Source organism: Onychomys torridus, chromosome 1 (genome assembly GCF_903995425.1).
Source record: "Onychomys torridus chromosome 1, mOncTor1.1, whole genome shotgun sequence".
Classification (NCBI taxonomy): domain Eukaryota; kingdom Metazoa; phylum Chordata; class Mammalia; order Rodentia; family Cricetidae; genus Onychomys; species Onychomys torridus.
The window spans coordinates 44,767,283-44,839,371 of record NC_050443.1 but is presented as its reverse complement, the minus strand read 5'-3'; the positions used below and the strand labels follow the sequence as shown (position 1 = coordinate 44,839,371).

Sequence of the window (72,089 nt, the reverse complement as noted above, 5' to 3'; positions counted from 1 at the left end):
AAGGTTGTAGGGTGAGTGTAGGGGGTACAGGGTATGTGCACATGTGTGTGAGTGTGCATGCTTATGCACCTACAGAAGCCAGTGTCTTGCTGTCACTTTCTGCCTTATTCCCCAGAAACAGGGTCTTTCACTCAACCTGGAAGGAGGCTGGTAGCCAGTACACCCAGGGAATCTTCGCATGTCTGCCATACAGCCCTTAGTGCTGTAGTTACAGGAGCACATGCATCCAGACCTGGTGTTTTTATGTGGATGCTGGGATCCCAACTCAGGTTCTCATGCTTGCTCAGTAAGTGTTTTTACCCACTGAGCCATCTCCCCAGCCCTTACAAAATAGTTTTAAAAAACTGTTTAGCAATATCTGTGAAAGCCACATCCCTCAGAACTATATATGGAATGCTCCTATTGATGTTAATTACAATTAATACATAATATGGAAACAACCGAAATATATATCAGATTGCAAATTTTGGTGAATTCTCTATCATGAAATACTATATAGGAGTGAACATTAACAAGCTGTAGTGTCGTGTAGTAACAAGGGTGAACTTCACAATCATTACGACAAAAGAAACCATCCACAGTGTAAGCCATTCTGTAAAATTGCAGTTAGCTAAAGTTCAAAATAAAACAGAGTCTATGAGTGATATTAGAAGTTAAAGAATTGGTCACCTCGAGACCTGAAGTGGGCAAAGGATTGGGAAAGGTCGTCAGGGGATGTAGATGCAGTAGACGATGAATTTGTTTAGTGGAGTTTCTCAAAGTGTATGATTTGTGCATACTTCAGAATAGTAATTATTAACAGTAAGAATTGTGTTCCAGGACCAAGTGTGTTTCATCCTGGAAAAGTGAAGATAATGTCACATTATAAAATTTATCACGGTAAAAATAAAAGCAATCCAACTGATATTTTTAAAACAAAATTGCATGCTTATTGATCAGTAAGAATGAACATGGGCCAGGCGGTGGTAGCGCACGCCTTTAATCCCAGCACTCAGGAGGCAGAGGTAGGTGGATCTTTGTGAGTTCGAGGCCAGCCTGGTCTACAGAGCAAGATCCAGGAAAGGCACAAAGCTACACAGAGAAACCCTGTCTCGAAAAACAACAACAACAAAAAAGATTGAACATGAACGTTGAGCTGGCTAAGGGCATCAGCTTCCTGGCAGAGACTGCTAGTTGCTCAGGTGACATCTCTTATCCCTCCTTCCTTATTGCAGATGAGGGAACCAAGTGACTCGATAAAAACATTCATTTTCAGGTAGGTAAGACACTACCATAACCTAGCTCCAACCAAAAGATGAAAATTAAAGAATCACCTTGAGAATTTGGGCTTGTCAGCCGACGGGTAAGTGTGCCTATGACTCTCCTCCCCTGAATGTCTGCAATGTAACCAAAGCAGCCCTCTGTCATGATGAAACCAAGAGTCACCCAGGACAGAACCAGAAAGCTGCAGAGCCTCAAAGCCTTCTGTGTATCAGTGCGACAGACTCTCAGCCTTTATTTCTTAATTACCTTTGAACAGGTTTCCTGGTTTTGCAGTTGTGAAAGTCAAGGTGATAAATCCACCAAACTCTATAGCAAGCACCGCACTTAGTGAAAAGAACAGAAAGGACAAAAATCAGCAACTAACATTATAATCAAGCAAGAAAGAAGAACTGATGAATAAATATTTGAAAGGAAGGTGGGGGGCTTGTTATTATTCATAGGCAATAGGTTTCCTGCCCTGGCAATCTTAAGAAAACCAGTTAGAAACTATAAAATGGATTCAGTAAGATGACCCCATACAATACCAAATATATAAAAATCAAAAGGTTTTATGTACTATGTCTATGATTAATCAAAAATAAGATTAAAGGAGGCAGTATCAGCAAGAGAACCTGAAGTTAACTAAGAGACACAAAGGCATGGCTGGGTGTGTGGCCTAATGTACTGTGTCCAGACCAAAGCATTGACTTTGTGAAGCTCAGTGGCTCTGCTGTTCATCTACATCCCAATGCAACCACAGTCAAAAGTCAATGGATTTATGTGAATGCATACAAGAATAGGCACCGTGATTCTGAGAAGTGCATTTACCAACTTGGTCTCAAGACTTATTACATGCCTTTTTCTTGTTGTTGTTATTGTTGCTTTTGGTGATCATATTGGAAATTTAACCCAAGACCTCATGCATGATAAGCATATACTGTTATCACTGAGCTACACCCTCAGGCTGTATCACAGATATTAAACACATGCTGTAATACTGGTTCAGGGACAGGATGGGTCAACAAAAAATGTTAAATAAAATACCCAAGACCAGATACATGTTGTGTGGAAACTTTAGCCCCTGGAAAGAATATTATGAATCAGTAGAGAAATAACTGGTTATTAAGTAAACAGTCCAGGGGAAATTGGCTAATCTATGTGGGAGATAATTTAAAATAAAACTCAGAGAGAAAAATCCATAAAGTAATTTTAAATAATTAGGAGAAAATACAGGAGAGTGCCTTTAAACTCATTAGAGAGATAATTAAACCCTGCATGAAGAGAGCACCTTTAAATGCAGGATACTTTGTACAAAAAAAAAAAAAAAATACAGCGTTACTAAATCGTACTGTCCCAAAGCCTTAAACCGTGCTCATGAGAGAAGAGTCTCTTTGCAGCAGACAGAGATTGTTGCTGAAAACCACAACTGTCCAAAACGCAGAAAGCAACTGATCAAGGGTGCCCAGCCCCAATGCTTCTGCACCCAAGGTTCAGGGAACATCTCAGAAGAGGGAGCAGAAAGATTATAAGAGCAGGGGACCTGGAAGTCTAATGTGAAATTGCATCTATAAGAAGTGGAAGGGAGCCAGCCATTCCTGGTGTTGTACACTGTTAATCCCAGCACTAGAGAGGCAGAGGCAGGCAGCTTTCCCCGAGTTCCAGGCCAACTGGTCCATGTGGTTCCAGTCTAGCCAGGGCTACACAATGAGACATGGTCTCAAAAACAAACGAACAAACAAATATAAGTAACAGAAAAGCCATGCCCATGATATCTCAACACTATAGCTGCCTAAACATGACCTGAAAAGTGACAACATCAATAGACATGCTAATGTAAAAAGGGAAATCTCATTTGGCCCCACCCCTAGACAAAGATTTACAAGCTAATGACTACTGAAAGAGGTGCAATTAGTCTTCCCCGGTAATGAGCCTCCTAATTGGTTATCCGATACAAAGTGGTCAACCCTGAAATTAGACACACACAAGCCACACTAGACGGACTCAGCAGGTTGTATTTATATATTTATGCATATATATGTAACAATAATAATAAGAGAAAAGGGCTATGGGAGGGGTTGGGTGGAGGAAAGGGAATGGGACAATGATATAATTTCAGTAAAGCATGCAACTCTAAAAAAGTTAAAAAGACCTCCAGTGTGAGATTGAGCACAATAAAATAGATGACAAGTCACCAAGAGAAATGTCTCAGAATTCTTTCCAAGCCAGTAATTAGTATACCAATCACACAACTAACTCCTGTGAGTCAGTAGGAAAGGTGGGAAAAGAAAAGGCCAAAGGACCAGCCAGGAATTGACAAAAGAAAAGCACAGACCTGCTCAGCAGGCTTACAAACACTGGGTGATGGAGGTGTGGATGGAGAGGGCTTGCCTTGTGTGCAAAAAACCCTGGGTCTGACTGTCAGCATGGCAAGCCAAAAGGTGACTGAGCCTTTCCAGTGCTCACGGAAATTAAAGTTAAAATAGAATGCCACTCTCCCCCATTACACTGGGACATTCATATTTCTGACCACACCAAGCCTTGCTGAGATTTTGGGCGAAATGAGTAGTCCTAAAATAGCTAGTGGGCACGTAAAGACCATTTTGGTGGCATTGGTGAAAATGTGAATGTTGTAAATTCTGTCAGCGACAATTCCATCTCTAGAGAGCTGCTCCAGGAAAGGGCAAGGATGATACGCTCTACACACTGCATGCCACAGTGGGAGCCTGGGACCAACTCACTGCTCAGCCACACTCACGCCATGGACTGAGCTTAGAAAGCTGCCAAGGGACTATGTCTATTTAGGGTCAGTGCCATGCTGTGGTTTTCTTTGTCAAGTTCCCTCCTGTATCGACTTCCTTTGTCTTTCTTCTGCATATGTAGGTGTGGTAGCTATACAGGTGTGTACTAATCATGGAGAAGAGGCAAGAGAATGGAACACCTTGATGTCATGGAGTCCCTCAGCCAACGTCTCCAAACGCATAACTCATATTACCTGGGAAATTAACCTCGATGTCTGCAAACCACTTCAAGTACAGTTTCTTTTGCTCACAGCTCAAACCATTCCTAACTGACTTAGCATGTTTTTTTTTAAAAGCATGACTGTTGTGGTTTGAATACGAAATGTTCCTCATAGGCTTATGTGTTTGGTCTCTAGCTTGAGGGTGCCTTTTGCGAAAGCTATGGGACCTACAGGAGGCAGAGACTTGCTGGAGGAAAAGTATCACTAGGGTTAGCATTTGAGGCTTTGTAGCTCGGCCCTGCTTCCGGTTCTCTGCCAGCTTCCAGACTGCTGATGTGATGTGACAGGCTGTCCTCACATTCCCACAGCCCTGTGTTCCCACCACGATGGACTGCATCCCCCCGGGAGCTGGGAGCCTGAATAAACCCTCCCTCCTTTAAGTTGCTTTGGCCAAAGTGCTTTTTCACAGCAACAGAAGAGAGACAAAGACAGAGACCATCATGGAAGAGAGGCAGAGGAAACCCCAGGGCAGCAGCACAACTCCAAAGGTACAGTTAATAGACGCCAATCAAATCAAATCAAAGAACACTGATGAGGGCTTCGTGCTGGTTGGAGAGTGGAATGAGTTATAAATACTCAACTTTCCTTGCAGGTATTTTTCTCCTTAAGCCCCCATCCTACCCAAACACACACACATTTTAACCTGGATGTTTGGGTTATCTACTCCAAAGATGTATGGAACACACACACACACACACACACACACACACACACACACACAGGAACCATCCAGGGAGAAGGTCTCAGCTACTAAGAAATTCGACCCAGGCACTGACCCACTGAGCCTTGGCCTTTGATTTCTCGACCCAGAACTGTGAGAGATGGATTTCTGCTGCTTCTCACCCCCCTGGTTGGTGGTCTTTGTTCCAGCTATCTCAATAGAACAAGGGAAATGGCCCCGCTGACTGTATAATGGCTTCTGCTCATGGGATACAGTGAGGCATGGTCTTTGGGGTCTCCACAACTACACTGTGTCCTCACAAGTCAATTATTTATAATTGGGTCTCCTGAGCAAGTGTTCACTGTGGGTAAGGACTGTCATTTTTTTTCCTGTTATCAGTGATCTTTAGTACAGTGATAAGAAAGTATTTTTACTTCAGTTGTCCTTATCTGTGTACAGAGGCCAACTCATCTATGCACAGGTGAAGAGAGCTAAGATGTCAAAGAGGATGAAACTCCTAGAATCTTTTGAGAAACCAGGCTTCTTGAGCTAGGCGTGGTGATGCACGCCTGCAATGCCAGCATTCAGTGGGCTGAAGCAGGAGAATCAGGAGTTTAAATGTACCCTAGGCTACTCAGTGAATTAGCAGCTAGCCTCAACTACAGGATACCCTGCCTTAAAACAACACAAAGATATGTCCACCAAACAACACAAAGAAAGACATCTTGAGATGGGTGATGTAATTAAGAGTTTAGGCTTTATATGTAACTCACACACACACACAAAAAGAAGTCACAATTATTTATTGAAAAGAAGTCAAAGCAGTTTACAGTGAAGGAAAGCAAACCACTCTACATACTTCCTGCCAATTCCCAGTTGGTCATGATAATGTAGTCTCTCTCTCTCTCTCTCTCTCTCTCTCTCTCTCTCTCTCTCTCTCTCTCTCACACACACACACACACACACACACACACATTTCCATTTAAGTAAAATTATGTTTGGAAGATGGGAAAATGGAATACTGGAAGAAAGAGTGGGGGGATGGGGAGAGTAAATGGGGTCCAGGGGGAGATGGAGAGAAAAGGTTACCCTTCATAATGGGGTCTCAAGAGAAAATAGTAAGAACAGAAATGGAGACAAGAGAGGAAGCTGCTAAAAGACCGGCAGGTGGCACACGGGCAGTGTGACTGTGCTGGTAAAAGTCACATCACAGCCAGAGCAGAGGGACCATACCAACCTTGCACACTGCTGAGGCCAGACCCAATTTCAGACTCATGAGTTATTTATCTCTGGAATTTTCTGTTCACTGTTTTCACCCTATGGTAGAGTGTGGATAAAGTAACTACTGTATTTCAAAACAGAGTGCTTAAAGGGAAGCTTTTTAAAAAAGTAACCGACTAATTAGTAAGACTATATGCTTCGTTTCATATAGTTCAAGCAAAGCAGTGTTTGTTTCTGTCAAAACATGGTCCAAGAACACGAGGAGAATTCTGATTGCTTATGAGAAAATGCCAAGAAACCAAGACAAGGGTTTTGTGACCTTGGTTTCTTCAAAAATGCAGAATTGTTCTTGGATTATCTTTTGTGCTCCATGCCGGTGTAGTGGATAGGAGTGAGTTTACTTCAGATTATTTGGTACAACTGGCTATTATTATTTGTTTATGTGCCTCTATAGAAAAAACATGTTTTTGCCTTGTGCGTCTCACCCTTGTGATTGGACCCCTGTGACTCTCTTAACCTCGATGTATAAATTATCTGATGCTCTGAATAAAGTTGGCTATTACACGAGACTTTAGGCCACCTCGTTTATCGGCTCCATTCTCCCAGGTCCCACAGCCTCAAGAGTGACAAACTGTATCAGCTCTGAGCATGGATATAGACGCCTCCTAGTCTGCAAAGACAGCATGAATCTAGCCAAAACCCTCACAACTTCCTTGAAGAAATCCACAAGCAGACTCTAAAAGTGTCTGAGAATGGACTGCAATAGCCAATACAGTTCTGAAATACAAGGCTGGGTCCCTTACATTTCCTTATTTCAAGTAGTATTTTTGCCAAGTGTGAGGCCTACTCTTTTGTTTGTTTGTTTGTTTGTTTGTTTGTTTGTTTTTCAAGACAGGGTTTCTCTGTGTAGCTTTGTGCCTTTCCTGAACTCACTCTGTAGCCCAGGCTAGCCTCATACTCACAGAGATCCACCTGCCTCTGCCTCCCGAGTGCTGGGATTAAAGGTGTGTGCCACCACTGCCCGGCTAGGCCTACTCTTTAACTAGCATTTGGGAGGCAGAGGAAGGCAGGTCTTTGTGAATTTGAGGTCAGCCTGCTCTACATAATGAGTTTCAAACCAGCCAAGGTTACATAATGAGACTCTGTCACAACATAAAAGAAAAAAAGGGGGAAAAGTAAAAAGAATGTTTTAGAAGAGACGTCACAAAAGTGACAAAAATAATGCAGGCCATATGAACAGAAAGACAGACAGACAACAAACTTGAATGGAGTCCCAAAATGTAGGCAATGGATCCTCTCTCTCTCTCTCTCTCTCTCTCTCTCTCTCTCTCTCTCTCTCTCTCTCTCTCTGTGTGTGTGTGTGTGTGTGTGTGTGTGTATGTGTATGTATATATGTGTCTGTCTGTCTCTGTCTCTCTATGTGTCTATCTTGATCTGTATGTGTGTGTGTGTGTGTGTGTGTGTGTGTGTGTGTGTGTGTGTGTGTTGCACATGCTCGTTGGTGGATATATGGAGGCTGGCTAGCCTTACCTTCCTCTTGAGATAGGCTCTCCTACTCTCAACCTGGAGCTTGCTCTGTCAGCTAGCTGGCTGGTCAGCAAGTCCCCAGGTTCCACCAGTGTCTGCTTCCCCTAGCAGACTTTTTACAAATTTGAAAAAAAAAAAAAAAGATTGCTTGAATAAATGTGTATCTGTACACCAAAAGGTGGATTTTAAGCCACATCCTGCACTGTACATGACAATTAACTCAAAAGAATCACAGACTTACATGTAACACCTAAACTCATAAAAGCCCTAGACTCCTAAAGGAAGTTGTGACCTTGGGCTCAGCAAAGACTTCTGGCACTGTAACTAATGCATGAGTCATAGAAGAAATAGCTGGTAAATAGGCTCCATAAAAATGAGAAACTCTGCTCCACAGTAGATACCGTTAAGAGGATTAAAACACAAGCCATGGAAATGGAAGAGAAATCATATATCTGATGGACATTTGGTTCCAGAAGGAAAAATACTTATGAAATTATGCACATTAAGTATATACTATTTGTGATCAACCCATACCAGTGAAGCTGTTTTAAAATGAACGTAGTTGTGACCTGATATTGAAATCTGTGTAGTTAGAAAAGCCAGCACTATGGTGATAATAAAATTTGAAACCCAAGTGTAATGCAGGGTTGGGGGTTGCATGGCAAATATCATTTTCCCTCGCCAAATCACTACAGGAGTTGCAAATAGTACCAAAGGGCCATGGGAGGAAATGCCAGGAAACTAAGGTCAACAGAGAGCCAAGTACCAGAACCGAGAAGATGCCAGCAGCTGTGGTGACAGCGTCACTTTCTCAGAGAACATGCAAGCATTTGTCACTAGGGCTGGCTTTCACTGGGTGCTAAGTCTACAAGCAGCACCTTCAGTTTACACTTTAGGAAGTGGGGTGTGGATGGTTACTAAACTACAGAAGCCCTGAACAGCTATTTAAAAAACAAACAAACAAACAAACAAAAACCTATGTGATGGAGAGATAAGCCAGGTCACAAAGACTGTGTCTGAGATCTTTGCTGACCCCAGGACAGGTCCAATATCAGGGTGAAAGTGGCCTACTCTAAAAGGCGGAGAGTAGAGGGGCTGATGATGGCAAAGTGTCTCCCCATCCTACTTCAGCCTGGCAGAGGCTTTTAACTTAGCAAGAGGAACTCTCTCACACTGCAGAATGGTTTAACCATCAATAAAGTCTCTAGTCTGCTGCTACTTTGCAATGCCCAAGATGGTTCTAACAGTACAACAGGTAAAGATTGCAATCAAAAGCCCAAACAAGCAGTTGGGGGACATCTCTGGAGGTAAAGCGTTTGCAGCATAAGCATAAGAACCTGAGTTACACCTCCAGGAGCCACGCAAAAAGCTAGGTGTATAGATTGACCTTGTAATCCCAGCGTTGGAAAGGTTGGCCAATCAGATCCACATAATCAGCAAGCTCCAGGTCCCAATGAGGGGACCAGAAAAACAAAACGGGCAGCTCCTGAGGAATAACACTGAGGTTAACCTCTGACCTCTACAAAAAGCATGCATATATGTGTATCTGCACACCAGTATGCACACACACAAGCATAAAATTAGAACCAAAGATGGTGGCTGACACTCAGGCGGAGTGGGCGAGAGTCTCCAGGGAATACTCTGGGGGAAGCTGAAAAATAAATTATGGAAAAATAATGGGCTCCCAAACCTTTGGACAAAAGTTCTTACCCAGATCAGCAGCAGCAATAAAAGATGGAGAAGCCAAATTTTCTTCCCCAAGCACTGGGTGCTTGGCACAGCCACAGTCAGGCCAGTCGGTTTCCACAGCTGGCATCCCTCCTCAGCTCTCTCTACATCTAACCCACCAGAATTCAATACCCAAGGCCAACGTGGCCCTGCTCTGTTCTTGCCCAATTTTTATTTTATTTTATTACTCCATGCTTCCCTTCCTCACTTTTCTCCTTACTCTTTTCTTTTGTTTTTTTTCTCTCCCCAAAAGCATAGTCTGACTAGGTTTTCAGGACCCCAAGAGATGCTCTGCGTTATCCGATAGTCTCTCTGTGTCTTGGTCTCTGTCTATCTGTCTCTGTGTGTGTCTCTCTTCCTCGCCTCTACCCTGAATTCTCTCGCCCCGCCCCTTGTTTGGTCTCTACAGTTCTGCCTCCCATCACACCTCCTCTATTTAATTCCTAGAGTCCTAACTGTGGTTGTTTCTTTCTATTTTCTTTTCCGTTCCACCTACACCTACAATAACTAATGTTGGCACACATAATGCTGTAAGTTTTCTTTCCTCCCTAGTATGATTGGCACTTTAGGGATTATTTTTGTACAGTTGGCTATTATTCTGCTTTCGGAGTGATGTACCCCCTGGTAGTGACTGTTGTAACAGAGGAACTTTAGGAGGTAGAACTGAGTCCTTGACTACAGAGGAAAATAATGCCCCAGCCCTACTAGACCTATTCCCTGCAGGACATCACAATACGCCACAAATACTTCCAACTGAATGAAGAAAAGCAATCTAAATAATTTTTAAGAATGAAAACAGTGGTCTAACTCTTGACACACATTCTCAATGCAAAACCATAATCAACATGAAAAATTAAGACACCATGTTCCTTCTAAGATCTACTGATTTCAGAGTAAATGCCCCTAAGGAGGATGACTAAGATGACATTCCACACAAAGAATTCAGAAGATGGATGGAAAATACGTTCAAAGAAATGAAAGGGGGCATGAATAAATGCCTGATTCAGTTACAAAAGAAAGCAGAGGGGTGAAATACAGAAGTCGATGCGGGATATGAAAATAAATCCAAATTAAAATGATGCTGAAAATGAACATTTCAATAAGCCCCAAGCATCAACACATCATGGGGAGGAATACCAGGGCCTGAAGATAAGGCAGAGAAACTGGAACATTTGGTTAAGGGCAATAAATTCAAAGGCCCACATGAACAGGATGTGCAGGATCTCTGGACAAAACACCAAATCTATGTGTTATGGGCATGGGAGGAAAACTATGCAAAAGGCATACAAAATATCTTCTAATCTAGGGAAAGAGAAACTCATCCGTGTATTAAGAGACATATAGAGCACCAAATAGGCAGGACCAGGAAAAAAATCCCCACATCATATTATATCGTGTATACAGGGCAAAAAAAAAAAGTGTTTTGAGAGCTACATGAGAGAAACTCTAACTCACATATTAAGGCAAGCCCATCAGAATAACAGTTGGTCCTCTCAACAGAAACTCCAAAAGCCATATAGGTAACAAAAGACATATTTCAAGTCCTAAAAGCCCACATCTGCCATCCCAAGCTACAATACCAAGTAAAACTATCATAATTGATGGACAAATAAAAATATTCCACGGTAAAACAGCAAAGGAGCATATGAGCACTAAGCTAGTTCTCTGTGGGAATTGGTAGGAATTCTTCAGATCAAAGGAAATTTAAAAAAAAAAAGTATCTAAGAGGCTACAAGGAAGAAATAAAGCAAAAGAGGAAAATGGCAAGTGTTACAAGTCAACAAATTGACAGGATAATATATACCTTTGTATGACAACTCTGAATATTAATGGTCTCGATTCCCACAATCAAAAGACACAGAATAGCAAAGTGAATTTTAAAACACACCTTGCCTTCAGAGACAAATAACACCCTGGAATGGGAGGATGAGAAAGGGCTTCCCAAGCAAATGAAAGAAGCAGGCGTTGCTGTTCTAACATCCAACAAAATCAAGTTCAATCTGAAACGGGTGAGATGAGAAGGACACGCCGTAACAACTAAAGGGAAAACCCACCCAGAGGGCATTTCAGCTCTCAACACATCCACGTCACACCCAGGCCACCCAATTTCAGGAAGCCACTGCTGTAAGATATAATGCCACAGATTAGTGCAGCACAAAGAAGTGTGTGACGTCAATCACCCGTTCTCACCAACAGACAGATGAGCCCGACAAAACACTAAACAGAGAAATGTTGGCTTTAAATGACACCACTGGTCAAATGGACTTCACAGACTTCTACAGAACTCTGTCCAGACATCATAGATCACATTCTTCTCGGCAGCACACAGAACCTTCTCTGAAACAGGTCATGTGACGAGATTGAAGCAGTAATTAAAAATTTTTCTTCTTTAGAAAAAGTCTAGTCCCAAATGGATTTTGCTGCCGCATTCTGGGAGGGCTTTACAGAATGCACACAAATCCTTCTCAAAGCATTTCATAAATTGGAAAAGTACAAAAAACGGCTTCCAACCTCATCTCATCTGCTGCCGCCAGGTGCAGCACAGTCCCCCATCCAGTCACTTAAAGAGTTGAGAGCGGCATGCTACTACGTATAGACACATACTCCTTAAAGGTCCCAGCCACCCTAGGCCTCTCTCTCTCCCTGGCTTGTTTGTTCTGTCTCTATATCTCTCTCATGTACCTACTATGGATGTCCTTTCACTCCCCTCCCCAGTAAACCTCCTGCATTAGATCTGTTACGTGCCCTGATCTCTCAGCAGCCCACCTTGGACAGGCCACCAAAGGTACCTTTTCTGCCACTTTATCCTAACAACAACAAAAAAAAGAAAGGAAGGAAGGAAGGAAGGAAGGAAGGAAGGAAGGAAGGAAGGAAGGAAGAAAGAAAGAAAGAAAGAAAGAAAGAAAGAAAGAAAGAAAGAAAGAAAAGAAAAAGAAAAGCATAGGCCAATCTTTCTGATGAACATATACATGAAAGTTCTTAATAAAATACTTACAAACCAAATTCAAGAACAAATCCAAAAGATCATTTATAATGATCAAGCTGGCTTCATTCCAGAGGTATAGGGCTGGTTCAACATAAGGAAATCAATAAATATAATCCATCACATAAATTGACTCAAGGGCAGAAGTCACATGATCATTTAATGCAGGAAAGGCTTTTTGACAATATCCAGCACCTTTTGTAATAAAAACCCTGAAGAGACTAGAAACAGAGGGATGGTCCGTGTCTCCATATAGAAAAGGGTACTCACAATAAACCTACAGCCAATGTCGCAGGCACAAGGGCAAATGTTTGGTTCTTGACAAAGATTGTTCATGGTCTTTTAAAGGTAGATGATGGAGGGTTTTGCTCACAGATCACATTGTTGTTGAAAGCCCAAGCATGGCAAACATGGTGCTGGCAGGTACTACCCTTCCTCATTCCCTCTCCCTAGCTAAACCATTAGATTCCCTTACTTAGGCATTTCCACGTCCCTAAAGATGGCCATCAAGGTCCATTTCCTTACCTAGCCACTTCTTTCAGCCTGACTCATCCCTGAGGCTGACCACCAAGGTCCAGCTATCAAAATTCCATATTTGACTCTATTGACTAACCATCCAGTCAGAAGCTACTAATTCACCCTAGCTCATCCTAACATGGACCTCCCTTTTTTCCTTTTAAAAGTCACTCCTGCAAAGCCTTTGGCTGCAGTTTCTGCCCAATTCAGATTCAGCCACCTTGCCTCTTTGTCTTGCTTAATAAGAGATCTCGTTCTGTTGGAAACTGGTGTTTGGGTGTGGTCTGTGCCTAGTCCAGTGTCCAGAAGCAGGCTAGCTTTATATAGTAAAGAGATTTGTTTAGCCCCAGCTTTGATGCTAGGATTTCAAACAGTATGACACAGGCTTCATCAAGGTCCCCCTTAGCAGCCTGACTCCTAGTGGATGATAATGACAGGAATCTGCTATGGTGTGGAGGCAAGCGATCACATCTCTCCAGGGTCCTGCCATTCTTTCTGAGAGCACACCCAGATCACCCATGGGCCTTCCCCTCCACAGAGGACCAAGCCTCAACACGGGAACCTTCATGGAACAAGCTTAAGACATCTCCCTACCATAGCAGTTTCCGGTCCGCTTTACGTTGATGTGTGTAAAAAGACAAGTTCACTTTGGTTTAAAAAGACAGTGTGTACAGTTTCCCAAAAATCACCGACTTTATCGTTGATGGAATGTGTGATTAGAAGTGGCATGCCAGCCACTGCACACACCAGGTCAGAGGACAACTCTCCTACTCAGTTCTCTCCTGCCACCTTGTGGGATCTGGATGGAAGTCAGGTCACCAGGCCTGCACATAAGCAGAGCCCTATCTGCTGAACCACGTGGCCAGCCTTTTCCCTGGTGGTTTAATGAGGTATGCAAGCATGTAATTTGGAAGCTGCTGCTCCAAACCATATTTTGCTGCAGGCTTTCTGAAGGGTTTGGCTTATCAGTCCCCGTGGCCTGCAGAGAGACACCCCCACCTCTCAGAGCCTCTGGGGTCCTTGCCATGCTGCTTAGCACACAACTCCTGAGCTGTGTACCTGACCTCCATGCTTCTCTCCAGGGACCCCCCTAATGGAGGAGTCCGGCCTTCCCTCTGGCAGTTCTTCTCTCACAGGGAGTAATCCTGGGTCCCGGAGTACAACATTCTCACCCCCTCACCCCGTGGATCCAGCATCCTCAAGCAACTGCTTTATCATGACGTTTTCTGGTGTATGCCTTGAGTGTGTAGAGAGACATTTGTAGGGAAGATGTTTGAGCATGTTCCATATCCATCGTGGGGGTGAACTGGAGGACATACATAGTTTAGAAGCACCCAGAGCTTTTCATAAAGGGGAAATTTCCTTTCAGATTTTACCACCAGGCAAGGTTGTATTGTGTGGACTGTGGGTTAGCTTTAGTTTGAGGATCTATATATCTGTAACCATTGCTCACTGATGTCTGGAAATTGCTAATTCATTCATCCACACACATACATAGGCTGCCCTGAAATGAAGCAATATATGTAACACACTCCAAAGTCAAACACAAAGAAATTGTCAACTCTCATGTTTCCATTGAACTTGTTTGGCACCATAGGTTGATATTAACCAAACTCAAGGAGACTGATATATAAGCTGGAAGTTTGTATTATTAATTATGATGAAAAATATACCTATCAGGTAGACCCAGGATAGTGGCATTGACATATTTAGTGAGTGCGGAACAGTGACAAAGAGCAAGGGAAACACACTAACTCTGCAACCTGACAGCCACGTGACAGCCAGGCAGGTCAGTTTGAATCTTCCCCTGTGAGTAGAGGGACCATCAACCGCCATTGCTCCTGTGAGCAGATTCCATATAGCTTCCGCTGCCTCCAGGAGTCAAGTCTACTTGTCTGTTCATATGCAGTGCCTGGGGAGGCACAGAACTTCCTGTGCTCCCAAAGGTGTCCTTCCTGCACCAACACTGAGGAACCAGTGGAAAGGGACAGCTCCAGGCACGGCCACATTCTTTGCCTTTCCCCTCTGTCCGGCCTGGAATGTTCATGAGCAGTAGAAGACATCACTAGGTCTTCTCACTATGCAGCCCTGTAAGAGAAATGACCTTGAACATCTCTTTCCATACTGGAAATTTTAAATAACTTACCATGTACAGTATGAAACATAATGGAAAATGCGGATTGTGGATAGGAACACAGCTAATGCAGATGGACCATCTACATCAGTAGACAGACCCCTTATTTGAAGGTCTGCTTCCAGGCCTCCGTGGATGTGTAGAGCTGCAGCTAACACTGGGGCTGGTAGTGCTGTGCCTCTGCCTTGACTTATAGGAGGTACGTATACTTGCTCTGATAATACGATACCCAACAAGTAAATGACCTACTTGTCTTTGCCTTGAATAAGTGAGCATCAATAGCATATTTTTACTGAACTGACACCCTGAAGCACTCCTGTGGTACCAACCACAATCACTGTTAATCAAGCATTTAAAATCAAGTTTCAAAAGATAGTATATAATTTAGAGCCCATTTGCAAAAACTACATGAAGCAATCCATCCAGTTTCTTGCCCTTATTGGAAAACTTTCAACTTAATCAGTGTGGATGCTGGGTCTTTGCAACTGGGGTTTGCTCGCTTCTTGTATATGTAATTAGGATCTTTTCAGTTTCCAGTAACAGAAGCCTCAACTCGGGGTTGGCTGTAACAATAAAGAATTTGTGTAAGGCAAATGGCTCAGCAGGTAAAGGCTTTTTTCCAACAAGTCTCCAGGACCTCAGTTTAATCTGTGGGTCCCACATGGTAGACCTCCATAAACATCCTGTGGCACTAACACACACACACACACACACACACACACACACACACACACACACACAGAGAGAGAGAGAGAGAGAGAGAGAGAGAGAAATACACGTAATCAAAAAGCCTGGAAAAGGACATTAACAGCCTCATGTAAATAGAAGCTCAAAGCGGACTATGGTTGCTGAAGCAGGGCAACCATGTTTTTTATTATAATGTTTGTCTTCAGAATTTTGCACATGTATACATGAAATGTGATTAGACCCACCCCTCATTCCCCCCTCCAACCTTCCCAATATCTCCCCATCTTCCCCCCAGGTTCCTCATGTCCTCGTTTTTGTTCCTCTGACCCACTGAGTCCAGCTAGTACTGCTGACACAGGCATTGGTGTGGGGCATCCGCTGGGGCACGGGGGAACCGACCAATGACCACACCCTCCAAGAGTAGTGATTCTCCTTCCCCAGCAGTGCTCTCCGGCCAATGACATCTCTGTAAGGGGTGGGGTCTGCTGAGACCTTTGAGACCTGCCTGAACTTCATAAAAATCTTCAAGCCAACATGGGCTGGGTAGTGTTTCCCTGCTTCAAAATCATCATCATCATCATCATCATCATCATCATCATCATCATCATCCTCGTCATCATCATCATTATTATTATTGTGGGTTTTTTTTGAGACAGGATTTCTCTGGGTAGCCCTGGCTGTCCTGGAACTTGATTTCTACACCAGGCTGGCCTAGAACTCAGATCTGCCTGTCCCTGCCTCCAAGTGCTGGGATTAAAGGCGTGGCACCACCACACAGCTTATTTTATTTCATTGTTGTGTGTATGTGCGTTTTGTTTTTATGGATGCCTGTATAACACAGGCACATTTCAAGACTGCAGAGTCCAGAAGATGGCACTGTAACTCCTCTGGAACTGGAGTTACAGATGGTTGTGAGCCACCACATGGGTGCTAGGAATCAAACCCAGGTCCTCTGAAAAAACAGCCAGTGCTTTAAACCATGAAAACATCACTGCATACCCTCAAAACTCTTTTAAAAGGTAGTTTAAAGCAAATATTTAAAAATTGAATGATCTAGTGATTTCATATGTCTTTGAAAACTGCAGACTTCAGTTTTTGTTATGAAATGAATATGAATACTCAATGCTGCCAGTATAACCTAAGAATAAAAAAGCTGAACAAATGGAAAATGAACAAACACAAACATGAACAACTAAGACAATATGCCTCCTCCAGAAACCAGTCACTGTTGTATGATATTTTGTGTTCTGACAGATTAAGCTTGTCTGGAGACCAGAGGGAGGACCCAGCCACTAGTTAACCATAGAGGCCAGGCAGTGGTGGCTCAGTCCTTTAATCCTAGCCCTTGGGAGGCTCATGCTTTTGATCCCAGCACTTGGGAAGCTCACACCTTTAATCCCAGCACATTTGGGAGGTGGAGCCAGGAATATAAGGCAGGTGGAGACAGGATTTCCGGCCTCTTTCCATCTGAGGATCTAAAGAGGTAAGAAGTCACTAGTGGCTGCTCCTTTGCTTCTCTGATCTTTGAGGTTATTACCCTGATATTTGACTCCTGGTTTTTATTGATAAGACTAATTAGGATCATGCTTCAAGTCACCCTATTGCAATAGGCCCTGAGAAAAGCAATTTATCTGAAGCACAAGACAAGGACTTCAAAAAAGCAATTATGAATATGTTCAAGGGCCTTGAAGAGGATGAGAATAAATCCCTTAATGAAGTTTATGAAAAAACAAACAGTTGAATGAAATATGAAAACAATTCAACATGTGAAAGTAGAATTTAACAAAGGAATAGAATCACAAAAGAAAATCCAAACTGACTGGGTGGTGGTGGTGCATGCCTTTAATCCCAGCTCTTGGGAGGCAGATGGATCTTTGTAAATTCGAAGCCAGCCTGGTTTACAAAGTGAGTTCCAAGACAGCCAGGGCTACCCAGAGAGACACCTTGGCTCAACCCCCCCCCCAAAAAAAACCCCTCAAATAAAACCAGAAATAAAACACTTAGAATTTAGAATGTCGAATAAAAACCTCAAAAGTAAGTGCTATCAATAGATTAAAGGAAATGGAAGAAAGAATCTCAGGAAGCGAAGACAAGACAGAAGAAATAAATAACCCAGTCAAAGAAAATGGTAATTTTTTTTAAAATCCAGGCACAAAACGAACAGGTAAATTAGGACATTATGAAAAGACCAAGGGGTTGGGGATTTAGCTCAGTGGTAGAGCACTTGCCTAGCAAGCCCAAGGCCCTGGGTTCGATCCTCAACTCCAAAAAAAAAAAAAAAGAAAAAGAAAAGATCAAACCTATAAATAATAGGTATATAGGAAGGAAAGGAAACTCAGGTCAAAGGCACAGAAAATATTTTTTAAACAAAATCATAGAAGAAAATTTCCCCAATCTTAAAAAAAAAGAAATGCCTATCAGGCACAAGAAGCATACAGAACACCAAATACATAGGAGTAGAAAACAAATTCTTCATGACACTAACAGAAAAATAAATGTACAGACCAAAGAAAAGACATTAAAAGCTTGGAAACAGACCAAGTCACATATAAAGGCAGGCCTATTAGAAACACCTGACTTTTCAATGGGGATTCTGAAAGACGGAAGGGATTGGATGGTAGGGAGGTAGGATGGATGTGGGAGGGTTTGGGGGAAGGGAAGAACAAAATATATTATATAAAAACTTTAATAATAATTTTAAAAAGAAAGTAGATATTAAGTATTCAAATTATACACACCCAGGTAACTAGTTGAGGGGAGAGATGTGCTAGTTAGCTTGGTTGCAGCACCCATTTCACAGTATATACATATATCAAAACATCATGTTGTACATCTTGAATAATTTAATTTTAGCAGCCGTGCCCCCAATAAAGCTGAAAAGTAGGCAGAAAGATCGTGGAGTCATATAAGTTGCTAATGTCTATTACCAACCCCATTACAAATCGATGTGTCATTGATACCTAAGAAAGGAGGGAAAATAGAACCAAAAGTGTTCAATTAAAACCACAAAAGTATAAAAACTACAGGAAAAGTAACGAAAAACCAGAGCAACAACAGAGACGGTAACCCTTACAGTGGACAGTGTATTATCTAAGCACACTGGTGATGATTCGGATACACAGTTGACAGACAGACTCAGAAAGAAAACAACCACCCCAACTACATGGTGTCTATAAGAAATCTACTTTAAATGTGCAGACCCCTACCGAAGACAAGAAGAGTGATGGAGAAGACAGACATGCTGATGCCAGCCGTGAGAATGCTGAACAGTGATGTTAACTTCAGGCAGGAGACTGCAAAGCACGGGAAATTCTTAGAGGTAAAGAGGTCGTTTCAGAATCCCAACTAACAGGGTAATTCTTCAAAGGTACACAACAATCTCTGTTGTGTGTGTGGTTAACAACAGAACATCAATATATGTGAGCAAATCTGAGTTTTTAAAAGTGAGGCCCAAATGAATATATTATGATAGTCAGAGAATTCATTTCCAGTAGGTAGAGAATCGGCTAAGACAGTTAAACTCAAGAGCTGTCAATACCTGACATCCATTACCCCTCATCCAACAGCAGAGTCTACATTCTTCCACAACCTGCATGAAATTGTCACCAAACAGAGGACGTTCTGGACCAGGACATGCAGCTGGTAACTTTAAAGAGAGGAAAATCATACAGATAATACTCTCAGATCAACACAAGCTAGAGACCAGTGACAGAAATTATTAGTAAGCACCAAAATGCTTAATGATTAAACATGGCATTTCTAAATATCACAGATGGGTGAAGAAATAACAAATTTAAAAATACTCAGAACTAATAAAAAATGCTGCAATTATGTGGGAGTTTATGGCACTGAACAAATATGTTAGAAAAAATCTAAAACCAACTGTCTATGTTTCCATCTTAGGACCTGGACAAAGGAGGGCTAACTAAACACAAAGCAGACCACAGCAAAGGAGTACTCAGCATCAGAGCAGAAGGGGCAAGGAAGTGGATCAGTGGTAGAACACTCGGCTGGCACTCATAAGGCACTGGGTTCAATTCCTACGTGGAAAACAATCAAACAAGTAAATTCTAGAGCAGAGGAGAGTGACATCACAAACAGGAAATGAAAAGAGAAGATGGAGTCAATGATAATAAAAGATGCTTCTTTGAAATGATCAACAAAATTGGTTGACTCATTAAGAGACATGGTAGATGTAGTTAATATCAGAATTGAAAGAAGGGGCATCACTAAAGATCCTCTGAATATTAAAATTATTTGAAAAGAGGTGGCTCCTCTCGTCAGAAGACCATACCCACATCAATTTTGTATGTATATGACATTTTCTTAAGCAGCCTGGGCTACATAGTGAATTCTAGGCCAACCCAAGCTGCAGTATCATATTCTGTCAGGCACCCTCTCCACTATTTCTAGTAGTCTAAGGTGGAGTCATCCTTGTGGATTCCTGGGAAATTTCCCAGCACCCTGTTTCTCCCTATTCCCATGATGTCTCCCTCTATCTCTTTCCTTGCTCTCCCACTCCATCCCTGTTCCCTTATGTTCTCATCTCCCATTCCCTAACCTCCATTGCCCCCCTCACCCCCAGTTTACTCATGGAGATCTCATCTATTTCCCCTTCCCAGGGTGATCCATGCGTCCCTCTTGTTAGCTAGCTTCTCTGGAGCTGTGGATTGTAGTCTGGTTATCCCTTGCTTTACTTCTAGTATCCACTTATGAGTGAGTACATATCATGTTTGTCCAGAGCCCTCATCCAGTAACTGACAGAAGCAGATGCAGAGATCCACAGCCAAGGACCAGACCATGCTCCAGGAGTCCAGTTGAAGAGAGAGAAGAGGGATTCTATGAGCAGGAGGCATCAAGATCATGATGGGAAAACTTACAGAGACAACCAAACCAAACTAGGAGGAGCTCATGAACTGTGGACCAATAGCTGTGGAGTCTCCATGGGACTGTACTAGGCCCTCTGCATGGGCAAGACAGTAGTGTAGCTTGACCTGCTTAAGCGGCCCCCTGGCAGTGGGATCCATCCCTGGTGCATGAGCAGGCTTTTTGGAGCCCAGTGCCTATGGTGGAACACCTTACACAGCCTTAGTGCAGGGAGAGGGGCTGGACCTACCTCAACTGAAGGTACCAGGCTCTCTCTCCTGACTCCCCATGGGAAGCCTTGCCTTGGAAGAGGTGGGAATGAGGGGTGGGTTGGGAGAGAAGGCTGGAGGGCAAGAGGAGGGAGGAGAGGAGGATCTGTGGTTGGTATGTAAAATTAATAGAAAATTTCTTAATAACTAAAAAAGAAGAAAAAAATTATATGACTACTGAAAAAATTTTTTCAATAAAATGTAAGAATGAGTGAACATAGATAAAGCTAAGGTACTTATTAAAGTGAAATTATTTTGCTTATCTTATTTTTAATGTTCAAAGAATCCCAATCAAGCTTTTTAAAATTATGTAAATGTATTGGATAATTAGCATTTTAAGAAACAATGTTACTATAAAAATTTTCTTAATTTTAAACATCTCACAAATATAACAAAATTAATTTTCTATTCAATATTAAATACACTTTTAAATATAAGCTTTTTCTTATTATCCTGCCGACAAGGATCATTCCTCTAAAGGTATGTTTTTCATGGTTGTTGAATGGTTGCTAGTAGCAACCATAGATGTCTGTCTCCCTGTTCACCTCTGATATGAGGCTAACTTCCTCAAGCTCTGACCTTCTTACTAAGGGGTAGGAGAGAACATTTCCAGGTGCTTCTCAGGAACCTTTCTTTTCTGCTTTATCTACATATGGATGATCTAGTCTTAAACCCACCGCTGGCAAGAATGACGGAACCAAAGCCAACTGGGAGGATTTCCTGAGGCTTGCATATGTGTGTGGGGTTAGGGATGCATATCTAACAAAATCAGAAAGTGGATGCTGGGAGGCTACACAACCCGCACATGCACTATTTTCTACATATTGTTACTAAATTCTACTCACTTTTTGAAAGTAGAAATGTATGAGTTGACTTATGAATTTTATAAAATGGTTGTTGTATTTCCATTGTCATCTCCCCTTAAGACTTGCTTCATCTCAACAAATAAGCTATTAGAGTGTTGCTGTTGTCTGTTAATGATATGATTTGACTCAGTTGTGACTAGGGCATATTCTTCATGCTTTCATTAATTCTGTATGTGTTTGATGATAACAGGTATGTCCCTCACATGCTCAGAGGAAAGCATGCTCAGCTTCAGTAGGTAACCGTGCAGTTATTTACAGGTTGTTTACGTTGTTAACGTCTTTTACCCGTTGTTAGAAAGGATCATTTAAGTTACAAACTCTTACTACATTCACCTTTTTACTGAGTCAATTTTCGGTTCTGTGTTTCTGGTTGTATCATTTGATGTACATAATTCTACTACTGTCTTCTTGAGCTTGGAGCATTCTATACCATTACATAATGTGCCTTTTCTTCCTGGCATTTTGTTTGTTCTGAAGACTACTCACCCTGCAGGAATACCACCATTCTAGCTTGCTTTAGACATACCTTTATATGAAAGCTATTCTGATCTTTCACTGTTAACCCATTAACATACCATATATTTTAAGCAAGTTTCTTAGGGTGGTGTTGGTTGGGTCATTTGCTGAAGATGCTTCCTTTTCTCCAGCTTATGTTTGTGGCATCGTTGTCAAATATTACAAGGCTGAAATTATGCATACTCATGTTTGAGCCTTTGACTTTATTCTGTTGGTCTACATGATGCTTTTTGTGTCAATATATTATTTTTTATTACTGAGGCTCTGTAATTTATCTTAAGATCTGGAATAGTAATCCCTCCAGCATTGGTTTTATTGTTGTTGTTGTTGTTTTGGTTTTGGGTTAGTGTTGTTTTTTGCTTAGGACTGTTTCATCTGTATGGGGATCAGTTTCAACTTTTGTGGTTCCATATGAATTTTAAGATGGGTTTGTCTATTTCTATGATGAATGATATAGAAATTTTGATTGGGATCTCATTGAATCTATAAGTAATTTTGATAAAATGGTCATTTTCACATTGTTAATTTGACTAACGCATGAGCCTAGGATGTCTTTCCATTTTTTACTGTCTTTTTCTACATTCATCAGTGATTTGAAATGTTCATTATGGAGGCCCTTCACTTCCTTCATTAGGTTTGTTCCTGGATATTTTATTTTCTTTGAGACAATTGTGAATGGGAGTATGTCTGTGATCTCCCTTCACTGTACTTTTATTGTTGGTGTGTAGAAAAGCTATTGATTTGTGCAAGTTGAATCTGTATCCTGCCACATTTCTGAATTTGTTTAGCATTTCAACGGGTTTTCTGGGAGAATTTTGGGGATCTCTAATGTATCATGTTATCTGCAAATAGGGATAGTATGACTTCTTTTCCTATTTATATCCTTTTAATTTCCTTCTCTTGCCTTATTGCTGCAGGTAGGACTTAAAGCACAATATTGAAAAGGAGTGGAGATGGTGGACATCCCTGTCTCATTCCTAACATGGGTGGGATTGCCTTGAGCTTTTTCCATTTAGGGTAATGTTGGCTGTGGCTTTCTTGTACATAATTTTTTATCATGTTGAGGTATGTTCCCTCTTGCTCTTCATCCTCTAGAACTTTTATCATGGAGGTCTGTTGGATTTTGTCAAAGGCTTTTTCTGCATCTATTGAGATGATCATGTTTTAAAGTTCATTTATGTGATTTATTAAATTGTCTTGTATGTGTAATGTGTAAAACCATCTCTGCACTTCAGAGATAAAGCCTACTTGGTCATGGTGTGTAATAATTTTGGTGTATTCTGTTTGCAAGTATTTTATTGAGCATTTTTGAGTCTATGCTCACCAGGGATGTTGGCTTGTAGTTTTGTTGTTGTTGTGCCTTTATATGGTTTGGGTATTAGTGTGATACTGGCTTTGTAGAGAGAGTTTGAGAGCGTTCCTGCTCCTTCCTGCCTTCTTTCCTTTCTTTCTTTTTTTATAGCTTAAGAAGGAATGGTTGTACATCTTCTTTGAAAGCCTGGTAGAACCCACCTGGCCCTGAATTTCTTTCTTTCTTTCTTTTTTTTTTTTTTTTGAGACAGGGTTTCTCTGTGTAGCTTTGCACCTTTCCTGGAATTCGCTTTGGAGACCAGGCTGGCCTCGAACTCACAGGGATCTGCTTACCCCTACCTCCCAAGTGCTGGGATTAAAGGTGTGCGCCACCACTGCCCAGCAAAGGCTTTTTTTTTATTATTACTGTTTCAATCCCCTTATTTGTTATGGGTCTGTTTAGGTTGTTGAATCTTCCAGTTTAATTTTGATGACTTGGATGAATCTAGAAATTCATTCATTTCTTTTAGATTTCCAGCTTAATGGAGTACAGGATTTTAAAATATTACCTAAAATATTCTGAATTTCTTTGGTGTTTGTTATAATGTTTCCTTGTTCATTCCTGATTCTGTTAGTTTGGATCCTCTCTTTCTCTTGGTTATTTGGGCCAAGGGTCTGTCAGTCTTTTTATCTTCTCAAAGCACTATCTCATAGATTCATTGTTTGTTTGTTTGCTTTGCTTTTGTATTGTTTCATTTCTATTTCACCAATTTCCACTGTTTGGATTTGGTTTGCTCTTGTGTTTCCAACTTCTTGAGTCACATTATTAAGCCATCTATTTGAGCTCTTTCTGAATTTTAATGTATGCACTTAGATAGAGCTACTGCCCTCCTAGGACTGCTTTCAACATGGCCCAGAGGTCTTGTCGTGTCGTGTTTTCATCTTCCTGTAGCTCCAGGACACTTTGTATTTCTTTCTTGCCTTTTCTCTTTGGCTCATTCACCATTTAGTAATGAGTTGTTTAATATTTAAGAGTTTGCATGCTTACTAGAGGCTTGTTTGCTGTCAATCTTATTACATTGTGATCAGATAGCATACAGGAGTGATTTTAATCTCTGAATTTATAAAGAATTGTGTCCCAGGATGTGGTCTATTTTAGAAAAACTTCCCTGTGCTGCTGAGTAGAATGTGTATTCTTTGGTATTCAGGTAGAACATTCTGTAGATATCCGTGAAGTCCTTTTGATATATGTCAATTAATTCTGATATTTCTGTTTATTTTTTTTGTCCAGATGATCTGTCTATTGGAGAAAGTGGAGTATTGAAATCACCTACTATTAATGGATTGATGTTAATTTGTGTCCTTAAATCCAGTAGTACTTAAGAAAAAATTATATCAGGCATTCAAATTTGGTGCATATAGATTTAGGATAGTCATGTCCTCTTGGTTAACTGTTCCCTTGATTAGAATGAAGTTTCCTTCTTTATCTCTTCTGATTAGTTTTTATTTTGAAGTCTATTTTGTCAGATATTAGGTTAATATGCCCTGCTTGCTTCCTGGTCCCATTTAATTAGAGTGCTTTTGTCTATCCTTTTACTCTGAGGCAGAGCCTACCTTTAAAACTAAGAGGTGTTTTGTTTTGTTTGTAAGATTTTGTTTCTTGATCCACCCAGTCAGCCTGTATCTTTCTATTGGAGAATTGTGGCCATTGATATTTAAAGCTATTATTGAAGCATGTGTGTTAACTGTGGTCACTGTGTTGACTTTTTGTGTTCTGTTCTCAGTGCTACTTTGTGTTTTAATAATTATGGTTTCATATTCTTTCCACAGTCTCTCTGCTATGCTATATTTCTTTCCCTCTCTTCAGACTGAAATATTGTTTCCTGTATTTTCTTTAGGTTTGGTGTGTTGGATATCAATTTTTTTTAAGGCAGTTTATAGTATGGAAAGTTTTTTCTCCTTCAATTTGGCAGATAGTTTTGCTGAGTATATTAGTCCAGGTTGGGATGCACTGCTCTGGGCTCTCTGGCTTTCAGAGTTTCCATTGAGGAATCATCTGTTATTCTGTTGAGTTTTTCTTTAGATGTGACTTGTGTTTTTTTTTTTTTTTTCTTGAAGTTCTCAATACACTTTCTGTTATGTATACTTAATGTTTTACCTATGCTATACTGTGGGGGACCTTCTTGTCTTATGTATTTGGTGCTCTGTATGCTTTTTGTATCTATATGGGTGTGTCATTTTTTTTAGCTTTTGGGACGTTTTCTTTTTCTTCTATGATCTTGTTGAAGACCTGGTCTATGACTTAAGGTTGTTTTCTCTTGTCTATGCCTGTATTTCAAAGGTTTGGTTATTCATGGTGTCCCATTTCCTGTGTGCTCTTTCCCTGTTTGTTTGTAAAGTCCTCATATTCCTTGTTTATTTTGTCCTTATCTTCTATCTTCTGCTTGATTCACTCGTCTTATGTGGCTTTCCTTTGCATATTTTAGTTAAGTTATTGGGTTTTCACTTCCATGTTCATTTCAACTTGAGTCTGATGGGGGAATGTCTCTCTGTATGCTGTGAATGTGTTGCTCTGATTGGTTGATAAATAAAATGCTGATTGGCCAGTAGCCAGGCAGGAAGTATAGGCAGGATAAGCAGACAAGGAGAATTCAGGGAAGAGTAAAGCTGAGTCAGGAGACGCCAGCCTGCTGTCCAGAGAGCAGCATGTAATGGCACACAGGTAAAGCCACTGAACACATGGCAACATATAGATTAACAAAAATGAGCTGAGTTTAAGTGTAAGAGGTAGTGAGTGGTAGGCCAGAGCTAATGGCCGAGCAGTTTTAATTAATATAAGCCTCTGTGTGTTTACTTGGGTCTGAGCGGCTGCAGACCGGGCAGGACACAGAAAAACTTTAAGCTACATGATTGTTCTTCAATGATTCCATTTCCTTGTTGGATTCTATTCTCAAGTCCTGGATTATCTTTATCATTCTTATCAGCCCTGTGTTTGTGTTTTCTTGAGCATCACTCAGGTTTTTATTTTCCTTAAGTTCTTTCTCTTTAATTTTGTGTCTTCTTTAAACTCCTTAAAATATTTGATGAAGTTTATGATTGTTCTTTTAAATTGTATCTTTTGTTTGTTGTTTGTTTGTTTTTGAGACAGGGTTTCTTGATGTAGTTTTGGTGCCTGTCCTGGATCTCACTCTGCAGACCAGGCTGGCCTCAAATTCACAGAGATCCACCTGGCTCTGCCTCCCAAGTGCTGGGATTAAAGGTGTGCACCACTGCCACCCAGCTTAAATTGTATCTTTAGTTTATCTAGGGAATTCTCATTGGCATGCATTTCTACAGAACTGGCAGGCTGTGAAGAGAAGATATCAGCTGGATCTTTCATATTGTTGGTATTTTTTGCAATGGGATCTGGACATGTGAATTTTTTTCTTTTTTTTGGTTAGTTGTAAATCTGATATGGACACAGCAGGTTGAGGAAGAAGAGATCGTGTTGGGGGTGGTTTGCCCTAGAGATTAGAAGTGGGTTAAAAAGGTCAGGTGGACCAAGGAGACTGGGGTAATGTACAGGATATGCTTCCTTGTCCAAGACAAGGGTGTGGGGAGGTAGATCTGGCTAGGTGCAAAGGTTGGATGTAATGTGGGAGGGTCTTTGAGTTGGGAGATAGGTAGGAGGGTCCTAGCAGAAGCTTAGAGATCAATTGCAGGGCAGGCAGAGGAGGTCTGTCTAAGCTGGGGCAATTGATGCAGGACCTGGGCTGGATCTTGGGTAGAAGGTATGAATAAGGAGGAAGAGGGAGACTTACAGGATAGACCCTGGAGAAGGAGGTGGGAGATCTGTCTGAGTGGAAAAGTTGGGTGCAATGTCTATGAATATTATTTTAACAATGCCAAGTATTTACTAATTAAGATTCCCCTCAATTTTAAATAACAGATATACATATATATTATATACACATGTGTACATATATTTTTAATCTTTCTGTAATTAATTTGAAGTTTTAAGTAGTGGAAGCAGTAGCATAATACATCTGATAATGTTGATAAGGGTTGCTCAGGTCAAGTAAGTGTCACACAAATATAAATCATGCTTGCTCCAGTTCTACAAGGACCCCACCACAGTCTTTGGGATGGAGGAAAATCACGGGTTTCCCATGTGCTCCTATTTTGGCTTCATCAGTCAGACTACGGATCTTCTTTTTCTTCAAATCCATCACAGCTGCCTCTATATTGTCCACCTGGAAAAAGGAGAAAAATATGGGTACATCTGAGACAATAAAATGCCAAATGCTGCTGTATGTCTTGAACTCATGCCATCTGTTTCCTCTGCCTTTGGACAGGATTATTCCTAAACCATCACATAGGCACTTGCCTGGAGTGCATGCAGCCCACAAAATAAGCCTACATTTTTCAGGAAAATAAAAAAAGATGAAAACTGCAACACCAAAGGCCATTCATGTTAGTGGATGTTTCTTATTGTAACCTACATTGTGTATATTATACTTTAGACATCTAATATTGAACAAACTTTTTCTTAGGGAGTTGGGTTTCTCATCCATACCAGAAAAAAAAAAAGGTTGTTATGTGTGGATCTTAAGTTCCTTAAAGGTTCATTAATAAACATTTGCTCCCCAGGTGGTGCTGTTGGGAGATGGTGAGCCTTTAGTAGGCAGGGTTTAGAGGGAGGTTTCCGTCATTAGAGTTATGCCTTTGGAGGAGACATGGAGCCACAGCTGTTCTTCCTCCTGGTGTGTTTTGCTTCCTGCCATGATGTGCTGCTGCCTTATCACAAGCAATGAAGGCAACAAGTCATGGGTTGGGAGCTCCAAGCCAGCGAGCCAGAATAAGCCTTTCATGTGGTGATATTTTATTTGTATGTTAATAAAGTTTGCCTGGAGATCAGAGGTCATAGCCACAAACAGAAGTCAGGCGGTGGTAACACACACCCTTAATCCAATCACATGGCATGCAGAGTGAAATGAGCCTTTAATCCCAGTACCGACCATAGACACCCGGAGGTCTATATAGACAGGTAGTGACGAGGAAGTCATGTGGCTGGGCTTAGAGCCAATGAAAAGGCAGAACAGGAAAGCAATAAAAACACAGGTCAGACAGGAAGAATCTCTCTCTGTGGAAGCTACTGCATGGTGGTAAGCTCAGGTTAGTCATGGTTATTCACTCTAATCTCTTCAGCTATTACCTCTGCAGTTGGCTCTGTGTTTCTTATTTAATAAGACTGTTTAGAAATTCTTCTATACTTTCATTTTTACAAGTACGTTGTCTCTGCTATTTCTTATAGTGAAAGAAATCTACTAGCCCAAACATCTACCATTTGAATAATTAAAATAAGGTGTTTCTGTAATCCCAAGCTCCCCTGACTCTCCCAGAAATCCTACCTGGTTATGACCTTTGAGATTAAAACTAGAAATGAAAATCACTGCAAAGCTGCTATCAAAATGCTACTTCCACCTTAAGACCACAAACTTGTGACTGTACAATTCTCTGCTGAGTCGCTTCAATGTGTCTCATTTATTTGCAGTGCAGGGGAGGAGGACCAGACAAGTGATGGGGACAGTGGAAGCTCTGTGTGATAATGGCTTAGGTTGCAGGGGCCGGTAAGTTTAGGGGATTTTGAGTGACAACTCATGTATCCTGCAGGGTTACACACACAAATACAGATACATGTATTAGTCAGAGGGCTTAGAATCGATGACACCCCAACAGCAACAATTCAGACACCCAGATCTTGGTTTCTGACACCATTCTCCAGTTATAGGATCAGGACTTCTTGGAAAAATACTCAATTCTAGGGTTACAGTGGGGAATGTGAGTTTGCAGCCACAGGAAACAAGAGAGTTTAGGAAATTTTGTAGAGTTACTTATTTGTATGTGTAGGAATGTTCTGTCTGCATATATGTCTGTGTACCGTGTATGTGCCCAGTGCCTGCAGAGGCCAGAAGAGGGTTGGAGCCCCTGGAACTGGAGTTACAGTAGTGAGCTGCCATGCGGGTGCTGAATAGGACCGGGGTCCCCCAGAAGGGCAACAAGTGCTTTTAACTGCTGACCACTGCTGAGCCACCTCTCCCACCCCAGACAATAGAAAGTGTTTTGTTAATGGTGTGGTATGTCAACCCACATAGATTCAAATAGCTCCCAAGAGCTGAAGCTATAAATACAAGTGCAGGCTGATGCAACTTTCCATTTTGTAAGTGAGGCTTTGCATCATGGCTACCTTCCAAAGAGGAAGTATGGAGGAAAAAGAATAGTTGCTTTACAGTGGTATAAGGAACTGACTTAGGTAGATGAGCAAAGTTCATATATGTATTTCAAATATTACATTATATTTGGTTTTTTGAGACAGGGTTTCTCTATGTAGTTTTGGTAGACCAGGCTGACCTCGAACTCGCAGAGATCCACCTCGCTCTGCCTCCCGAGTGCTGGGATTAAAAGTATGTGCACCACTGCTGCCTGGCCTGTGTTATATTTATTGATGTGCAACAATAAGAATGGCAGCTGCCTTTCCAAATCAACAATCTCAGTTCAACCAGGAGAAAAACATCAGGCAACTCCCTTCAGTGACAGACAGTAACCATCAACACAAGGACAGTCTGAGACACTGTCATGGTAAGAGGAGTCCAAGGAGACAGCTGAATCTGACATGAAATTCTGGCACAACAACAACCAAAGGACAGCTATAAAAGATATGGAAAACTGAACAAAATCTAGACTTTAGTTGCTAATAATGGCTCAACCTTGGTTCATTAACTGTGACAAACATATCACACTAACGATCAGATGTTCTTTAATACAAATAATCTGAAGAAATCAATCATGCTTGTGATGACTGGGTCTTGTTAAATACCAGTTAGAGGAAGCCAACTGTAAAATGACATCTGTAACTCAATTTTGCAAGTTTGATTTATGGCCTGTGTGTAGATACTGATTTCAGAGAGCTACCTTTAATTCTGATTGGTATATCATCATCTAATGAGTACCTATTTGATAGGTCAAGGCAAAATGACATGTTGGAAATTACTTTAAGAAGGTTTAACAAAGAAAAAAGATGTGACAAGCTCTTGAAAACTGTTAAATCTGGGTGGTGGGAATTTAGGGGTTCATAATTTTTTTCTACTTCTCATGTTGAAATTTTATAAGTATATATTATTTATAAGTATGATGCCTTTTGATAACCTCTATTCAAACTATGGGAAAAATTTATAGAACATTCATTTTACCCAAGCATAAAGATCTACATCTACAGTTTAGATGTTAAATCCTGTATTTTAGTGTATTATCTAATAGTCCATAATCTAAGAACCAATCCTACGCTAAATGCCTTAGTTAGCTTTGTTCTGTTGAGATAAAACATCACGAGCAAAAGCAGCTCTGGGGGGAAAGGGTTTATTTCATCTTACAGCCTCAGATCACACTCTGTCACCGAGGGGAGTCAGAGCAGGACCACAGCTTACTGGCTTGTTCTCCTGGCTTGTCCTCTGGTTGAGAACCAGACCCATTTAAGGCCTCCTACAGGTCCCAGTGAAGGGCAAAGAGAACAGCAGTTCAGTGTCCTCGTCCAGGGGCACACTTGGCAAGGTCCAGTCTGGGGCTGGAGTGAGGACCTCAAAGGAGTCAAAGTTACAGTTTCTGGGGATCTTTCTCTTCTCCCTGAGCTGTGGTTATCAGTCCTAATGGTGGATCAGAGGTATCCTGTGTTCTCTTTGCCTACTATGTCTGATTTAGCTCTCTGCTGACCTTGGTCATTTCCCCCCTGTAAATAGTAATATAAGAAGCTGTGCAAGATTTCCCCATCCCAGCTTTTGCCTTTGTCTTCTTTATTTATTTACCATCCCTTAATACTTTGACTCCCTTTGGGACTCTTATTCTTGAGGGTTTGGGTCATTGTCTTACATACCTTGAAACCACCTGCCTAGGTGTGGCACTGCTCACAATGGATTAGGCCTTCCCACATCGATCACTTAACCAATAATACCCCACAGGCTTGCCTACAGGTTGATCTTAGGGAGGCACTTCCTCAGGTGAGGTTTCTTTCTCTCAGGTGACTCTAGTTGAGAAAAACCCAGCCAACAAGCTAACCCTTCTAAAATGGAACAAGTCACTTTTAAAGATCCTTATTGGACCATCATCTATTTCTATTACCATTTCTTTCCTGACTCATTTGATTTTAAAGATCTTGTGTTAGACCCATCCTTCTGTTAGTGCTGCTGTGAAAGTTACAATCCTTTCTAATATTAGATTATTTTTAATGTGTGTCTGAGTGTGGGTATGTACTGGTGGGTGCAGGTGCCTGGAGGCTGGAGGGACCAGGTCTTCTGGAGCTGGAGTTACAAGAGGTTGTGAAGGCCTGACATAGGTGCTCTTAACCACTGAACCATCTCTCTAGCTTAGTGGTTCTCAACCTTCCTAATGCTGCAACCCTTGAATACAATTCCTCACGTAGTGGTGACAACCAGAGAATTATTTTTGTTGCTACTTCATAACTGTGATTTTGCTACTGTTATGAATTGTAATGCAAATATCTGGTATTTCCAATGGTTCAAGGCGATCCCTATGAAAAGGTCATTCAACCCCCAGGGGTCGCAACCCACAGGTTGAGAACCACTGCTCAAGCTCCAAATTTACACTTCTTTAAGAATTCTCTCAATACGTTATTTGATTACAAAAAGATTAAAACAAAACTGTCTTTATTTTCTGAATTGAAAGTACATGCAATAGCTGCAAAAATGCAAAAACAAACAAACAAAAAGCCCCAACAACTTGCTTTGGGAAATAAATTCTAGCCGCCCCCCCCCCAACAATAAAAACAACATGGTCAGTAACACCCACTTTTAAAAGTGCCTTCGCTATCCTGCACACTAGCAGTTGTGCCTCAGACAGTTCTGGGAATGTCATTAGTGTAAGTCTGGGCTGTTTGACCCCCTCTTTAACTTCTTGCCAGCAACTGAATGTGTCTATGTGAGTCTGGAGCCAAGGCTGATTCTCCCTCCTTATGCTGAGTGAAGAGTGGCAGTATCAAAGCTGTAAAGTGTTTGGATTATCATGTTTAGGAGTCAGAAGAATCAGGCACATTTTTATCGCCTTAAGTACTCAGTGGCCCCCTTTAAAAATGACAGTGTGGGGCTGGAGAGATGGCTCAGTGGTTACGAGCACTTGTTCTAACAGGACCTGGTTTGGGCTCCCAGCAGCCACAGTGGTGGTTCACTACCATCTGTAACTCCAGTTGCAGGGGACCCAGTGCCCTCTTCTGACCTCTGTGACACCAGGCAAGCAAGTGGTACATGTACACACATGCTGGTGAACACTCATACATATAAAACAAAATAAATCTAAAAAAAAATTAAAATGGCAATGAAATTTTCTTTGCTGGTAGGCAAATTTTTACCTTGTACCTTTAAAGTACATAATTCTCAGTTTAACAAATAAGCAAACTGCTATGAACAAGTAGCAATGTGCCACTTTTAATAGTTCATAAGAATTTGATTGATTTAACAGAGACTTCACTTTATGTAAAAGTACAATGTTGTTAATTGATAACAATAATGAATAAATTAAATCCTCAAACTGATTCAAATCTATTAACACTAAGTGAAAAGTTTAGATTAAATATTTATGTTTCAATCCTACCCTAAAGGGTGAACTGTATGAGCATAGCATTATTCTGAGTAGTTAAGTGCTTGCTGCTGCTTTCCTAGAACACCCAAGAGTTCCTAGACTTTGGCTCCCAGCACCCATGCTGGGTGGCTCACCACTACCTGTAACTCCAGATCCATGAGACCCAGTGTCCCACTCTGGCCTCCACAGGCACCCCATAATAATAAATCTTTTAAAACTGTCCCTCTTCCAAGGCTTCCTGTATGTTCCTAGGAATGCTCCTGGTGACACTTGTCCCCAAGTTTCCCGATTTGCTACCAAGCCTGCTAGTGACTATGTCCAGCTTTTCCCAATGCTGGACTCCACTGAAATGTTTACCAGTTGACACTAAAACACTTTTCAAGTCTAGATTTTAATGACAGGTGCTACAGTTTTGCTCTTGAGTATCCCCTGGAGGCCTGACCTCCAGAACATAGTTCTCTTGGGGTAGTGGAACCTTTAGGAAGTGGGACCTCATGGGAGGGAGTTAGGTCACTGGGGATATGCTCTTAAGGGGTGTGGTGGTTTGGAAGAAAATGGCCCCTTATAGGAAGCGGCACTATTAGGAGGTGTGGCCTTGTTGGAGGAAGTGTGTCACTGTGGGGATGGACTTTGAGATCTCCTCTGCTCAAGCTATGCTCAGTGTGACACACAGTTCATTCCTATGGATCAAGATGTAGAACCCTGAGCTTTTTCTCCAGCACCATGTCTGCCTGAATGCCTCCATGTTCCCTGCTGTGATGACAATGGACTAAATCTGAAACTGGAATCCAGCCCCAATGAAATGTTTTCCTTGAGTTGCCATGGTCACATTGTCTCTTCACAGCAAACTAAGACAAGGGGATGATGGCATACTGCCCTCTCATCTTTCTCTACAACAAAATACACTTATAAAACAATGTTAGTATGAAGAGAAACCTCACCAAACTGTCTGCCTCTTTTGCTTTGCCTTGTTCTTTGTAAATGGTGCCATCCTATGAAATCCCCCCTCCACTCTCCATCCCCCAACCCCAGTCTAGGAGACAGTGGCCCTAGGTTGTTTCACTATGTTACCCAGACTGTCCTTGAGCATGTATGCTCAGGTGACATTCCTGCCTCAGCCTATAGGGTGGGTGGGACAACAGGTGTGTGACACCATTGCACTGGACTGAAATTATTCTTTGTGTGGCTGCATGCAGGTCAGAGGTTGATGCTTTCTTCAATCACTCTCTACTTTTTCTGAGACATAGTCTCCGAACCTGGAGCTCATGGATAAGGCCAGGCTAGCTGGCTGGTGAGTCCAGAGACACCTCTGTCTCTGCCTCCACAGTATGGGGATTATAGACAAGTGTCACCACACTGGCTTTATGGGGACTGGGGACCAAGTTCAGGTCCTCACGCTTGTGTGGCAAGCTTACTAAGCCATCTTTCTAGGTCCCTGAAATTACTTTTGAAAGTAGAATTTCTCTCTTCTTGGTGGAAGAGCATTCCTCAGGATGGAGGAACTAAAGGATTTCACTAGCCTTTTACTTTAAAGTCACATAACTTTCATGAGGCATATATGGCTCAATGAAGAAGGACTTGAAAACACCAAAACATGAACAGGAAAACAACTCATCTATTATGTGGCCATTCCAACATCGAAACTTGAACAGTGCTGCATGTTTTTACCATTTACCTATCTTACATTAATAATGGTATTTTTCTCATCAGGCTGCAAGAGTAAGATCATTCTTAAATCAAAGCTAATGTTCTTCCTGTGCAAACACCTGCTTCCCATTACTGTCTCCACTCTCACCCCTCCGGTTAAAGCCCTGAGGCAGCCAGGCTCTGCTGTCCCTCCCCAGCAATGTCTAGACTGCACTGCCCCAGCATGCATACCTCCTCCCACTTCAGCTCACATTCATCATGCTATGGCGCACTTCCCCTGCACAGAGGCTCCTCTCCCTGATCATACACAATTGTTCCCTAAACCACAGGCTCCGCATCTTGCTTGGGCCCCAACAACATGCACCCAAAAGTCCTAGTGTATAGATCTTCCTCATACTGTTTGTGTCTTTCCCACACCTGCCCAATGAATCTACCCTTATGGCCATGAACCCACTCATGCCCTGGTGCTCCATACCATGCTAGCTCCCATGAGGGCATGCATCTCATAACACTTGGACTCTAGCTTCCTATGTTAATTATCATGTCCTGCCATGATGTACTCTACATATCACTAGCTCTGACCCCACCTCCCTATGCTAAGCAATCTCCACCCTCAACACACACACACACACACACACACACACACACACACACACACACTCACCACTCTCCCTCATATTGCAGGTCCAATCCTGTGTGGACCTCTTACCATATATGGCTTCCACTCACTCAGGGCCGTGTCTCATCTCCTGCAGCTGTCACACAGTACCAGAAATTGGGCAGTTCACAATCAACAGATGCTGATTTCTCACACTTCTAGAGCCATGAAGTGTGTCCCCAGCAGATACTACACAATCAGAGGTTTCGAATGAGGTCTCAGTGAGAAAGAACATATGACACTAGGCAGAAGAAAACCATCTCTCCAATGGGTGGCCTTATGATGGCAAAAACGGAGCGATTCTATGAAAGAAATGGCAAAAGACATACAAACTGGAGAAGAACTATGAACACTTACAGATGTGTAGTTCTCCAATCTCCCCGCTCCCCAGAGTGACTCCATTTTACAGCCAGATGCATTAAGCTGTCTATCCTCCAGAGTGCAGAAAAACAAAGCCATCTTTCCACTGGACAATGTTTTCTGAGGCCAACAGAATCCCCAGTAAGAGCAAGGACAGAGTGCACCTAAACCCACGTTGCTGGGCTGAGTCTGCTTGGGTCCTGTTATCTAAGCTGCCTTAATACTAGGTGGTGCTCTAAGTCTATAGCATCAATTCTGCTGTAGAATGGGAGCCATGGAACAGAAGGGGTTGGTAGGCAGGTGCTGGCAATTTTGCAATTAGTCATCCACCATGTGGTAAACAAACCCATTCTACTCATCAAGGCAGAGCTGGATGAGTTACTCTTTGGGCTGTTGGGGCCCTTGAGTTCAGACCGACATTTCTTTCGTGTCTCCCCAGAAAAGTCATGCAACAAAAAGACAGACCTATCTTAATAATGTATATGACCAAACTGCTGGAGAAAGCTGAGGAAACCCATGTTTATGATTTGGTGCTTATGAACCTTCTACCTCATCAAGTTTTCAACAATCTTGAGTCATGTTCACAAAGGCTAGACATGTTGTTGCTTCCGGCATATGTGAATGCTGCTGGTCCCAACTCCCCACATTACTGGTAATTTGGAATTCAAATCATTTTATAGCTTAAAAAATTTCACATTAGCCTTTTTCTCAGAACACATCCATGACTATATATAGCACATTGAAAGCATGGCTCTTTCCATTACAAGTCAAGATCTAGGAGTTAGAAGGATGACTAAGCCGTTAAGAGCACTACCTACTCTTCCAGTTTAGCTCCTGACACCCACATGGAAACTCAACATCACCTGTAACTGAAGTTCCAGGGGATCCAGTGCCCTCTGTGCCCTCCCCTATCCTCTTAGATAACAGGTACATGCATATATACAGGCAAAACACTCATACACATTAAAAAAAAAATGGCAGGATCTAGGGACTTGCTCTCCAAAAGGCCTGCTTCAAACCTGCCTATTACCAATACGCAATGGTAGAAGGCATCATCAGAAGAGGCCACAGAGTCCTCCCTAGTTTTGTGGGGATACACACACATACAAACTCAGAGAGAAAGAAATCCAGCTACCGTCAGAACAACACTAAAAGTCCCGTTGAGCTCCCAGCTGTAAGAGTGCACTCAGTATCAGTCACATGAGGAGGGCGTCTGGGAAGGCACTGTGGTCACTGCTGCCATGTGTCACATGAGAAACCTTGAGTAGAAACTGGGCAGCAGCACTCCAACTCCCTGACTCATGTTCCTGAGCAAACAAAATGGTGCTGTTGACACCACTCTACTACACGGCCACAGGAACTGGAACGCTGACCACAGAGAGGGCTTCTGATTGGCTTTATCACAACGTTCTGTGCTTTAGAAGACAGTTCAAGACCCAAGTCCTTCAGCCAGAATAGAATATTACAGCTATAGTCCTGTAATGCACTGAAGCTGAACTCTCAATATTCTACTCACAAATATGTTTTCTGTTCAAGGAAAGGCAAGACATTTTGCTCCACCTGCTCTGAGGAACTCAGCCCACTTCATCTTGGGACACCATTATCTGAGAATGCCACAGCTATGAGAGAAATAAAAATTGTCCATTGTCCCCATCTTATAGTATCTCTCCATTCAGGAAGAAGGTAAGGCTATCTTGCCAATACCTATTTTTAAAAATTGCCAAGTTGAGGCTGGAGAAATAGCTTAGTGGTTAAGAGTACTTGTTGCTCTTCCAGAGGTCTGGAGTTCAGTACTCACATGATGGTTCACAACTGTCTGTTCCAGGGGATCCTATGCCCCCTGCTGGCCTCCACAGCACTGGCTTCCTTCATACATGGGGTGCACAGACATACATGCAGGCAAAACACCCGAACACATAAAATCAATCCTAAAAAATAAATCAATATAAACTGCTGTGTGCTGCAGAAATTGATAGATGACCCAGACTGATGCTCTCACTTTCTTCCTTTTAATGATAAAAACCTCTCTTATTCTGTCAGGACACATGGTTGCCTAGACATAGACTACATTCTCCAGTCTCTTTTGTAGACCACTAAGTTCAGGTCTGTGGGATGTGAGTAAAAGTGACAGATAAAATGCCCAAGTCACCTCATAGGCATTTGCTCTTATTCTCTCGGATTCCCTTCTTGTCGGTTGTTAAACAGCAGTGCCTGAGGCAGTCCCATAAACCACGTGTGACAGTTCAGGACGGGAAAGTGAAATCTGTGTAATTAAGCCACTTGGTGTGCGGCGACTTCAGGACAACAGATGCGTATCAGACTGGAGTAGACCGGGCACTTTCTACACTGTCACGTGTCACCTCCCTCATTTTAGGCTCATAACATCTCTATTTCCCTCTTCTGATCTCTGCTTTGGGATTTGCTGTTACTTTCCTGGACTCGCAGTCCTTTTTACTTAACTGAACTTCTGACTCACAGCTGGCCTCCTTTGATGGCATGAGCTCTCTTGATGTAGAACCTAGACCACACAGTGGAGGAGAAAGAAGAGTAGACTCAAAGGCAGATGGTCCAGCTTTTCATCCTGGGGGCTTACACAAACCCTCTGTCCACCGGTAAAACCTGCAGCCAAAGTAACCTCCAAGGATGAAAGAAAGGATAAACACAGGCTGTGTATAGTCCCCTGGCCTGATGCTGCATAGCTTCCCCAACTTCACATTTTAAGGTCTGATCGTATAATGAAGGCAACTGGCCACATGGCTAAGAGTGCATTTGTCCTGGAAACAGAACAAATCTGGGTTTGAACCTGAGCCTTGCCATGTACATGTAATGTTACTGTGGGCAAATTAATCAAGTCTTGTTTTTTCTCCTGTCATATGGGTTAGTAGCATCCTAATAGATCAGCTATGAGAGCTACAGAAAACAATGTTCCTCAAGTATTTCATATATGCCAAATGGGATGCATGTGCTTGTCAGCTGTTATGATGGCCTTTCCCCACACAACTCCCTCTGCTGTAGCAGCCCTCTCCTCCTATTCTCTGGCGGAATCCTTCATAGTCATTATAGCCAATGCCCCGTGATACCTTGCAGCCCCTTGACCTGAGCAATCCATTTCTACCTCATTGTATTTCTGAGAAGACATACATCTTAATTCCATTATCATAGTAGAGTACACTTGACTGTTTAAATATCCCCACCTCACTGGAGACATGGTTCATGTATTTTGCTGAATTCCAGGTACTTAGAAGAAAGTAGGTTCTCATGTTTGAATATATCTTTGACTTCATTCTGGTCAACCTAGCTCTCTTCTGGATTAGGACTGAGGCTTTGCCATTAATTCTGTCATGTCTTGCTGATGAATTTTCCTATCAAGTTCTTTAAGCTGAAGCCTAACTGGTGTTGCTGGTAGCCTCACAGCCAGTTAGCCAAACATGACCATCTGCAGATAAATATTCTCTAATAAGAATGCTCTTGTCAAACATTTCTTTATGTTTTCTTAGATACTGCTAGCAAAATGCAGTTTAGAATACAAAAATCCAGGGCCCGGAGAGATGGGCCCATGAGTAAATGTGCTTGCCACCAATCCTGATGGCCTGAGTTGGAACCCCAGAACACGCACAGAGGAAGCAGAAAACTGGCTCTTGAAAGTTGCCCTCTGATCTCTGAGTGCATGGTATAGTATTTGTGTGTGTGTGTGTGTGTGTGTGTGTGTGTGTGTGTGTGTGTGTGATTTTTTTTAAAACTTCAGTAATTGAAAATAAATTGGTTTTTTAATAAGGAACAAGTTTTTTGTTTGTTTGTTTTGTTTTTGTTTGTTTGTTTGCTGTTTTTATTTTCCAAGGCAGGGTTTCTCTGTGTGTAGTCATGATTGTCCTGGAACTTACTCTGTAGACTAGGCTGGCCTCAAACTCACAGAGATCCACCTGCCTCTGCCTCCCAAGTGCTGGGATTAAAAGCATGCGCCACCACTGCCCGACAAGTTATTCAATTTTTTAAGGATAGATCAGAATTATGAGAATACTTCGGCTGGGATGTAGCCCAGTGTCTGGCACATGGTTAGCTTGCACGAGGCCCTCAGTTCAATCCCTGGCACTGCAACTAAAGCCTCAGCATGTTGATGCAATTCTTACTTGTTAAACTTTCTTCATCTACCTAATTGCCTTGTAGTGATAGTGAAAAGCACTTACATTCCTCTTACAAGGGAGGCCACATTTAATCAAAACATACACTCTGGTGGCCTATTTTAAGTCTATTGGATCTAGCTGTCTTCAAAATACATTGATATTATTGTTATAGTTTCCTGAAAGGAGAGTGAACGCATGCACATTCATACACATATACATACTTGCATGAATACACAGACATACACATTCGCCCTAAAGAAGAATAATAGTACCATTCATTTTAAAACATAGTCAAAGATTCTGGAGAGATGGCTCAGAGGGTAAGAGCACTGGTTGCTCTTCCAGAGGTCCTGAGTTTAATTCCCAGCAACCACATGGTGGCTCACAACCATCTATAATGAGATCTGATGCCCCCTTCTGGCCTGCAGGCAAACATGCAGGCAGAACACTGTACATAATAAATAAATCTTAAAAAAAAAAAAAAAAAAAAAAAAAGATCCTGGTTATATGTAGGCTCAAACAGCACAAAGCATTTGTGCGAGAGAGATTTCAAACAGCATACATTAAGATGGTGAAATACCTCAATGCAGAGGTGATGCATTCCTCCAGCCTTCTTCTTCTGCAGAAAGCCTGCGATTGGACTGTCACTCCCCAGTGGGTGAAGAAGTTCCAGTTTGGTGTTGCCCAGGTCGACAAAAACAACAGATACTCCATGTTCCGGAAGAGGGACCGCCTCACTTACCTGGGCCCCTAGAACATCCCTATAAAATGATGAGGCCTTTCCCAAATCTGGCACTGCTATGGCCACGTGATTGAGCCGACCCAGGTTCCACACAGGACCTGACACTTGATGCAGGGACTGTGAGTTGGAAAAACTTCTCCCTGTGGCAACTGGAATTTGGACTCTGGAGAAAAGCCCTGAAAAAAAAAAAATCAAATGGCCATTGATATCTCTCTTTTGAGAATTCATGTACTTCTAAATTTAATTTTAAAAACTAACCCAAGAACTGTAAAATGCATTGTTTACATTATCTGTGTATTTTAACTATTTGATATTAAATTAGAGAGAGTTATCTGAAAACTACTCCCTCTGCTCTGCCAAGAATTAAAGATCTGTGTGTCACCCAAGCCTGGAGGCAGAGCCAGGAAGAGTGGACGTTCAAGGCCTGCCGAGGCTGCAGAGTGTGTTCAAGACCAGCATGGGCAGGTTAGTGAGACTGCCTCAAAAGGGAACAGAACGAGGGCGAGGACACAGCTAAGTGGCAGAGCATTTAACTACTAAGCACCAGGCTCTCGGTTCAAACTGCAGAAGGGAAAACTATTTGTTTAGAATTAGACTCTCATGCTTGGGGCCAGAGAGATAATTTAGAGGTTAGGAGCACTTTCTGCTCTTGTAGGAGACCCGAGTTCAGTTCCCTTTTGCCTGTAACTCCAGCTGCAAGAGGATTCTATGCCTCTGGCTCCCAAGGGTACTTGCACTCAGGTACACAAACCCACACCCAGACCCAAACGTGCGCATTCTTAAAAACAATAGGAATATGTTAAAAATCCAGTTCTGGGCTTCACTTTCACTCTGAACAAAGAACACCACTTCTCATAGTAATTTATATTTACTGTAACACTTAGGGGTAAAATTTTGCACATTAGGAGTACTCAGTGACGTTTGCATTTTATGTAACTCTGAATGTGATCGCGAGCAGCCCACACTCAATGATCAGAACAGGCAATTTTTTTCCCAGTCTGTATCTATTTTTTGTTTTACACCATGGGATGAATTCATGAAAGGTGCTATGCAGTACTTGGGGTGTATATTTTGTTTACTATCAACTAAGGAAAGCATCTAACCTCTTGGTGGAAAGTTAGAACGAGGTGTATATAGCATGTTGGGATTTCTTCTGAGCCAGAGTTTTACACTATTCCTTCATTTAATTTTGACACAACAGAAGCAGAACTCACTCAATGTGCTGGATAGTTTTTATGAAAACCTGACGCAAGGTAGAGTCATTTGGGAAGAGGAAACCTTAATTGAGAAAATGCCTCCACCACATGGACCTTTGGGGAAACCTGTGGTACATTTTCTTAACTGGTGACTAATGTGAGGGAGCCTAGCCTATTGTGGATCGTGCTACTCCTGAGCTGGTACTCTGGGTACTATAAGAAAGCAGGCTAAGCAAGCCTGTAAGCAGCACTCCTCCATGGCTTCTGCCTCAGTTCCTGCCATGAGTTCCTGCCTTAGCTTCCCTCAGTGATGGACTGTGACCTGAAGGGTAACATAAAATAAACCATTTTCTCCTTCAGTTGCTTTTTGTTGTAGTATTTGTCACAGCAATAGAGACTTAACTAAGACATTTATGAACTGAAGAAGATGATGTGTGTGGGTGGGGGAAGGTCCTCTCTCTGTTATTCTCCTCCCTACTTCTGGGCTTTAAGAGACAGACTCCACAGAATGAAAACTATATACATACGATGTAAATACTGAACTGTAAAAAATGTAACATGTACGCTAGTGTGCTGGCTGCTTTTGTGTGTCAACTTGACACATGCTAGAGTCATCAGAGAGGAAGGAGCCTTGGTTGAGGAAATGCCTCCATGTGACCCAGCTGTGAGGCATTTTCTCAATTAGTGATCAATGGGGGAAGGTCCAGGCCATGGTGGATGGTGCTATCCTTGGGCTAGCTCTATAAGTGCCCTTGGTCCTGGGTTCTATAAGAAAGCAGACCCAGCAACCATGATGAGCAAGCCAGTAAGCAGCACCCCTCCATGGCCTCTGCATCAGCTCCTGCCTCCAGGATCCTGCCCTGTTTGAGTTCCTGTTCTGACTTCCTTTGGTGATGAACAGCAATGTAGACGTATAAGCCAATAAACCCTTTCCTCCCCAACTTGCTTTATGGTCATGATGTTTTGTTGCAGCAATAGAAACAGTTTAAGGTTTTCTACTACATCATCGTCCATATGACAAATTACTGAAAAACTCAAAAGTGCTCCTCACCAGTAGTTAATGTAGTCCAATGTTATGTACTTTATGTATTGTCATGAAATCTAAGTGTATTAATACTCAAGATACACAAATAGAAATGCACAATTGAAACCTAATCCCCACAAAGAGAATCTTTACAATGTGAGTTTTCTTTTTTCTTTTCTTTCTTTCTTTCTATTTATTTATTTGTTTATTTGTTTGTTTGTTTGTTTGTTTGTTTGTTTTTCGAGACAGGGTTTCTCTGTGCAGCTTTGCGCCTTTCCTGGAACTCACTCTGTAGACCAGGCTGGCCTCGAACTCACAGAGATCCACCTGCCTCTGCCTCCCGAGTGCTGGGATTAAAGGTATGCGCCATCACCGCCCGGCATGAAGTCTTCTATTCTATCTGTTTTCAAAATGTACTAGGAACACCCACTAAATATTCAATTTTCTGGTTCAGTGTGAAGAGTAGATAGGCTGTTCCAAAAACATAATGCAGTGCCAGACACTTATAGCAGGCTCACAGTGAGTTCACCCACTCTTGCTGCTAAGTGTCGGGGGCCAGACCAATTCAAGGCTGTCACAGAGGTTTTGTTAAAAGGACAAAAGGGACGTTTAGTTCTATGTCCTTGCCTAGGGACAGACTTGGCAAGGTCTAGACTGGGACTGGGCCAACGTTTCAAAGGAGTTTAGGTTTCAGTTATGGGAACCTGAATTTCTTCCCTGAAAGGTTGTGGATATCAGTCCTAAGGCAGCTGTGTCTGAGGTATTCTGTGTTCTTTGTCAATATTGTTTGATTTAGTTTCCTGCTGACCCATGGCCCATTCCACCCCCAACAGATAGTATGTTTTAATAGTATAAATAGTATAGTATAAGATGCTGTACTTCCTAATAAACTTCCTTGGCATAAGTCATCAGCTTTGTGCAAGACCTCCTGGTCCCAGATATCTATCTTCTGTATATAACCATCCCAAGTCCTCCCCCTCAACACCTTACCAGTTGGGATACTTTATTGTGGTTTGTGTCAGCTAAATTGCACAAACATTATCCATAAGCCTATTTCAAGAGGGCACAGTAATACCATTTCACAAATGTGTGGGGCGTGGATGAAGTCCCGAGTGAATGTGTGTTGTTGACATGGGCACAGTCATGTCAAGGACCCCAATGCTCGACCCATGGGAATGGCAAAGTCCTCCTCTAGTCCAAGGAGGAGAGTGTTTGGGAACAACTGACAAATGTCCACAGAACCTGGCAACAGCAGCTCCCTCCTCCCAGACGACTGCAGCCCGAGCCTGCTCCCTTAAGGAGCCCTCCCATCTAGAAGAGCTAACCCAGCCCTTCTGTACTGTGCATAACACACACACTAGGTTTCCCGGCTGTGCTGGTGCCCTCCATCAGAGTGAGCACAGCCCACTCCATCCCAGCTTTCCCGTGTGTGTGTCTGTCCTTCCTTTACTCCTGAGTCACCCCTGTCAGCTTTCCAGGACCCAGCAGGGGAAGACAATGCACAGATGCCAACATCTTTAGTCAAACCGCTGCTCCCCCTCTCCTTCTGTGCTCCTCCTGACGGTGCTAGTTTGTAATGGGGTCAATACAAAAGTATTTGTGTTTTTAAAACAACACAGATGGATAAGGTCAGTGAGCTTCCAGACAGTTTGTGCAGTAAGAAGTTGTAGGGAGATGTCAAATATTGAGTCCAGGTCCCACCTCTGATGGCCTCCCACTAGGAGGAACACATAGAAATGCCAAAGGAGCAAATGACAGAGCATTCAACAGAAAACCAACTTTAATGTCCTATGCAGTCTGCCTAAGGATATCGCAGACTCTGGCACATCCAAGGAGGCCTAAGGGGCAGTTATTGGGGCTTTCTCTGTAGCTTCTTATCATTGGGTTGACTGGAACAGCTGTCTCTCTTGATTTAATAGAAAACAACCTTTCTTGTATATGTCTTACCTACGAAGGACAACAGTATGTTGTAGTTACTAAGCTTTTGACACCATCTTACCTCTAGAAATAAGTGGTAACTGGTTTCTCTAGGGATAAGATAACTGGTTTGACGTATCTCTTTTTATTGGCTTTCTTTGGTCTCTGAAATGCATATTTTAGGGATGGTGTAGAAGGTTACTGTGATACCAGTGAGAACTCAGTGATAGAGTTTACCTCAAAATGAAGGGACTGGGCTGGCAGAGTGGAGCACACCTTTAATCCCAGCACTCAGGAGGCAGAGGTAGGCAGATCTCTGGAAGTTCACAGCTAGCCAGGACTACATAGCAGTTCCAGGCCAGCCAGAAAAACGTAGTCAGACCTTGTCTTGAATAGATAGATAGATAGATAGATAGATAGATAGATAGATAGATAGACAGACATAGACAGATGAAAGGGATAGGATACAAACACAGAGTCAACAGGCACATCAGACACTCAGTAGCATCAGTGATTGTCAGGAAAGGCAAGTGGGTTTCCATGGTGAGATGCACTGCTTCACACCCAACAAGAAGGCAAGAAGAAAAAAGAGGAAATCAAAAAACTTGTACGTTGTTGAACAAAAGGTAAAATGGTGTGGCTGTCATGCAATGGTTCAGCAATTCCCCCCAAAACAAAAATTAAACACAGAATTATCAGAGGACCCAATATCTATTCCTAAGTACTCAAAAAAAACCCTAAAAATCAAAGCTCAAACAAAAAATGCATACACTGATATTCCCAGCAAACACATTCCCACAGGAAAACAACGGGCTACCATCCAACCTTACTGACACTATACCATGGAAGAACCTCTACACACATCATGCTAAATGGTAAGAGCAGAACATAAAAGTTACACACAGTATGATCCTATTTATATCTCACAACAGAACAGCTCACAGCAGAGACAGGCAGAATCGTGATTACTAAAAGCTGGGGAGAGGGAGAATGGGGACTGTGGTGGCTTGAATGGAAATGGAGCCCATAGGCTTGTATATTTGAGTGCCTGCTTCTCACTTGGTGGAACTTTGTGGGAAGGATTAGGAGGTGGGGTCTTGTTGGAGCCATGTCATTAGGGGTGGGCTTTGAGGTTTCAGAAGTTGATGCCATTCCTGGTGTCTCTTCCTCTGCACCCCACTTGCTGATAAAGGAGTAAGTTCTCAGCTACTGCTCCAGTGACGTGCCTGCCTGCCTGTGGCCATGCTTCCCCATGATGGGCATGGACTCACCCTCTGAAACTATAAGCCCCCAATAAACACTTCCTTCTATAAAAGTTGCCTTGGCCATGGTGTCTTCATAGCAATAGAAACATAACTGAGACAAGAGTGACTGCTTACTACATGTGAGTTTCCTTTTGGGTTATGAAAACATTTTGCAGCATGAGAAAGGCCACACGTGTACAACATGGTGAATGTAATAAATACTGTCCATTTTTAATAGGTGAACTTCATAAAGGAGGGAAAGGCATGGTTCTGCAACATCTTAGTCAGGGTTTCTATTGCCGCAACAAAACACCATGACCAAAAAGCAAGTTGGGGAGGAGAGGGTTTATTAGGCTTATACTGCAGCATTGCTTCCTTCATCTCTGAAGGAAGTCAGGACAGGAACTCAAACAGGGCAGGATCCCAGAGGCAGGAGCTGAGGCAGAGGCCATGGAGGGGAGCTGCTTACTGGTTTGCTTACAGTTTCAGAGGTTCAGTCCATTATCATCATGGCAGGAGCATGGCGGCACGCAGACAGACATGGTGCTACAGCTGTAGAGCTGAGAATCTTACGTCTTGCAGGCAACAGGAAATGGACTGAGACAATGGGCGGTATCCTGAGCATAGGAAACCTCAAAGCCCATTCCCACAGTGACACACTTCCTCCAACGAGGCTATACCCACTCCAACAAAGCCACACCTCCTAACAGGGCCACTCCCTATGAAATTATGGAGGTCAATTACATTCAAACTACCACATGCAGTAAGAGTCTGTGGATAAAATCTTGTAGACCAAGCAACTGGGAATAAAGGGTTTTAAATAATGTGATTCCCCACCCTCAAGTTTTATTGAGGTATGACTGACAAGTATAAATATTATAACTGATAAGTTATAATTATAGATAAAAGTATAATGCTGAAAAGTTACAGTGTGATGTTTTGATATATGTATACCTTGTTTTGGCGTCAGGTCTTGTCAGGTCTTTCTCAGTAATTGGCTGGCCTGGATGGTCAGTGAACTTTGGTGAGCTGCCTGTGCTCCTTCCCCAGAGCCACACCTGGGACTGATACGTGCAATCAGACCCAGCTGTTTTACATGTATGCTGGCGGTCAGCACTCAGGTGCTCATGCTTGCAAGTGTTTTATGACTGGGCTAGCTCCCCGGCCTCAAGCTAATTGTGTACAGATTTTTTTATTCAGACTCTTAGGAAATCACAACTCTAGTTTTAGGTTTCTCTGCTCCAAGTCAGAAGGTATAACAGAGTTTTAGTCCTTTGACCTCCAGAATGTTTAATTTGTCATTCTTCCAGTAAGGAAGGATTAGTTTGCTTGAATAAACTACAATGCACCATTATCTATGAATAAACCTGTAAGGCGCTTATAAACAAGAGTGTTAAAAACAGGAGTGCAAAAAACATGGTAGTATAAAGGATTAAAGGGGAGTAACGGAACAGGAATGGGAGGGAATATGGGGAGGGATAATTAACACTAAAGATCATATGGAGACCTACTCCTATAGCAATTTCTCTCTCTCTCTCTCTCTCTCTCTCTCTCTCTCTCTCTCTCTCTCACACACACACACACACACACACACACACACACACACACACACTTTCAACTTGAATGGGGGTGTATAGCTCAATGAAAAAACACTGCCTACCACATACAAAGATCTGGGTTTGATCTCCTGCATCACAACCGAACAAACCCTCTGACTCATGTATACTGTTCATGACTATTTCTTCACTTGGGGAATTTCTTTTCATATAATATGTAAATGGAAACTAAACAATAAATCTGTCTTTCAGCAACCTATTAACCAGTCCTCCCCCAATGCTATATACTATCAAACACACCCCATTTAAATGGAGTTACCCTATAATGGGGCAACAATGCCTCCATTTGATACACAGGATAACAAATGCAAAGCCCAGTGCCTACTGCAAAGATTGGGTTACCTCTTCGGAAGTAATTGGTCTAATGGATAGCATAGATTCCCCAAACTGCAAGCTACTGCCAGTGCTCTTGGTTACCCTCCAGAACGCCAGTTGCTGATGACACCGCGTACCTCAGTGACAGACCGTGAAGAAACAAAGCTGGTACTCACTGGAAGCTTCATCACAGCTGGCTATCTTTCAAATGCTGTAGGGGCTATGCACACTACTGGAGGAGTAAAGTAACCATCAGTCTTACCTAACTGTGAACCATGACAGCTACAATTACCAGCCTGACAAGACACGCCCACTGGTGCAATAGCAGCACAAATGTCATGAGAATAACCAACGACTTTCTGATTGGGTTTAAAGGCACACTTTACAAGTTGAGACCATACCTGATACCACAATCAGTGAAATGAAACTGTGGCTAGACAGGTGATAGCCCCTAAGGGAGAACCTTCTACTCTCACTCTGATAAACGGGCATAGTATTAATCTGACTTTTAATGACGTATCGTTATACCCATAGATTAGTGCCTCTCTCAACCCTCATTGGAGAAGCTTCCAGTTAAGTAGCTGGTGATTAACACAGAGACTTGAAACTGGTCACAGTACAGAAAATAAGAACTCACTCAGTCCTAAATGGAACCTATATACCACATCTCCTCCTCCTAAACAAAGGATTACTGTGGGGGCGGAAAGGGTGTAAGGCCCAGAAACCGTGGATGACTACATGGAGCACAGCAGTGGAGCCTCACACATGAATCCAGAGCAGCTATGACGGCATGCAAAAGACCTCCAAAAACTTAATCCAGACAATCCCAACATGGAAAGAGAGGCGGGGGTGAAGTCCCACCTCTGGCTGAGGAGCTATTGGCAACTGACAGCTGGTAAGAGAGGGAAAGTCGGTTTTCTTTGAGGGTATCTCCCCCAGTAGTTTGGCCACACTTCAGTGGTAGGCTACACATCCTCTTGCCTCTAGCTCCTAAATACTAAGGTTACAGGCATGTTCCCCCAGACCATACCTCATTTTTCACTCTGGAAAATCTACCATGAGGGGTATGGTTTTTGAAATGGTTGAAAGTATTCAAGTATTTTCTGACTCCTGACATTTTGGTAGAGTTTGGCTGCTAGAGAGTATTAGACACACATTGCTATGCTTTTGGGTAAAGGAATATACATTACAGTCTTTCTGAGTTAGAATCTGTTGCTTATAATCCTCCAACTCTGACAGGGGTGTCTAGCTCAGTGACAGAGCACTTGTCTAGCATGCACAAAGTTCTGGGTTTGATCTCCGGCCACACAACAAAACTGCTCTGACTCATGTTTATGGTTTGTGACCATTTTATCACATGAGGATTTTTCATATACCATCGAAATGGAAACTAAACAATAAATCTCCCTTTGACCTTTGAGCAACCTACAGACCAGCTCCCTCCACCCAATGCTATATGCCTCAGTTTCTAGGAACTCTCCATGTTTTACCAACTGCTAGTATTCATCTTTAGTAGAGGATGGAATTGGATGGGTAAAATTAGATTCTATCCTTTCCCAAGTATAGAGCCACGGTTTTATTTCATTGCTATATTTATCAATCGATGCTATTATGAAATCTTGCCAAATCTGCAGTCCTTCCAAACTACATTGTGGAAGCCCAAATGCTGAAGTGGGAGGGCACAGTATGGTCACATGACTCTGCCTTTTGTCTACATGGCCATAAAATGGAGATAATGATAAAGGTGCACTGAATACCTTGTGTGATTTAATCTTTACCATGACCCTATGGGTTGGATATTATGGCCTCCATTTTCAGAATTATGGAATCAGGCCTACAGAGATTAGATTCTTTTCCTCAACATGACTTTAAGTGGCAAGGTAGAGCCTTGAGCCCAGGTTTGTCCGACATCAGAGGTGATACTGGGACACTACCGTGTTTAACTTATTCCTCTACAGCCCCTTTCCTTTCCTTTGTCTTCCTTGCTGGGGGCCAAACCTGTGCTCTTGCATATGCTGGACAAGTACTGCACCATGGAACTATACCCCGAGTCTTTTGCAACCCTTTGCTTTGCACTAAAAAAAAATAATTATTATTTTATTTTTGAGATAGAGTTTCATGTTGAAGGGATGCTAGCCCACTCTGCCTTACTGAAAAAAAAACGTTAGGTTACCTTCCTAAAGCTAGCCACCAAGGCCTATTCCCATATTTGGCCACTTCTTCCTCATGAGGCTGACAAGCCAAGTTCAGCAATCAGAAGGCCCTTTTGGCTCACCTAATTAACATGCACAACTAAAGTTAAACACCTCATCCTAACACAGGGTTGCCCCCTTTACCTTTATAAACTGCTATTTGCCTATGTGTCACATCTGTCTCCTCTCTATCCAGAGGCAGTCCGTTGTCCCTCCAGGACAGATATCCCTGCCCCTTTCCTTTGTCCCCTTCCCCTTCTCCCTCACCCCTTATTTCCTTTTCGTCTGTCCACATCCTAGCCCATTCTAACACAGACCTCCCCTTTCTCTTCCTAAGAATGACCCCTGCAAGGTCATTTGCTGCTGTTTTTCTGCCTGGGTCAGAAAGTGGCCACTTTAACTTTTCTTCCCTGTTTAAAGCAGTCTGTGAAAGCAGGTGTTTGGGGGTGATTTGTGCCCAATCAGGAGATCTGCGTGGAGTGCCCTTCATTGGTGCCGAAACTGGGACTGGCCAACAAACTCCCAATCCTTTTTCAGGAGGTCCAGTCCCCCTGGCGCCCAATTCCCTCACCCAACAGCGGCTGATTGTTAAGTCCCTAGACCCCGCTGCCCTAAACAGTCCCCAGGTTATCTAGTGACAGCTGTCGAGTGTCAGGTGTCCCTCCTCTGTCCTATGGGATTGGGGAGACTGCACCAACCATGACCGTGATTCACTGGTTAAGATGGACTCCCAGACTGGCACAGTCAATCAAGTCTGGTTTGGTAGGGGGCTTCCCCCTTTACTTTTGGTGGCTGCACTGCAGGAATCTGGTGTCTGCTCTGTACTGTCTGTGAAATCCTGTCCATAGGTCCCAGATTCACAGACCTACTGGAGTCTGGACCCACTGGGGTCATTCTCTTGGGGACGGAGCTTGGGTGACGACCCCCTCCCTCCCAGAGATTCTGTTCAGGGCCTCTCAATATACAGGGGATGCCTTGCCTCTCAACCTTTGGCCCACTGATCATCCACCACTGGTGATGGGTTCTGCATCATCCATTCTCACTGACTCGCCTTTGGGATGTCTCCTTCAGAATTTCAAAGGGTTAAAACTTTCAGACATCAAATCTCCTAAACTAATTCTCTATAGTACCCAGGCTTGGCCCTATACCTATTAGATAATCAGTCTAACTGGCCACCTAACAGCTCTGGATCCTAACATTATTCAGGATCTTTACAACTTTTGTGAGTGCACAGGAAAGTGGAAAGAGACCCATTACTTCTCCACTTCTCTCCTGTCTGTTCCAAGCCCTAGGTATGACTCCTATACTCGATGAACTCTTCTGAACTCCGTTGTAAACCTTTGCACCCTTTCGGGTGCTATTTAACTCTCTGTGCACCACAGGAATACTGACTGCCAGGCACTCTGTGCCCACCAGCTGCTGCCAGTCTCCACCCCCTTATCCTCTTCCCCTGTCTCCTCCTAACTTGCCTTCCCAACAATCTCCCTTGTCTGGCACCCTCTCCACTGCCCCTCCCCCACTTTCTCCACTCCATGTCCATCCCCTGGTTTTACAGAGCCTGGGCCAAGCCCATAGCTCCACAGGTCACGACCCTCAGGCCCAAACTTCAGCAGCTGTTACAGTCACCTCTGGCCACAAGGTGCTGGAGTCTCCCCCTTCCTTCCAGCCCACCTGAGCACATCAGTACTGGCCCATGGAGTATCAGCCTCTCCAGCACTCCTCAACAACAGGTCACTCTTCTCCCTCCAGAAACTGCAGTTCCCTTAGGCCCAAGTCTGGGCACAGGGACTCCCTTAGGGCCTCTGGGCCTGTGTGATGCCCCGCGGATCCCTCAGCTTCCTGCTGGAAGAACTATAGGTTCCCTAGGCCCATACAGGGCCACTGTGACCACCGACTCCTCTCCCTTCTTCCTCCCCCACTTGTTCCAGCTGTGCTGCTCCAATAGGCCCTCCCTCACTCCCAAAAACCAGACACCACTCCCTGTCCCTTCCCAAAGCCAAATTCTTCACTGCTGATAACCTAGTAAACTACTGGACAATTTACAGCCTTGTGAGAACACCTCCCTCCACCAAGGTCCCTGGTGCTGCCACTTCCCCCTTACCCTTCCCTGTCCTGACACTGCCTACATTATAAACTGTTAATGATAATAAAACATGCGTGTTAATTATCAGTTACCTCATAATCATACACTTTAATATATTCATAACTATACTTATAGAAGTGATTAATGACAGAAATAAACTTCATTTAACCTCATATATGTATCTGAGGCTTTAAAACAAGTAACTACGAAGTTTGTCTAATCCAGGTACACTTAATGATAATGGTCCTCAAACTCTTCAGAGATTTGTTAAATATGACATTCCAAAATGTTTAATTAAAAAAAGAAAAAGCTTTTCATAATAGAGAGACATGCCAGCTCCTGGCAGAACCCCTAATCTCCTCCAGAAAAGATGGATGGGCACAGAAGAACTCCACCTGTAGCTTGCTTTAAATGTGGTAACCTTAACCACTGAGTGAAAAACTGTCCCTCACCTTGACTGCTGCCAAGACCCTGTCCAAACAGTGGACAAGAAGGACACTGGGGAGTTGATTGCTCCACTTTGCTTAGACAAGGTAGGCTGCCCTTGTCTGTCAGAAAAGTCTGTCAGATCTTCTGATCTTGGCTGCCAAAAAAACCATGCTGCCCTGAGACATCTGTCTTCAACAACCATAGAGGAACCTAGGATGACTGTTCAGGTATTCAGTACATCTCTGTCATTTTAAATGATGCAGGAATCATTTAAGTTATATTTCCTACTCAAATTTATCCTTCACAGATCTCTGATGACCTTGACGATGAACTGTAGCTTTAACAACAACAAACACTCAGTCCATTTCATGTGTACAGTTTGCCTTGCTGACAGGCCTCACACTAATAAAGATTTAAAGTTTCTAAAGGTTATTAAAAAAAACAACAACAACTGACGAGTAAGTTATGTAGGTCAAGGAAAATGAATGATACAAGGTATGCAGGTCTAAGATAGGCCTAAAGTTAGGACAGTATGTGTTAAGGTCTAAAAATATAAAGGTTTAAGTCATGAAGGTTTGAGATATAAAAGCTTAAGTTGTGATAAGAAAGTAATATAAGGTATATGACAAGTTGTTTCAGATTTATTTCCTTTTCTCTTCGCCACCGTTGGGGTCCCCCTCACCCTCACCAAAGTCAGAATACATAATCAGTCCTCTAGACACCTCTAGATTCCTCCCTTAACTTGCTCCTTTCAAGACTCTTTTCTTATTCCCTCCTGTCCTATTCTAGGACTGAGCTACTTGTCTCCACCCCATCCTCAGTTTTTAATGTCATTAGTGTATGTCTGACAAGTAATACCTATTTTTTAAGAGACCTTGCTAAGAGAGAATATCTGATTCTGCCTTAGAAAATAGTTGCAAAAAAAAAAAAAAAAGAAAAGAAAAGAAAAGAAAAACCTATGGTGAACTAAGATGGTGACTTATATTTGACCAGGTATATAGAAAACATATCAACAAGAAGTATTAGCAAAACTTCAGCATTAGTTGTTAACTGGAAAATTATTTTAACTACTGCGCTCTGCCGAATCAGGCAGTGGTAGTACATGCCTTTAATCCTAGCATTTGGGAGGCAGAGGCAGGCAGATATTTGTGTGTGTGTGTGTGTGTGTGTGTGTGTGTGTGTGTGTGAGTGTCTGTATTAAACTGATTATAAGGCAGCTTAATCTATTAAGGTTACTTTTTTGTTTTTTGTTTTGTTTTGTTTTGTTTTTTGCCTGTGGTTCATCACTTTGTCTTGGGGGCTTGTTAGGACAGAAAAGGAATTTTGTGATTGGCCAGAAGGGCTGGAGGGATCAAAAAAATAAAATTAAAATAAAAAACAAAACAAAACAACAAAAAGCAAATTTAGTTTGAGAGCTGACTCTGAAAGATGACTAGTAGTGTAGGTTTCAACAGATGAGCAGACAGAACTTTCCAGGCAGGAAGTATAATATTAACAAAAGTTCATTGCCCCGAATACCTTTTGAGCATGCTAGCTAAAGGATTTGTCACAAATGTTACGGAGTAACTCTGGAACGACACTGCCTTATATTTTCTTCCAAACAGAAAATCTCAGACTGAGGGTAGTAACTGCCACCAGAAAGGACAAAAAAAAAAAGAAAGAAAATGGACGAGGAGAAAGTGAGACAGGCAGAAAACGTGGCCATCTGTCACTACAATTCTGCTTATCAATAAAAGAGACGGAGGTCAAAAGAACGCAAAGAACTTACAAATCCTTCTGAATGTTCCTTTCCTCTTTATGTCAGTTGAAAAATAGAAGGGGGTAAGTGCGTAAAACATGCTACGACTCGGGGAGACTTTTCAGGACTCGCCACTTCGTTGGTTTCTCCTGTCTCCTACAGCAGAGTCCCCTCCTGGTCCCAGCCTTGCCTGTGCTCCTGGGCAGGTACCCGTCTGATCCACGTTTGTCAAGGGCAACCCATAGCAGGGAGACGGACAAAAGAACTTCTGCACTAAGGGAACGCAGCTCCGGGAGCCCAGTGTTTCAGACCCAGGCCACCCGCGGCCTCCCGTCCAGTGCGCCCTGCGCCCCGGCGCCCCTGACGGTGCCCGGTATTCACCTGTAGCGCTCGCAGCCAACACGGCGGCCTTCACTATGCGCTTCATCTTGTGAAGCAACGCGCCTGCACAGCCACCTAGTAAGGCAGAGTGGACAGGGAAAGCGGGCAGGGGGCGGGGACTGAGGCCCGGGGGGCGTGTTTAAAGCGTATGTGGGCGGGGAAAACGGCTAGGGGCGGGGCGCGAGTCCAGGGGCGGAAACACCCTATTGGGGGCTGGGACATCCTGTCTGAATCTTGACCTACGGCAGAAGAGAGCAGAGAAAATTCATGGGCAAGGGGCAGGGCCTGACGCCAGGGGCGGGGCCACAAAAATCAGGGGTTTGACTGATGTCTACAGAGGGCGGGGAAAAAGCAGTGACAGGGCGCGGGAAAGGGGATCTTAGCGGATGCTGCGTGTAGCGAGCTGCTCTTCTGTTACGTTGAAATACTTATTGGATCGGTAGCAGAAACAGAAAGCAATCGCTCGACATCACTTGTCACTCTCTTAGAAATACAGAACAAGGCATTTGGAGAAAGAGCCAAGGCGCTTGGGACGACCAATAGCTCTTTTCGGTTTTCTGCCCCGCCTCTACGCATGCCCAATAGAAAGGTTCGCAGTGCTATAGGCACCGTCTGGGTGCAGGGCCGGAACCTGTGAGTGGCGGAACCTTTGGCTCTGAGCTTCTGGTTGCGGAAGGCGCATGTTTGTCGCGCGGCTTCCGGCGGGCTCTCAGCCCTCGCGTGGTGCCGTAGTTCACAGCTATGGCACCTCGCGTGACCCGTCGACAGACCCTGGAACGGTGTCTGAGGGAAGTCAAGAAAGCCACCAGCCGACCCGAGCGTTTCCTCACGTAAGTTCAGATCCAGGCCTGGGAAAGCGGCCCGCATCGCACGGGTCCCGGGCGGGCAGGCGTTCGGCAACTTCTGAAAGACAGGAAGGGAAGTACAGGTCCCTTAACCCCAATTTCAGACTGTTTTTATTCTCTTGGCCTGTCAAAAGTTTATCAGTGAAAGCCGGACAGTGCATATCTCCTAGGTGTATGCTATTGAAATAAAGCTCAATTATTAGCGTCCAGAGAGACTTATGACACATGCTACCTTACTGCGTGCTAATTGCACTTCTGAATGTGTGTCCTCAAAATACCCACCGCTTACCAGTCGTTAAAGCTTTATTGAAAGTACGTACTTGGTGCTTGTCATTTATGCACTTTCACGACTGAGTTTGAAAATTAGGGCAGACTTCTTTCTTCCTAGCACTTCGATTAAAGTCTGTAAAACCATGACCCAGATTTTTATTGCAAATCCATACTCTTTAGCACCACAGAATCACTGTGTCCAAAATAGACCCCCCCACTCCCTCATACACTCCTCTCTCCCCTGAAGTCATTTACCCATTTCCACTATAAGTTACCTGTACTGCCTCAGTAAATGACACTTGTGTCATTTTATTTATCCATAGACAGCTTGTCTATTTCCTGGGTGTCCTCATTTTTCTCTATTTCATGTATGTCCTCTGTGATTCGTTAGCATCCTGTGACTCCTGTTTACAGTATATTTAGGCTTTGGTTCCTATTTGCCATACTCACTGCTGTGACTCCAACATAGACCTCTGACAGCCTTTGGGAAGCTGCGTAAGCTTCCTCACACATCTACCATTATTATTGTTTCTCTTTCCAGATTGTAAGTCATGACTTCATCCTTTCCCTTGCAGCTTTCTATGTTCTCGTTATACTTAGAGTGACCCTGCATGGTCTGGGTCCTGGTCCCGTGTCCCGTTCTCGGCCCCCCCCCCACTCCCCCCCAACCATAATCTCAGGTTCATTCTCTGCTTCCTTAGTCACACTGTAGCTGTCTGGGTCCTGGTGTTCTTAACATTGCCTGAACTCTTACCTTCTCCAGGGAATACGCTCTAATGGTTCTTAGACCCAGAATGCATGTCTCCAGATCTTTGCTAGGTAGTCTCTTTTACCCATAGGTCTCAGTCTGTAGATGTCATTTCAGAGGTCACATCCTTAGAGAAATTCCCCAAACGTACAGCCAAATGGTAATCACTTCTCAGGTGAATAATAAAAAGTGTATATTATGGAGCAGGTTTGAGGATTCCTTTTGTTTTGTTTTTGGAAACAGGATTTTTCTGTGTAACTTTGGCTGCCGTGGCACTCACACTGTAGACCAGGCTGGCCTTGAACTCACAGAGATCCACCTACCTCGACCTCCTAAGTGCTGGGATTAAAGGTGTGCGCCACTACTGCCCAGCTGCAGGTTTGAGAATTTGAGGCTGACTTAGTGGGTATCTCCAGGCAAGTAGATGAATAGTGATTGTCCAGCCTACAAAGTCAGATACTTCTGGCTCACCAGCAAGATACACATTGTTGGGATCCAAGGTCTTTACTTAAAATTGATGCTTCATTTACATTTTATTTTGCAAATAAGATATGTTTTTATTTTTTCTTTTATTTCAGAATGCTTGATATTATTGTATATAATTCATCTCACTTAATCTCCTTTCCCAATAGGATTCAAAATGGACTAGCATCAAACTTCACTTCTCTAACAAAAGTTCTTTATGATTTTAATAAAATATTAGAGAATGGCCGAATCTCTGGAAGTCCTTTACAAAAACTTGAGATAAATAGTTTTGATGATGAGCAGATTTGGCAACAACTAGAATTGCAAAATGAACCAATCTTAAAATACTTCCAAAACGCAGTTAATGAAACAATTGAGGATGAAGATCTCAGCCTTCTCCCAGAGAGTCAAGATCAGGAGTGTGAAGAGGAGGCCTCAGAGCTGGAGGTTGACAGTCAGGAGAACCTAGAGACTGGTGTGGAGGAGGAACAGCTTTCTGATGTGGACGGTGATGCTCCTGAAGGGGGTGAGAGACCCCAAAGCTCAGGCAGATCTGACTCAAGGACAAGTCCCATTTTCAGTGATGAGGACTCCGACCTTGACTTTGATATTAGCAAATTGGAACAGCAGACCAAGATGCAAATCAAACCACCTGGAAAACCAAGAGAAAAGTCTGGAGTGGACGACAAATTCTTCAAACTCTCTGAAATGGAGAACTTTTTAGAAAAAATAGAAAAAGAAGAGGAAAAAAGACCTGAGGATGAAGAGGAGGAGGAAGATATTGACCTTTTTGAAGACATTGATTCGGATGAAGATGAGGGAGGGCTGTTTGGACGCCAGAAAATTAAGGTAAGGTTTTAGGAAAAGAAACTTTTAAATGTCATATTTCCCTAAGGAGAGATTTAATGTGCCTCAAAATTCATTCAAGCACAAGTGAAGTATTGAAGAAATTATTTAAATTTAAAAAGCTAAGCCAGGGGTGCAGGATGTAAACATTTTAAGTGGGAGGCAGAGGCAGGGAAATTATGTGTTCAAAACCAGCCTGGGCTAAGTGATGAGACCCTGCCTCAAAAAACACTCCTCCTATGCAACCCCCAAATAAATATAAAAAAGAAAGAAATGGCTGAGAGAGGCTTTTTAAAATTATTATTTGGAGGATAGGGTTTTTTTTTTTTAATAATGGTAATTAGAAGTTTTGAGATATGAAATAGTATACTCTTATTTATGTGTTATGAGTAGGTATGTACTTCCTTTCAATTTACTGGGCTTCCATTGTGAGGTAGTTAACTAGGTGTTAGTTTCCCTAATAGCTATTTTTGCCTGGGATAGTATTAAAATTAGAAAGCAATTTGTATGTGTGTATAATGTGCATAGGCACATGAGCATTTTTATACAGTTTTCTATCTTTAAACTTTTCAAAAATGTTTTTTATTTTAGTCAAATAAAAGTTCCAGAAATCTGAAATACAAAGATTTTTTCGATCCAGTTGAAAGTGATGATGACATCACTAGTGTTGCTGATGATGAGCTGGGTGCAAACAAAGAGGAAGGATTTGCGGAGGAAGCCGAAGAAAGCATTTCTGAATCGTGAGCATTTCAAGTCTTTCTTTAGTTTGTAAGCAGCAGCGGTCCAATCATAGATGTAAAATACATACTCAGAGCTGTCAAATACATACTAGAACTTAGACTCTGAATCTAGTAGAAGGTTCTCTAATATCCGACAGCTGGAAAAATGTCTCTGAATTTCAAGGGACATGATGATTATTTAAAGGAGAGAATTTGCACCAGCAGTAGCAGTTAGCCTTTCATATTGTAAGTAAAGACCTGGCAATTAGGTTTCGAGCCAGCAAAACACTGTTTTTGTTATTTTGGTTTGGTTTGGTTTGATTTTTTTTGTTTGTTTGTATGTTTGGTTGTTTTTTATTTGTTTGTTTGTTTTTCTGAGACAGGGTTTCTCTCTGTATCCCTGGCTGTCCTAGAATTCACTCTGAAGACCAGGCTGGCCTCGAACTCACAGAGATCCTCCTGCCTCTGCCTCCCTAGTGCTGGGATTAAAAGTGTGTACCACTGCTGCCACCACCCCATTATTTTTTTTTAAAGTTTTTTTAAGTTGATTTTATGTGTATGAGTTTTTGTTTACATGTATGTCTGCTCACCAAGTGTGTGTTTGGTGCCTGCAAAGGCCAGAAGAAGGTGTCAGATTCCCTGGGACTGGACATACCAAGGCACTGGATAGTTGTGAGTTTCATGTGGGTGCTGGGAATTGAACCCAGATCTTCTGGAAGAGCAGCCAGTGTTCTTATCCATCTTTCCAGCTCCTAATGTTATCTTTAAGTAAGTGCTTTGTATTATGGGATGATGAATTATGTATTTGATATATTAGTGCTTTCTACTCTGTTTCTACATAGCAACCATTTCACCTAAAGATTGCTTCCTTGGCCTGGTGTAATGGCTAATGCCTTTGATCACAGCACTTGGGAGGCAGAGGCAGGGGATCTCTGAGTTTTAGGCTAGCCTAGTCTACCAAGGGAGTTGAGCCAGTGAGATGGTGACTTAGTAGATAAAAGTACTTGCCATGCATGCAGCCTGGTGACCTAAGTTTGATCCCTTAAACCCACAAGTTTTTCTCTGACCTCCACGTGCATGCTGTGGTACACATCACCCACACATGTCATGCATACAAAATAATAATAAATAAAGTTGAAAAAAGAATTCCTTTTGTTCCTTGGAGCCTTAGCTAACCTGGAAGTTCTGAATATTGAATGTCATTAGGTGTTTAAAAAAACACTTTGTAATTGGAATATTTATCTTTGTATTCGTAGTTTGTAGTGTTTTCCCTTTGATAACCATCTTGGTGTTGTAGGGATGAAGATAACGACCTGGAAGAAAGTGAGGATGGTGAGCAACCTAAAGAAGGCTTGAAAAGAGTGACCTTTGCTTTGCCAGAGGATGAGGCTGAAGATACAAGTCCCTTAGCTGTAAAGCAAGAATCTGATGAAGTCAAATCCTCTTTTGAAAAGAGACAGGAGAAGGTAATTCCTAGGAATTCTGTTATATATTCAACATGGTGGAAACTCACTAACTAACCTACTCTTTTAAAAGCAAAGGCCTTGCTCCCTAAAGATTATGTACACTGAGTTAGGTATTGTGCATTCCTGTAAATCCAGTCTTGGGAGATTGAGGTAGGAGGATTGTGTCCAGATCAAGGACAACCTGGGCTACATAGTGAGCATCAAATCTGCCTGGGCTGTGTAGCCTACCTTTTCTCATTAAAAAAAGAAGCCTGTTAGGTGGTGGTGGCACACACCTTTAATCCCAGCACTCAGAAGGCAGGGCCAGGTGGATCTCTGTGAGTTCAAGGCCAGCCTGGTCTACAGAATGAGATCCAGGACAGGCACCAAAACTGCACAGAGAAACCTTGTCTTGAAAAACAAAAACAAACAAACAAAAAGAAATCCTGCATATACTGTATATAGATATCACATGAAAAGCATCTTATAATTTGTATAAGTTAGTGCCTCCATTTCCTAGCCTGTAGCCTTGATTTTGGAGCCAGATTTGTAAAATCTTTTTCTCTGTGCTTGTTTTCCTGTCTGGGATGCTTCTGCTCAGTCATCCTGTGACCCTCTTTTAACTGTTTCAGCTGCTGCAGGAGGAATGTCTCTTAAATGGATGCCAGACAGATAATAGGCAACTTGATTTTAGTGACTTTACCTTGGCTCTTGTCCTTTGGGTCTGTCATTTATTCATGTTAAAATTCCATCGCACAGAAATGAGAACAAGTAGAAAATGGAATATCAAGATTACCTAAAGAATTATTTTTCAAAAGCAACTTGAATTAAATTCAGGATTGTCACTGTGTCCCTAGAAGAGATAGGAAGTCTAGAGGCAATAACTTTATAATGAGTTACTACCCTAATGTCTTCCCACCCCCGACCACCCAAAATATTTGGTTTCACCAAGGAATTCTGCAAACCTTCAAGAAATAATGTAATGTTTAGTTGATACCCACATATAAAAAGTAAAGCAGAATTTATAGACAGGACTGACTATATCTGACACATGTAAACGTGTAAATATCCACGTTGTCTTTTAGCCTTATTCTTGGGTAGTGGTACACAAATCCAAAGTAATGAGAGAGCAATGCCACCAAATCAGATGAGCCTCAATCATTTAATTCCATATAAGGTAACCAAGCATAATCCTCGGCTTCAGAGATCGAGAAAACCATCAGCTTCATGGATGTCAGGGAGATTTAACCATGTTGCTGCTTTCATGGTTACTGGTCAGATTCTAGAAACATCTCTTTACCAAGAATAAGACAAAATGTCCACTGTGACCCAGCTTCTATTTTAGACTTGTCAGTGTGGCAACAAAAACAAAAGTTAAGAAGGCTACAGCAAAAGTGTTGTTCCTTGCAAAGGATCCTGGGCAGACCTAGCAAGTGAGCAGAAGGGTGGAGTGGGGAACCAGGAGGATTCTAAGAGAAAACCGGCCTGTGTCTGCTCATGGCTCCAAGATTGTCTGTAACAGGGTAGCAATGAGACATTCAGGTGCGGAGTCAAGAGCTGGGCTCCCTCAAATCGAATATTCCAGACAGAATTCCCTTTAGGATGTTGTAATAATTAAGCATGCTAGTGGCTTGTGCAGATTTAGATCATTTGAGTAGAACAGAGCCCCCAAATAGACCCAGTGCTTCTGGAGAGCTTGGTACATTAGTAAGTATAGCATTTCAAAATAACTGCTGTCTTATTTCCTAGATGAATGAGAAAATCGCGTCTTTGGAAAAAGAGTTGTTGGAAAAAAAGCCTTGGCAGCTTCAAGGGGAAGTGACGGCACAGAAGCGGCCAGAGAACAGCCTGCTGGAGGAGACGCTCCACTTTGACCATGCTGTCAGGATGGGTACGGTGCCTCTGCACTTCTGCGGATGCCTCCCTCTGGCCTTTTCTGTAGTTCCAGTTCAGAAAGATTCTAAGTAATGTCTGTTTTCTTCCTGCTTTGTGTTGTAAAATTTGAAGCCATACAGAAAAGTGTAGTGGATATCTGTATGCCATTTAACTGAATCCATCAGTTGGTAACAGTTTACAATCTCTGCCTGAGGTCTCCAGTGTATGCCTCTTCCCCATCATTAAAAACGAATTGTCAGGGGCTGGGGAGATGGCTCAGTGGGTAAAGTTCTTGCTCTACAAGCATGTGGACCCAAGTTGGGATTCCCCAGCACCCACACAAAAAGATCCTGTAATCTTAGCACTGAGGAGGCAGAGATGGGAGAATGGCTGAAGATTGCTGACCAGTTAGTCTAGGGGAATTGATGTCTGCAGGTTCTGTTAGAGCCCTGCCTCAAAAAATAAGGTGAAGGGCATTCAAGTAAGGTCCCAGCGTTGACCTCTGGCCTACACATGACACATATGCAAATGTGCACATGCGTGTTCTCACTCAGAAGGACAACTGCCAATATATTGGCACTTAACTGCTAAGGAGGGTGTCCAGGGCATTGGGATGGAAGTGTTGTCATCTACTATCTCCATTCAAGTTTACAGCGAGAGCTCAGTTGGTGGAATGCTTGCCTAGAACGCTTGAATTCCTGAATATGACCCCTTATATTGCGGAAAGCAGGCATAGTGACCTATCTTAGCACGTGAGAGGTTGAGGCAGAAGGATCAGAAGTTCAAAGTCATCTTCAGGTTACTTGGCAGGTTTGAGACCAGCTTGGGCTGTGTGAGACCCTGTTTCAATACACAGACACACACACACACACACACACACACACACACACACACACACACACACACGGAGTTCTGCATTTGAACCTTTTTCTTTTTTTTTTTTTAACAGATATTTTCTGCATAGCTCTGTCTGTCTTGAAACTTACTCTGGAGACCAGGTTGGCCTTTAACTCAGAGATCCGCCTGTCTCTACACTTAAATGTGAGTGCCATCACACCCAGCTTTGAACTTAATGGATACAAAAAAGAACTTGATTAGATAGCCAGGGTTTACAGTTTAATTGTGAACAATTCAGTGTACTGTGACAGGGAGCAGGCCTAGAAGCAGAATACTATAAGAAATTCTCCACTGTCTGATTTAGAAGGTGTAGGGTTGGCCTAAAATTTGGTATTTCTAGTAAGTTCCCAGGTGCTGCTTATGTTGTGAGTCCAAAAAGGGTTTGAGAATCCCTGGTCTGACGTGCATTTTTCTAACAAACACTTTATGTTTCTTTTAGCCCCTGTAATCACAGAGGAAACTACCCTCCATCTAGAAGATATCATTAAACAGAGGATAAGAGATCAGGTCAGTAAGAAGGGAGTGGATTTTAAATTAATTCTCACTGTAATACTTAGAAACAATGCTTTCTTAATTTTTATTTGATCCTCTTGACTTTAAAGTCCTGACACTGGACACAGGGATTTTCGCCTTCACTGTAGGACATAGCTCTTTGTTCATACCCAAGAAAGTAAGGAGCCAGTATCATCTGTTCTGAATCTTGTTGACTAGGTGGCTAACAGGGCTTATGATGGGCATCTGGCTTACTATGGTCAAACCCATGACCCTTCTTCCATCTAGACACAGTATCTGCTGTAATAAATCAAGGGTGGATCTTTTCAGATGTTAATGGCCCAGCAAAGAATTTTTGGGAGTTGATCTGGTTTTGTAAGCTTAGAATAAAAACAGGCATCATATGACAAGTATATGACTCTCATCTTACTAGAGATGCTTCCTTAATGTGTCGAAAATGAAGGAGCAAGAGCAGAGGGTTCGATATGAGAGTAACTGAGAGGATCTTAAAATTTGGAATGAAGTACAAAACCTAGGTAATTTAATCCCGTAGTAAAGTGTGCTAAAGAAGCGGCTCTAAACTAAAATAATCTAAGGGCTGCTGGTGTGGCTCTGGTAGAACTCTTGCTTGGCATATGCAAGGCTCTGTTTCAGTTCCTACCAAATGGTCACAAGGAAATTAACGTTGGTAATAAGAGAAAGACTAATTTTAAAATGAAGACAGAGGAATATTTGGGCTAATGTCCTCTTGCTCTTCATCATGCTTTATTATTTGCTACTTGAGAGAAAAAATCACTTTTTTTTTCTTTTGAGAGAGGGTCTCACTGTGTAGCCCTGCCTGTGTAGACCAGGCTTGTTTAGAACTCACAGATCTACCTACCTCTGCCTCTAAAGTTCCAGTTTTAAGCTGTAGGCCATCGAATGTAACACTTTTTTAGTTATTATTTTTATTGAGACAGGGTTTCACATGCCCATAGATGGCCCCGGAACTCCCTAAATAGCCTGAGATGACCTTGATCTTCTGATACTCCTGCTTCAACCTTTCAAGTACTGGTATTGTGGGCATGGACTGCCATGCCCTGTTTATGTGGGGCTGAGGATGAACCCAAGGCTTTATGCATGCCAGACAAGCGTTCTACCACCTGAGCTTTATCCCCAGCCCCAGATAATCACTTTTGAAATTGAAAATTAATTTCTTTGCTATAGTTCTTATGGAGCATAGAAATCAATGTTGGATTCTGTGAGCATATTTGCATTTCAGGCTTGGGATGATGTAGAACGAAAAGAAAAACCCAAAGAGGATGCGTATGAGTATAAGAAGCGTTTAACACTAGACCACGAGAAGAGCAAGCTGAGCCTTGCTGAGATTTATGAGCAGGAGTACATCAAACTCCACCAGGTAAGCTGACCTCTGAGGCCAGGCTGTGACTACTAACGGGCAGAAGAGGAGAAGCAGATCTTGAGTCAGTCCTGATCTAATCCCCTCTCAGACAGCTGTGCCACAGCACATGCTGGAGCAGAGGGCTCTAATGTCCCCTGAGTGCGCGGGGTGGGGTTTGCTCTGGAAAGAGCGTTGGCAACCTTAATTTGTATAATCCGCTATTGACTTTCCAGCAGTTAGTTTAGGGTATTGTTATTCTAAAATCATATTTACTGGTATTTGAAGTAATTGATGTATTTTATATCTTTATGAAATGATCTTGATCTTTAGGCTGTTCTTATGTGTTTTGTCTTTTCTTAAATTCTAAAATTAATCTAGTTAAAAAGCAGGACTAGGACATATCAATAGCAGCACTAGGACATATCCTGGGAGACTTCTTTCTTGACCCTGGGTTTATTGGAATGAGCACTGATGACACGTCATCCAACCTGGTTCCCAGGCACAGAGCCAGTAACTTCTTACTCCTGTGCCCCCCCCCCCCCTCACCTCTTTACCCCCACCCCCACCTCTGCCTCCGTCTTAACCCAGCAAATAAAAGCCCATCTTAGCCTTTCACAGTGCACACTGGGGGCCGAGGGAAGAACAAATGAAAAATTACCTGACTCTGTAGAATTAAATGGCTGCCGTTTCCATATTCGTGTGATTAATCTGAATAAATCTTAAACAAATTCATATGACATAAAACATTTCTGACACAGACAGTGTCACACACGGAGACAGTGCACTCCTAAAATCCCAGCACTCAGAAGACTCGTGGAGGCACGGTCATGTTTTGAACTGGTTCTGTGCTGCAGAGTGAGCCTGCCTTGAAAAACGAAGTAAATGAGTAATTCAGAAGCACCTGCTGTAGTTCTCTGTAGTTCCCCAGTCCTTGCTCACCAATCTGCTGCTTCCTGTACCGTCCCCTCTGCTCTCTTGCACTCGAGTTCTGTGAAGTTGCCTGTTTTGGACATTTTGTATAAATAGTCACACAGTGTGCAACTTTCATTTTGCATTATGTCTTTATGTTGGCGGCATATGTCAGCACTTTGTTTCTGTTTTCTTGCTGGATAATGTCCCATTTATATATGTGCCACAGTTTCTTGATTATTCTCCAGTTGATGAGCATGGAAACTTTTCCCACCTTCTGGACATAGTAAATCCTACTTTGTGTGTGTATGAACATAGGCTTATCTGCTTTAGTTTCCTTGGGTTTGTGTCTAGGAGGGCAATGCTCTTTAACCTTCTGTGAACTACCACACTTGCTGCCCTTGTGGCTACATCATTGTACTACCAGTAATTCCCAGGGTTCAAATTTCCTCTTCCTCACTAACATTTGTTAATTTTCCTTAAATTTAGTGATCCTGCTGTGGGTAGCTTACCTTTGGTGGAAAATACCCAAGGACTTAAAGTATTAGTTCTAAATGTCAGAGGTAATGGGTACTAAAATGTGCGCCCCTTGTGGTCTTTGCTAGGCATTGGCAGCATTATGTGCTGATACCTTTAGTTTTCCTTTTGAAACATTCTTCCCTCCTTCCTTTTTAAAACAAAGTACCAGTGTGTAACCCAAGCTGGTCTTGACCTTGCAGTACTCCTGCCTCAGCCCAGAGTGTTGGGAATGACTGGAAGCACCGTCATCCCTGACTGGGGTGTTTTTTTGTTTTTGTTTAAGACAAAATCTCACTGTGTAGTCCTCTCTGACCCCAAGCTCACAGAGATCTGCCTGCCTCTGCCTCTCAAATACTGGATTAAAGGATTGTGCCACCACGTTGAGCTGGAATGCTGCTGGATAGTTAAAGTTGTGGTTCTGAGAAACTAGGGGTACTCTCATTACCTATAATGTTTTATCTGTGGTCCACTATTAAACTACTTCATCTGATACTGACCTTACTCCCTTAGCAAAAAACTGAAGAAGAAGAAAATCCAGAACATGTAGAAATTCAGAAGATGATGGATTCTCTCTTCCTAAAATTGGATGCCCTATCAAACTTCCACTTCATCCCCAAACCGGTATGTGAATTAACAGCTCACTGTAAAAACAGCATATGTGAATTTAAAAGCTCTGAGCTCTGGGAGTCCCGCTTTGTCAGTTTGTATCAGGACACACTCCTGTAAGTTACAACAGGGCTTCTGTAAGTGAGGCTCACTTTGTTCTGGGTGAATCCTGCCTTCTGTACTGCTTCGCCCCATCTCCAGCAGGCCCCTCCCTGGTCACCTTCAGTTCTGAGCCTCAGTGGTTCCTCCTCTCCTGACCCTCTCGGTTGTGTTTAATTGTGTGACGGTGTCTGTCTCTCCCGTTGACTGATGCCTGCTGCAAGTCACGTTAGGTGCTTTCTTTACATCACTTTCACTGCCCAAAACACTAAGGTGTTTTTACTGGTTCCATTTTGCAGATGAGCAAACTGAAGCTTGGAATATGGGAGGGCAGAGCTAACACAGCCCGTGTGCTCTGCACTGCTGACTGTGTTCTATCCAGTGCCAGACTTCCCAGCCCCCTTTCCAGTCTGAGTCCTTCCTGGACTGGCTGAGAATCTCGTGACTCCCTAAAACTCCATCTACTCATAGCCATCTGTGTTCCATGAGATAGGCTGCACCCACCCGCAGGTGTTGTCACGTGTTGATCTTTGGTGTCTTGCGTGGAAGTGTTTAAATGTTATGAACTAAAGACCGGTCTGGATGTCAGGCATGCAGAGGCCGAAGGGGAACATCAGGTGTTTTCCTCTGTTGCTCCTTTTGGTACGAGGTCTCTTCATTGATTGAGTCTGAAGGTCACTGTTTCAGATAGACTGATTTGTCAGTGAGCTCCCAGATTCTGCCTGTCTCCCCTTCCCCAGTGCTGGATGGAACAGGCATGTGCAGATGTGCCCACTTATATGGAGACTGGTGGTTTGGATTTAGATCCTCCGTCTTTTGTAGTAAGCATCTAGCCCACCAAACCATTTACCCAGCCTCTGTTTTTGCCTCGGTTTAAAAGATGTTCTTGTTTTGCATTTAACTTTTCAGCAATGCTGTTATAGGTTCCTCTGATATTTTTTTCATATTTGGGTCTCTGCAGACACAGACTGTTCACCACCTGCCATGTTGTATTGTGTCTTTGAGATTGCCTCTCTCTTTCTGTTTGATTGTGGGGGAGCACAGAGTTTCTCATGGATATCTAAACAGTGGCCCAGTTGAAAGAGATTTTTTTTTTTCACATTCCATGTTTTCTTGCTTAGACTCTAGGATCCTGTCCTATTTCTAATGTGTTTTTGCTCTTTTGACATTTCCCTGGAACATTGTCCTCTAGGTGTGCTTGAACACTGTTATCTTGAAATGACAGTCAGTGATTATCCATACAGCTCCTCACAAGATTGAGCACATTAACATTCCCTCATGTACATTATTTTAGTTTTTACAAATAGTTTATACCATTTCATGCTAATATATAAAGATAGGTTTCTAGTAGTTTTTTTAATTGTTTATCAAATAATCTGTATTTTGCTCATAAGCATTTTTTCATATATTTCTTCAGAGAGCTTAGATTTTTCCATAACAAAAGGCAAGCTGATAATAAGTCAATATATTTTATTAAGTAGATGGGATTACATGAGAATGCTCCCATAGGTGACATGGAGTAGTATCTGACTGTATCAGAAACATAGAGCTCTGTAGCTGTAAATGCTTTTGGAATGGTCTGATGCTGCCTATCGTCAGGACTGTCATCCAGTTAGCACAGTAATGGTTTTGTTTTGTTTTGTTTTGTTTTCAGTGTGTGTGGGTTTTTTTTTTAAAGAACTTTTGATTTATTCTCTCATATAATGCATCCAGACCACAGCTTCCCCTCCTTCCATTCCTCCTAGTTCACCCCCATTTCCCCTCTCCCCCAGACTTACCCCCTCTTCCACCCTCCCCAGAAAAGAGCAGGCCTCCCAGGGATATCAACCAAACAGGGCACAACAAGATGCAAGACTAGTTACAAATCCTCACATCAAGGCTGGTCGAGGCAACCCAGTAGGAGGAAAAGGGTTCTAAGAGCAGGTGAAAGAGTCAGAGACACCTCACTCCCACTGTCAGAAGTCCCCCCAAAACACCAAGCCAACAACCATAACATATATGCAGAGGAAGGCAACTCCATAAAGAACTTCTTGGACGATGTTTGCTCCAGTTCCTTCTCCCCACTAAATGCCTTATCTCTTTTCTAGCCTGTTCCTGAAATTAAGGTTGTATCGAATCTGCCAGCCATTACCATGGAGGAAGTGGCCCCAGTGAGTGTCAGTGATGCAGCCCTCCTGGCCCCAGAGGAAATCAAGGTAAGAAGCCAGGTGGAAATGTTTAGTAACTGCAAGTAAGGTCATTGTAGCCAGATACACATTTATTTAATGTGACTCTACTTGAGTTTCAGTTTTCATTCCAGTGCATCTCAGTAATTTCTAGGTATGTCCCCCACATCCCTGAAACTGAGTTGTACATCCATGGATTCAGCCAACTGCAGATTGAAACTAATCAGTCAAGAAAACTGAATCTGTATTGAACATACGACAGCTATGTGTGTGTAGTGTTTTCATTGTCCCATGGCTTCATGGGATCCATGCACAATTTGAAGTGCATGGAAAGCATGGATGTAGGTGATCTACATAGTCCATTTTATATACAAGGTTTGAGCATGTGGGAACTTGGAGTATCTGCAGGGTCCTAGAATTGATCCTCTGTGACTACGCATGCCTACATAGTGAGAGGAATGATTAGTTATAGAGTACTTAAACATTCTTGTGTATTCAGACAGATGTGAGGATTATTACAAATGTTTTAAAGTACCTATTTCAGTCTTGTGAAAATCCTGTAATACTTCAGTGTTTGCCCATCTCCACACTGATTTTGTCCATAATAATCATAAAGTGCAGTGTAGTGCTTATCAGCATTGAAGTCTAGACTCCAGTAGACCACTTGGACATTGGAACACGTTGGTTATACCAGGTGTTGGCATCCTCTGGCCCCTGAACATTCTGTATGTTCTTACCGTACAGAAGCAGTGGCTGTGGCAGGCCCGTATTCTCTGTTGGACTGGCATCCAGGCCTTTCTGTCTTACCTGCTTTGTTACATGTGCAGCCAGCACTTCTGTCAGAACCTCTGCCATCTTGTGCCAGTGATAATCTGGCACGATGCATTGACAGCCCAGGAGAAATGAAGATGTCACTCTTCACTGGAGACAAGATTCCCTGCTTCCTCTCTTCAGTGATCTCCAGGACCCCCTCATCCAAACCCAGCGCTGCCATTCACAGCTTAGAGCCAAGGCTGAGTCAGACATGTCCTGTGACCCATATTGGAGGGTACCTGTTGGCCAGTACTGTGGGCCTGAGTGCCTAGTTCTCTGTTTCCTTTGTGAGTTCATTTGGGGCTGAACTCCCTCGGAGTCAGTTCTGGCGAAGAACAAAGTATAGGCTGTAGAGTTACCAGAGCTCCTGGGAACCAAACAGGGCTTGCTCTGCATCCTAGCACACTGCCACAGACATCCAGTCATTGGCCACTGTGTGCATGCTCATCTTCTCATCCCTCGGCAGATGTTAGGCTGGGATAACCAGTAGGGTGATTGTTTAGGCTTTTTATTTATTTGGTGGGTTTTTGTTTTGCTTTGCTTTTTAATAGGAGAAAAATAAAGCTGGGGATCTAAAAACAGCTGCTGAGAAAACAGGTACAGACAAGAAACGAGAGCGCAGGAAAAAGAAACATCAGAAGCGTCTGAAAATGAAGGAGAAGGAGAAGCGGAGAAAACTGCTTGAAAAGAGGAACCCAGATCAGCCTGGGAAGTCCACCAGAGCGGCAGCTGCAGAGAAGCTGAAACAATTGACCAAAACAGGCAAAGTGTCCTTGTTAAAGGTAAGTAGGGAGAGGCGCCTGTTGGGGGACTTCATGGCATACATTGGGGTTGTCTCTCAACTAGGGTGTCAGCTGCCTCTGGGGTTGCGGAGCACACTGCTCAGCGGTGGCCTCAGCACCCTTCAGACTTGCTGTAGACTTTGTAGTGACAGCCCTGGCAGCAAGTTTCCTTCTCTCTTTTCCCCGAGATCCAGAGTGTTGCAGTAATGGGATGTATTTACGTAGCCGGTTGAGTTTTTGCAGTGGATTTTCATGTTTGTGCATCTGTTTGTTGTTGTGATCATAATGTACTGTAGGCTTTGGGTTTTCTCACATAAGCACATTTTGTAACTTCTCTTTTGTTTTCACTGCAGGATGAACGGAAAGATAAGCCCTTAAAGTCATCTCAGGCATTCTTTTCTAAACTGCAAGATCAAGTAAAAATGCAGATTAATGATGCAAAACAACCAGGAAAGATAAAGAAGAAAAAGCAGGACATTTCTGTTCATAAATTAAAGCTGTAATATATTTGAATTAATGTATAAATCTGTAAGTTTCTGACATTATTTTATAATAAATTCTTGAGACCTATCTTAGTTTGCTTCTAGATGCCTTGATAAAGACCATGACCAGAGCAACTTGAAAGGGCTATTTCATCTTACAGCTTACAGTCCATCACTGAGGAACTGAAGACAGGAGCTTGAAGGCAGGAACTGAAGCAGAGACCATGGAGAAACACTGTTTTCTGTCTTGCTCTCTGTGCCTTTCCCAGCTTGCTTTCTTATACAACCCAGAGCCACTTACTCAGGGGTTGCACCACCCATAGTTGGCTGGGTCCTCCATCAGTCATTAATCCAGGAAATGTCCCACAGACTTCCCTACAGGCCAGTCTTTAAAGCCATTTTCTTAATTAAGTGTTTTTTGGTTTTGGTTATGTTTTCCTCAGATGATCCTGTCTGCATTAAATTGATTAAAAAAATTAAGTAAATAACCAGCAGAGACCCATCTTTGCTTGATGGGAACTACTTGAGACTTCACAGTGCTGTGGCAAACTTAATTGGGAAGCCTCTCTGAGACTCAGGGTGGCACACACCCATAATCAGAGCCACTCAGGAGATGGAGGGTGGAGAATCAGAAATTGAAGAATTTTGTTAGCTGAAAAGTGAGTTGGAGGTCAGGTTATATCGCACTAGCCCCTAAAACAACAAAAACCACATAGACTGTCTGGGTTTCTCTGGCTGTGAAAGGGGTCTGAGCTTCCCCAACCCTTCCTGCATTGGTGCTATCCTGCTGATTCCACTGATGTGCCACGTTGCCTGCTGTGAGACACCCAGAGCTGGTCACATTCCTCCCAGCCAGCTGTCTACGGACATAGTCCTTTGAGTTCTTGATTTTCTTCTCCTGCTATTATGACTGTTATTT

The 72,089-nt window shown here is 42.6% G+C and overlaps 2 protein-coding genes across 2 annotated transcripts; one reads left to right on the top strand and one right to left on the bottom strand.

Moving 5' to 3' along the window:
- Positions 1-27,469: 27,469 nt before the first annotated feature.
- Positions 27,470-55,020, bottom strand: Mcee (methylmalonyl-CoA epimerase). Its single transcript, XM_036201722.1, has 3 exons — positions 54,813-55,020; positions 40,516-40,853; positions 27,470-27,757 (listed from the first exon to the last, which is right to left on the bottom strand). Exons 1-3 carry the CDS (start codon positions 54,856-54,858, stop codon positions 27,605-27,607), a joined length of 537 nt encoding a protein of 178 aa, XP_036057615.1. The 5' UTR covers positions 54,859-55,020; the 3' UTR covers positions 27,470-27,604.
- Positions 55,021-55,256: 236 nt separating this feature from the next.
- On the top strand, positions 55,257-71,258 carry Mphosph10 (M-phase phosphoprotein 10). Its single transcript, XM_036176286.1, has 11 exons — positions 55,257-55,642; positions 57,308-57,989; positions 58,578-58,726; positions 60,003-60,171; positions 61,900-62,041; positions 63,362-63,429; positions 64,676-64,813; positions 66,734-66,844; positions 69,016-69,123; positions 70,458-70,688; positions 71,042-71,258. Exons 1-11 carry the CDS (start codon positions 55,554-55,556, stop codon positions 71,189-71,191), a joined length of 2,037 nt encoding a protein of 678 aa, XP_036032179.1. The 5' UTR covers positions 55,257-55,553; the 3' UTR covers positions 71,192-71,258.
- Positions 71,259-72,089: the final 831 nt, after the last annotated feature.

Excerpts from the sequence above, each read along its gene's own strand:
- Mcee (XM_036201722.1), bottom strand. The coding sequence starts at position 54,858 with ATGAAGCGCATAGTGAAGGCCGCCGTGTTGGCTGCGAGCGCTACAG. Across the intron at positions 40,854-54,812 it reads GTTGGCTGCGAGCGCTACAG|GGCTTTTCTCCAGAGTCCAA; the intron begins GTGAATACCGGG and ends TTTTTTTTTCAG. Across the intron at positions 27,758-40,515 it reads TGCATCACCTCTGCATTGAG|GTGGACAATATAGAGGCAGC; the intron begins GTATTTCACCAT and ends TCCTTTTTCCAG.
- Mphosph10 (XM_036176286.1), top strand. The coding sequence starts at position 55,554 with ATGGCACCTCGCGTGACCCGTCGACAGACCCTGGAACGGTGTCTGAGG. Across the intron at positions 58,727-60,002 it reads GAAGAAAGCATTTCTGAATC|GGATGAAGATAACGACCTGG; the intron begins GTGAGCATTTCA and ends TTGGTGTTGTAG. Across the intron at positions 63,430-64,675 it reads AACAGAGGATAAGAGATCAG|GCTTGGGATGATGTAGAACG; the intron begins GTCAGTAAGAAG and ends TTTGCATTTCAG.